General features: G+C 39.5%; 1 protein-coding gene across 1 annotated transcript; it reads left to right on the top strand.

The window, feature by feature from the left end:
• The first annotated feature begins 32,168 nt into the window (after positions 1 to 32,168).
• On the top strand, positions 32,169 to 69,501 carry Lurap1l (leucine rich adaptor protein 1 like). The gene is made up of 2 exons (XM_034504148.2): positions 32,169 to 33,129; positions 68,757 to 69,501. The coding sequence occupies exons 1-2, from the start codon at positions 32,839 to 32,841 to the stop codon at positions 69,129 to 69,131; spliced, it is 666 nt and encodes a 221-aa protein (XP_034360039.1). The 5' UTR covers positions 32,169 to 32,838; the 3' UTR covers positions 69,132 to 69,501.
• The last annotated feature ends 2,588 nt before the right edge of the window (positions 69,502 to 72,089 follow it).

Raw genomic sequence — 72,089 nt, 5'->3', positions numbered from 1 at the left:
AGTCTACTAGGCCAAAATCTAGTTTCATAAATTATGGGTTTCTAAATCAGCAGATAAAATATACAAAATTATTTCCATTTTAATTGATTTTCAGGGCTAGTTGGGTTTCTAAGGACAGCACTTAGGAGTGTATCACACATAGAGATAATGAATATGTTTGAGCTGGAGAGGTAACTCTGCAGTTAAGAACACCAGCTACTTTTCTAAGTATCCTGGTTTACTTCTTAACACTCACATGGTGACGCAACCATTTGTAACTCCAGTTCTCTGGGATCAGATGTCCTCTTCTGGGTTTTGTTGGCACCAGACCCACATGTGGCAGACCAACATGCAGACAACACGTTGATATACAAATAATTAAACTTTAAAAAACGAAAGGAAAGTAAAAAAGGAGAAAAGGGAGTGAGGTAGAAGTGGAAATTTCTAGTAGAAACCTCCCATTTTCAGTTTCAACTTTCTAGACAAACATAGTACCTGAGAGAGCTTTGGAAAAGTAGACAAAGAATTCCCAGCAGCCACGTCAGGTGGCTTCAGAGGATCCAAAAGATAGTTCTGGCTTCGGTGGGCCCTACACTCACATGGACACCCCTTGAAATACACAGATAACTAAAACTTAAATAAAAAAATAGTTAGCATAGACTGTCTCTTTTCAGAAAGCAATCTGCTAAATGTAGGGTTTTTTTTTTTTTCAATATTCTGATTGGACATAAATTCTCACTGTTCATTCTTATATTGATAGATACTTACCATACAAGTTAGGAATTTTCAAAACACCATTTACTTATTGAAGTGAAACAGCAATAAATGAAACAGCACAAGATAGTGTCATTAAAGACATTTAGAGCTTGATTATTATTCACCAAGGATGGCAATATGGCCAACACATAAGGCCAGTTGAATTTTAAACAATCTTGTTTTCCCTTCTTGTCCAATGTCTTTGTTTCCTGGTCCAGAGGTGTCAGGTATAATGCATTTCTAATTACCTTTTAAGTAGGAGCAAATAGAATTGAGAAGTAGAACAATAACCATTGTTCCTTACTCATATTGGCTTCATCCTTTGTGAATAGCATTATATCCTGTGGCTCCAGCCTTCCTATGCCAAATGCTTCTGCCTTTTGAATTAAAGATGGGTTTTAAAAATCACCTTCAGGAAATCCCTTAAAAGTATTTTTTTTGTAACTTCCTGTATCCTGAATATAATTTTACTTAGAAACTGTTAGGGGAAAAAATTTAATCTTATTTTCCTTTATCCTGTCCAGGCCCAGATAAGTTGATGGCTTGTTCAATCTAATAATATAACCTCAAGAAAGCATAAACATGTAAATCCATGACTGACTGAGCACATGTAGGAAGGGAAAGCCAGCCATACCACTTTCAGTGAACTTGAACCTTGCCTATAGACACATAAGTCTATTTGTAAACCAGCCAGTTACTCCACTTTCTTCTTCTGGACATTCAGAGGTTTTCACTGGGGGGGGGGGGGGGAGGGAGAGGGAGAGGGAGAGGGAGAGAGGAGAGACAGAGAGAGAGAGAGAGAGAGAGAGAGAGAGAGAGAGAGAGAAACACACACACAGATATCAGGATAGCCAAAAGGCAGGGTGTTTACACAAAGCAATGGTATTTCACTGTTAAAATCTCTGCAGGGATACTTATGCAAACCTTTGTATTAAGGATGAAGGAAAATGACCTTCCTTATGATGGGGTAAGATAGTGCCTGGATTATTCTTCTCTCAGCATATCTGATGAATGTTTTCTTAACATGAAAAACATGGCCGGGCAGTGGTGGCCCATGCTTTTAATCCCAGCACTTGGGAGGCAGAGGCAGGCAGATTTCTGAGTTCAAGGCCAGCCTGGTCTACAGAGTGAGTTCCAGGACAACCAGGGCTATACAGAGAAACCCTGTCTTGAAAAACCAAATAAGAAAAACATGGATAGTTCACATTAAATAGGATCTATATTATATCTACAGTTATATCTCAAGGAAGATTCACAGATTCGACCAGCTGTGGCCAGCCATACGGTACTATGAAGTCGGAGATTTCAATAGGCCAATTGTTTTCACTGTTAGGGAATTTTGAACTGGAAAAGAATGAACTGGTAGCCATAGACAGAAATTATCCCAACATAGAAATGATTAAAAGACCAACCCTATAGAATCAATTATATGTGGAAAGGGGCTGGGGACAAACTTAAATTATAAGGTAACACAAACTAGAAGAACATGGAATAAAGTGGGGGAAAGGAGTAAGAAAGAAGAGAGGGGGGAGGTGGAGGGGAGGAGGGGGAGGGGGAGGGGGAGGGGAGGGGGAGGGGAGGGGGAGGGGAGGGGGAGGGGAGGGGGAGGGAGAGGGAAAGATCAGAATAACCAAAAGGCATGTTGTTTTATGTAATAAAAATACAGGGATGCCAGCAATTTCAATAGTTGTAATAAGCATTGATGGATTGCTTGCCTCTGCTCTGTTCCTTCATGGCTTTGCTTCCTGAAGACAGGGCAGCAAATTCCTCAAAATGTTATGGCTTAAAAATGACAAAATTCAGGAGGGAGGGAAACCTGAGCAAACATTCCAGATATACATGGGGCTATGCTCCTTTTGCAGGCTGCCATCTTTAACTTCTCCCAGCTGCAGACATTTTATGACCTTACCCATTCTCTGCCTCTATCTACACATGGCCTCCTCCTCTATAGACATGTCTAATTCTTCTCTAGTTCTCTGTGATAAAAAGCACTTGTCAAAATGCACACATGGTGTAGTCTCAAGAGCTAAAAAACTGAAGTCAAAGGATCCCCCAAATTTCAGGCCAGCTGGGACTATAGGGGGAGGCCTTGTCTCAGAAAGCAACAACCAGCAAAACACCCATCAAGCAGAAGACTTAGAGTAAAATGACTGGAAAGTAAGAGGGGACTATTTAGGAGAGGAAGAGGTGAGGAAGAGAAAGTAGGGTCCAGAGAGTGTAATGAAAGATAATGACACTATATAGATTTATGGAGATGTCACAATGAAGCCTATTGTTTGTACAGTTAACATAGGCCAATTAAATAAGAAATAAAGGAACCATGACACTCCTAGAACTCTAACACCCATCTTTCATCGATCTTCAATGGCCACCTCCACTTGCTGTGGTCCCCAACTGTTCCTATGCCTCAGATGGATCTTGCTCTTGCTCCAGCTCCTGCAAGTGCAAAGAATGCAGATGCACCTTCTGCAAGAAAAGCTGCTGCTCCTGCTGCCCACTGGGCTGTGGGAAGTGCTCCCATCTGCAAAGAGGCTGCGGGACAGGTGCAGCTGCTGCGCCTGAAGTGGGGGCGTCCCCACATCTGTGTAAATAGAGTAGGTAGGAACCTAGCCTTTTTGTACAACTCTGACCCATACCCCACACTTTTTTTTATAAAGCATGTAACTGATAATAAAAAACGTTGACTTGATTAAAAAAGAACAAAAGAAAAAACTACCATCAATCCATACTCCTATAGACTGGCGTACTTGGCAGGCTGGGCAGAAGTGAGTGAGCTGAGTCTTTAAGGCCAACCTAGGTTACATAGTAAAAGTCTGCCTCAGATTAAAATTTTAAAAGGAACTAGGGCTGTGGCTCAGAAGCTAAGCATTAGCCCCTGGGCTCAGTCCCTAGTATTGCAAACAAAACAAAACAGAACATCTTTGGCACAGCACGTCTGGCCTAATCTCAATTATGAGAAAAACAAACAAACAAACAAACAAAAAAAAACACTTTTTACCAAATAGGGTAGCATTCTAGGTTCCTTAGATTAGAATTTTTTTTCTTTTTAATAATATGTTTTTGGAGAATTTATTCACCTATCACATTATTCCTCTCTGTAACTCTGAAATAAAGCCCATTTTCCATAAAGGGCTTGACTCTGCTGCGATGGGTGCTTCCAAAAGAAAAGTAGATAAAAAGGGGAAATGCAGGTGATGCCATCTTGCAAACTTCACCACTTTCTAACCTTGTCTTTGAGAGTCAGGGTCACAGTGGGAGTACATAATATGGTAGAAATTGGGGTGAAGCCATGTCTCTTGACAAAGGAACTAAAACAGTTCAGAACATAGGCCTAGCTAGTAAAATATATTCTCCATCATTAAATTAAAACAAGGCTGCTAATTAATAATGATTAATGTATATACCATTAATTCAACAAACATTCATTTATTATGTGTGGCTTTCCACTAAGCAAGCAGCATGGGTGCTAGACTAGGAAAAGTCATCCCCTTCCTTTCAAGCAGCTTGCAAGGTGATGGGAAAGACACACATATAGACACAGACACAGTTACGTGCAGAGCAGTCTGACTCTTGTGATGAAAGCGTGCACACGGGAGACAGTGTGGGACACACCACAGTTTAGATGTGGGAAGATAAATGATTCTGGGTTCAGGTCTATGGAGAGTGAGCAGCAGAGAACACTGCAGAAACCTGGGGAGGGGGCAGGGAGTACCTTTATCATCTCTGCATAAACCTCACAGTTGTAGTTTTCTGCCTTGGTTAGGGCTTAACTTATACGCAAGTAGGTTAATACCTTAAGGAAATACCTTCTTATTTACCTGTTATATTTGTGTAAGAATAACTTAATCTAGTCTTTTCATAAAAGAACATTTTTGAAGATTTTTTTTTAAAAAGATGACTGTATGTATTTGTGAACATGGTATAATAAATTACTGCATGTATACAATGTGGGATCATCAAAGTCAGGGTGTTTAGCATTTGAATCTGTTTTTGAAGGCAGCCATATTAATTGGGAGCCTGATGACATCTCATTGTAATTGTGGTTTTAATCTACACTGTCTGATGTTTAGTAATATTGAATTTTTTTATACACTATGTGACTAGATTGGTTTTTTTCCTGACTGGTTTGGAACTTGAAATTTAGACCAGGCTGATCTTGAACTCACAAATATTGAGATCTCTGCATCTTCTTTCAGAATTGTGTGCTACACCTGCCTACATAGTAAGTTGTTTATCTTTTTTTTTTTTTAATTTTTATCTGGTAATTTGCTCTAAAACTCCTTAATGGAATAGAAAAACATATTGAACAGCATATCAAAAGTTAGTATGCCATACTAAGTATAATTTGTCCTCAAAGACAATGAAGTTAATTTAAAATGCACAAATAATTGAAGATATACAATTCCAAAAGAAGAAGAAGAAGAAGAAGAAGAAGAAGAAGAAGAAGAAGAAGAAGAAGAAGAAGAAGAAGAAGAAGAAGAAGAAGAAGAAAAGAAGAAATACCATGAGTTACTTGATGTCTCCACTTTCTTGAGCATTTTCTTTGCTGAAACGTCTTGGTTTGAGAGAATATAACCTGTCTACAATTTATTTCCCATACTTGTGTCTTAAAATTCTCTCTGTGTTTTCTTCTAGTGACTTCATGGACCCAAGGTCTTAAATTTAGGCTTTGACACCAAGAGAAGTTGTCTGTAAGTGTGTAGATTTTTTTCCCCTGGTTTTATCTGGAGTAGCAGTAAGTAGCCAGCGCAGTGCTGTTTTGATAACTATGTTTTGTGGTACATTCTAGACTCATATATTGTGTGGCATTGGTAAACAAAGGTCAGTTAACAGTTCCACTCCTATTTAGAGAGCCATGGTTTGTTTCTCTGGAGTTATTATTTTCTCAAATCTTTCCAATTTTTTTTTTTTTTTTTTTTTTTTGAGACAGGGTTTCTCTGTGTAGCCCTGGCTGTCCTGGAACTCACACTGTAGACCAGGCTGGCCTTGAACTCAGAAATCTGTCTGCCTCTGCCTCCCAGGTGCTGGGATTAAAGGCGTGCTTCTGCATCACCACTTCCCGGCTCCAATATTCTTAATATTTTAAAAAATGGTGGTGATAGTGGAAATGGGCTTCTGTTTGTGCCAAGTTGTAGAGAACACACTTTCAACCTTGACCATTGTATGTCAGGTCAGCTATGAGTTTGTCGTATGTAGTTCTTGTTATTTGAGATACGCTCATTCTGTTATCTAGTTTCTTGACAGCTTTCAACCCTCAGAACACAAACTTCTTCGACCCTTTCTGTCCCTGGAGCCAGGGAAGGCCTCCCTTCTGGGAAGGAGACATCAAGAGGAATCAAATAACACTTTTCTAAGTTTCTTCCACTTTGGTCACTTACCAGATCCAGATTCAGTCATGTTTCCTTATGCTTGTCCATTCCTCAGCAAGATGAACATAGAAGCATTCTGCATTATCTGTTGAGCTATGTTGTCACTTTCCTATGAACTCTTCTACAATCAGACTAATATCCAATCAATTTTATAGTGTTCTCTTATTCTGCCTTGTTGTTTATAGCCCCCCCTCCCTTTATGCCTCCATTTCTGAAGCGGATTTGGGATCAAGTATCATCTGAAGTAATACTGGAATGGGGAAAGGTATCCTTTCCCATCTTACACTGGGTCCTGTGATCACAAGCATCTTGGCTGTGCTACAAACCCCCATAGAGGAGCATGTGCTTCCTCGGGCAGCTCTGCTTCTAACAGCATCTGCCTCTTGAAACGACTCATTCAGAAGCTTTCCAGAGCTGTAGTCACAGCAGAGTAACTTACAAACTCACTTATGAACATACTTATGGCACACCTTTGCACATAGGACTTTTCCTTGGTAGGAGCTCCCAGAGCCCAGGCCAATGCTGTCTGCTTGTTGTAAACTCTAGTTCCTTATGCATGGTAAGAATGCATTCAAGCAATGTCCAAGATAGGACAGTGCTACTCACCTGGTATCTGGATGACTCATGAAGATTTTTGAAGTTCTAACCCCCTACTCCCTTTTGATGAAATAAAACTACGAAGCTCCACCATTTCAAAGAATTTTAAATTAATAATTTTTAATTCTTTAAAAAGTATTTTTTTCTATGTGTGAGCAGTTTTGCTTGTATCTTTGTAAGTGCATCATATGTGTGACTGGTGCCAGTTGGGAAGCCTTGAGTCCACTTGTATTGAATTATAGGCAGTTGTGAGCCTCTATGTGGTTGCAGGAATTGAACCTGGACCACTGAGGAGCATCCAGTGCTCTCTGGTTGAACCCACTGAGCTATATTTCTGGGCCATTTTTCTTTATTCTTGAGAATTTTACAGATGTATGCAGTGATGTTCTTCCTCACCATCCTCCTCAACATGACCTTCTAACTTTATGTTTCCTTTTATTAATATCCCATAATATCCCAGTCAGTACTACCCAGGTATACTTGGCTGTGAAGGCATCACTGGAGAAACAGAAAGCTACCAGAGGCCGTATATTTAAAAGAGAATAATTCTCCTCCAGCAGAAGCTATCAACTGCAGATAACTTCTCAGTAGGGCGTGGTGCCCCGAGGGCTCATCCTTCATATCTGCTGGAGTTGTGTCTGGGTGGATCTTCTTTCAGAGATTCTTTTCATTTCGAACAATCTCATTCTAAATATAAATAACAAAACAAAAGTGAACAAAAATCTATTGAATTTAGTTCAAAAGTGAAAGTATATTACTAGTCAATTTATTTTTCACGTATATGTCATGATTGTGGAGCAGTGTTTTGATTTTTTTTTTGTGGATGTAAGGTTTCTTGTTAAACAAAACACTAAAAATATCACACAAGAGTATTTTGTTCTTATAATCTTCTATAAAAAAAGGAATATAAAAATCTACCAGAAATTTAGAAATTGCATTAAATGTTTTAAATTATAGTAGCAACCACATACTCTTTAAAGAGAGGCTGTGTGGAATTGAAATAGAATCAATTCCCTGTGAAAGTAAGTTTTGGATTACACAAAGCATCCTTTTTTCTTTTTCTTCTCCATTAATGTTTTTATTTATTAACTTTACATCCCAATAGCTACCCCTACTCCCCTTCCCCCAGTCACAAAGTTTCCTCCCCATTTTCCCTTCTTCTCTGAGAGGGATGGATATCTCCCCAACCCTGGATCATCAAATCTCTGCAGTGTCAGGCACATCCTCCTCCACAGAGGCCACATAAGACAGCCCAGTTGGGGAATGGATTCTACAGACAGGCAACAACTTTAGGGACAGCCCCTGCTCCTCTGTTGTTGGGGGGACCCACATGGAGACTAGAGCTGCACATCGGCTACTTCTGTGGGGGGGGTGTAGTCTAGCGCATGTATGCTCATGGGTTGGTGGCTCAACCTCTGAGAACCCGCAACCGTCCAGGTTAGTTGACTATTGGTCTTTCTGTGGAGTTCCTATCCCCTTGTGGCTTTCAACCCTTTCCCCAGCTCTTCCATAAGAATCCACAGCTTTGTTGGCTGTGGGTCTCTGCATTTCTTTCATTCAGTTGCTAGGTGGAGCCTCTCAGAGGACAATTATACATACACAAAAGGTTCCTGAAGCAATAGAAATCCTGAAGAAATGAACTGGGGGATACAACAACAACAACAAAAAAAAAAAACACGTCTGTTCATCCAGGGAAGATACAAAAACACAGAGAGCAAGTAAAAAAGGGAAGTCTTCTGAACGTGTGATAGTTTATATTGAAGCAATTCCCAAACCAGGAAGAATTAGGTATAGCAGCTGCAGGAAGAACATTCCAGAGAGGATGGGGTGTGTAAAACTCGCCAGATATGTGCTCTTTGCAGAGATGCATAGATGTGATGGAATACCTAGAGAGATAAACTGGAACTGTTGGGCTGTCTTAGAATCCACAGAGGAGATTGTAATGAAGACAAAGAGAAAATAATGAAAGATTTCAAGCAAACTACAAAGTACAGATACATTTTGAGAAAAAATGATCTTACTTTTATATAAGGAACAAGCAGGGATGAGGAAAGAGAATATATCAAAGACCAACAAAGAAGAGACTCGGGCTATAATCCGAGGCAAAGATGATGACTGTAGGCACAGAGGATAATGTTAAAATTAATAAGCCTTGACGATGGGTGAATGCTTCAGGAAAGTGAGCAATCCTAAATTACACTTACTTTTCAGGATTGTCTAACTGGGTACCTGAGATACATAATATCATGTATAATGAAATAAGAGGGATGGAGAAATACGGTAATTATGCTTCTCAGCTTCCTAAGAAGTCATTTGTACAAACATGACTACAGACACACGCAGACCAATGAACAAATAGCACTAGCAGCTAAGGGAGAATTCAGCTGACTGTGAGGTTGTTCTAAAGTACCTGGAAGGTTTCTATTAGCTTAAATATTTAATGGAAGCTTGTTCCCAGTTAGATGCTTCAGTGTTAACCGTCTGTCCACAAACACCTGGTTCTTGTCCTGTTCGCAACTCTCTTTCCTCGTAGGGACTTGTGCTGTGGTTATTTATCATCAGGCCTAACCCCTGAGGCAGTGCGTTGGAATAGGGAGTGTCAAGAGACCCTTTATTAACTAGTTATGACAGCATGGACCCACCCTGTGACTTCATTTGGCTCTAATGGGAGGGAGGAGAAGTGCGTGGTCGTCAGTCCAGGGCTGTCTGCCTAAGACATGTTAGGGTAAACAATTATTTTACACTGAAAGGGTACGCTGGGAAAATATCAGAAATGAAAATCTCCCCATTTTGATTATGCAAAATTTCAATGCGGAGCAAAATTGAAAAAAAGCTAGAGTATTTTCTATGTCTCCCACTCAAGTTGACTAACATTATAGCAAAAATAGTTTGTGCTAATTAATTTAGCCACTCCTCCATCCATCCATGAATTTAGCTCACTGTTTAATGTGTTTCAAAGTAATTATGAGTATCAGCCCATTGCCTACCAGATACTCTGGCATGTGTAATGCTGAGTAGAACTAATATTTTTCTGATTTCTGGTAAAGTTATGCACACAACATATGAAATGCTTTAGTGCACATGTACTGCATTTAAAAAAAAAAAAAAAAAAAAAAAAAAAAAAAAAGTGTGCCCCTGTGTAAGCCAAACGCCTGTCAGAGATAAATCACTACCACCATCCAAGAAATACTCCTCATACTGTTTGCAGCTCCATTTCTACCTTCCCACAGGAAACCATGCTTCTGCTGTTTTAAATTCTAGGATTTCATCCACTTGAATTCAAGTACTAAGCTCTCCTCCCTTCCCTCCTTCCCTCCCCCCACTTTCCTGTGTTTTGCTTAACTTTTAAAAGGTTGTTGCTTTCTGTGTGCGTTTACCAATCAGCATGAGTTCTCCGTTCCTCCCTAAAATCTATAAGTACTTTTAGCTGTCGAATTATACATGAGTGAACGTTTCCTGTATGGAGTAAGGCAATGGTTAATGTTCGTTTAATTTTCTTTTTCACTATCAATGTCCAGCACTTCAGCAGCATTTGTGAAATGTGAAAAATTTCCCTTCCCCAGGAAGCAACCTCTTTCTCAGTATCTGCTATGTACCTGGAGTTGTGCAACTTAAAAATGCTTTTGTATTTGCATAACTACATGTTTGTTTTCAGGAAAAAAAAAATTTTTTTAACTGAGGTAACACCTGCTTCATCTTCTGCAGTGCAAGTCACAGCAGAGTGTCTGAGTCTGGCCCAGGCTGTCCTTACCCTCACACAGACAAAGGCTGTTTATGTACTGGGTACTGGAGCTCCTCTACCCACTTTGATGATTCAGAGATGCAGGCAATGATTGGGCTTAGTTCTCACAGCACTCTCTTGATGTTGCTTCAGTGGCTCAGTTCCCACCAGCAGGCAAACTGTCTCACCAACTCTGAGAAACTATTTCCAGAGAATTTCATGCTTCATCCACATTTCTCACTTGGACATACTACCATGTTTCTCCATAAAACCCTATATCTTGAAGCCTATGAGGATCTACTGTTATCAAAGGAAGCCTTTCTTCCACCCCCAACCAGTGGTAGGTGCCCCCCTTGGGCACTCCCTAGGCCTTTTTCTCATAGCTTATTGTTATCCTTCAATCTCTCCTCAGTCATCCTATGCTCCTTCTTTCTCCTTACCTGAGCCTCTGGTAAGATCAATCTATTCATCTTTCTTTGCACTCTGGCACATTAAAACAATGTTTAGGATAGGTTTGCTGTGTGAAATAACTTGAATTTTCTGAGGAAGTTTCCAAACTTTTATTATATTTTTTTCATTTTATGCATTAGCTTGCTGTGGGGTAGATGCAGGCCACCATGTACTTGTGGCGATGAGGGCACAATTTTTGTGGTGATGTTTCTCTACACTTTTACATAGATTCTGAGACTCAAACCAAGATTGCCAGGTCCGTGGAGTAGCAAGCACTTTTATCCATTTGGCAACCTAGCTTGCTGGACCCTGAGATAGTTTAAACTCCATGTCCATTTCATCATATTTATACCTTTATATATGCTAAGAACTCAGAATTTGGTGACTTGGCTTGGGAAGTTTAATCATCTTTCAAATATCATAGAAAAGAGAAAGCAATTCTCTTGGAGGAATAATAAACACTAATAATTTAAATTTGTGCTTATTCTAAAATGTCTTTATGTGTGGAAAACAGGATGACAATTGTAATACAACATTTAAAGAATACACTCTCAAGAAGTGCATCGATTAAGTATGGCCTACTAGTTTCCAAGAAGACTATTTGAGATTCTAAGAGAACATCTTCTGAGTAGACAGGCTCATAATTTTGTCATTTGTTAGTTGTGTTGTGGTATCACTAAGGACAGGAATGGTTATTTTGCAGTAATAGATACTGAAAATCACAATGATAACAATCGGATCAGCAAGCTTATCATGTGTTTGCCAACACACCACTTTTTACCCCCACCATTGTTAATCAGACTTGTACAGCAGAGGAGTCTGCCCGGTCAGGGAGGAAAAGGAAAAAGAGGCAAGGCAAGCCATATTCTGGCTTCCTGAAAATGTCACACAGTATTTATTTTATGTTTTTAATAACTTGTATTTATTTTATGTTTTTAATAACTTTTAATTATTCTTTGGCTATTTAATATATATACATATATATGTAATATATGTAACATGTTGATCACATTCTCTCTCTCTCTCTCTCTCATACACACACACAGAGCATTTCTCTCTGATGCTCCCTCCTTCTGGAGTCCTTCTTCTCAACATGTTTGACTCTTAGTTTCATTAATTTATTTTAAATAGCCAATTGAATTTCATTAGCGTTGTTTGCATGTATAAGGGTCTGGGCTTATTTACTCAGGCTACTGGACAACTCGCTTGTGGTGGCTATATCCTTGAAGTCTTTCTACATACTCCCCCCCACCCCCCCACCTGGAGCTTGCTCTATAGACCAGGCCATCCTCAAACTCACAGAGATCCACATGTTTCTGCTTCCTGGATCCTGGGATTAAAGGTGTATACCATTATACACACACACACACACATACACACACACCTAACCCTTTCTCTGTCATCTCGCTCCATTAATTACTGAGAAGCACAGAATGAAAACTTGCAGCCAAGGTTGTAGATTTGCCCAATTTTGTTATTGCTGTCTAGTTCTGCCAGTTTGTTTTCATGTATTGTAAGCTTTTGCTATTAAAACTATATACATTTAGAGCTGTCAGGTCCTCTGGCGAATTTATATGTTCATTACTATGCTAGTCTCCTCTTTTATTACCCAGCCCCTGCCCCCATCTTGGGATGATGCTTCTTGATCTGAGTCCTGCAAGGATGTGAATGATTCTTTTCCAGATTCCTTTGATTGCCATTTGAATTGCACAAATTCTTTTGTACTGTTCCTTTTAACTTGTATAATCTTAAATCTTACTCTGGTGAAAGTTGATTTGCTTTTTTATGAACCTGGTTAGATTCTCTGCACATCTTCTGTCTGTGGTTTTAATATCTTCAATGTTTTCTATTGCTCACTGTTATTGGGGGGGGGGGGTTAACATTGACTCCAAATTAAGGTTTTGTTGTCAACTGTCCTGCTCTTTGTTCTTGATCATTAGCTCCAATCCTCACTTGGGATGAGCTAAGGGTTTATGCACATTTTGTAGAATCACGGTTCCATGTTAATCCTCTTAGTTTCCCCCAGCACTTCCAGCTTTCAGGGTCCTTCTTCTAGTCCTGGACTTAGAGAGACAAGGCATTTTCTTGTATTGAACATTTCTTATCACCAAGTTAACCACTAAGGTTAAAAGATAAAACAGGAGTGGTGGGGGCATCCCCCACTTTCTCACCTTCACTGCTCATGAAATGCACAAATGTTCATTGAGCCCCATCAAAACTGGCACCAAAAATAGACTGGGTTAAATTGTGTTTCCCTGTTCTCCTGAAGACCTGGTCAGAGGAATCTCCATTCATAGAGCAGTATGTGAGTTTGGAGCTTCCATCATCATTACCTTGCCTGGATCAAAAGCTTCAAGACAGCAGAATAAGGATGGACTTACAAAAAATCCATGGAAAGAATAGAAGGAAATTACAAATGAAAGCAGAAAGCACAAGGGTTTTCTCTAGTCTTCTTGTCTCAGGGATTCGTTCTGTCATATTTTATACAATAAAGAAGGTGCATTTGTTTATGTAATTAATGTATGTGTGGTGTGTACATGTCCATGCCCACTCCTGTGTATGTGTGTGCAAGTACACATACTCCTGCCTATATTATAGCTCTTGTGAGGTCAGAGAACAACCGACAGGTTTTCTTCTTTTATCTTGTAGTGCTGCAGAATCAACGGCAGTACTTCTGGCTTGCCAGAAAGCACGTTTACCACCAAACCATCTTACCATCTTTGGTGTTGCCACTGTTTTTACCTGGTTACAGATTCATACTTAGGCTTCTTTGTAGTCTCAGTATGGGGTCATCTCTGTTTTTGTTTACTCTTTTAAACATTTGTTTGTTTGTTTGTTTTTGAGAGAAGGTCTCATTGTGTAATTCTGGCTGTCCTGGAACTTGTTGCATAGACCAGACTGGCCTTAAAGTCAACAGAGATTCTCCTGCTACTGCCTCCCAAGTTCCTGAAATAAAACCCACCTGGTTTTTTTTCTCCCTTTCTTAATGCAAATACTATGATCTTTAAGTGCTCAGACAGGAGCTATATGCTTTCATGTGGGTTTGGGTTCTGTTCAGAGAGACACATGGGACGCATGCTTACTCCATGCTGCACCTTGATACTAAGGTTGTAGTCTACTATGTCTCAATAGTTTTCCTGAGCTCCCATACAAAATGGAGCACTCCCTTTTCTTAGCAAGGCTTCCTCTTCTCCTGATCTGGGGAGCCCAATCCACACTATACTTGAGGAATGTCATGTAATCCCTGGGGAAATTAAAAGTTCAATTTTCTGGAATGCCTCTCCATGCAAATGAGGTATCCCCAGGACCCTAAGCCTCAGTCAATGAAACGTCACCAGAAGAACCCCTTTCCAGTCTCCAAAGTTTATATATATCCTTGGCTCACCCTAATAAAGCCTATAAAGACAAGCCTACTCTGAATAAAGGTATGTGAATAAGCTGTGATCATCTCAGAGATTGATCTTCCTGTAATGATAAGATCCTTGGAGAAGGCCTTTTACCCTCTCTCCTCTCACTCCTAGTCAGACAGCAATCCTGAAGACCTCATTCATTCCAGACTCTGCTTCCTCCTTTCCAGACCAGTGTTCAAGGGACCTCAGAACTAGGCTCTGCTCTATTCTTCCCCTCAACCACAACTCCATTTTTATCCTGGTACACAAAATATAATTTCCAAAGTAATTTACAAGTATAAAGTTGTGTTATAAATTATGTCTTCTTTTTTACATGGACTTAATCTTAAACATGAAACCTTTCAGGTTGTGTACTTACAACATAACTCTATTATTTTCATAAAATGCCGCTCAAATGTTCTTCAAGGAATACCACTCCTGTTCAGCCTGCTTTGCTCTTGCCATTTACATACACATACATATACAGAGATACACGTACATACACATACATACACACTGGCATCATACACACGTGTCTGTAGGGAGATGAGAAAGCTAAATTCATGTCAAGATTCTTTACTTTGTATACTTTTAAGCCTGTATTTATATCTCTAGAATTGCCCGAATCTGAATTTTAATGGCTGTTAGTCAACTCGTGTTCCCAACACAGCTGAAGTGGCTCAGATTTACTCAGCTGTGCATTTGTAGGGTCTGCAGTAGCTGGAGGCCATTAATCTATAAGCAGCAGGGATGAATGTGTGGAAGAGCACCCTCTTCATTAGAGATAGAGCACAACTCCTAAGAGTAAATGGGTCATCAAATCCCAACTCATCACATCGACAATATTGACATACTCATTGAGCATAAACACATTTAAATTGATTCAAAATTGCTGAGGAAATGACTCCATAAAGCCCATAGCATTTTGGGAGAAGGGTTAAATGCCCCTTTCACAGGCTGAAATTCAAATGACTTTTTAATATTTAAGAACATTTTATTTAATTTTCGTTCAAGACAAATTCCCATGTATCTCAGTGGACTTCAAACATACTGTGTAGCCAAGGATCACCTTGTACGGCTGGTCCTCTCCCCTGGTCCTGAGGAGATTACAGATGTGCTACACTGTGCCTGTTTCTTGCAGTTCGGCCTTTCTTCTGTATTTAGAAGACCACCTAAGCACTTGACACTCACTGATGAGATGGGTCAGACTTGGCTTTCTTTAGTGTTACACCTGTTTGTAAAAGTGTTCATAGAAAAACCAAAGGGATTCTGATAAGCTCCCAAGGTGACCCCTTGATGTTTTAGCTAGCCCTTTCTACTACCCACCCACCCACATCAAATTTTATAATTCTGGAACTTAACCAGTTTTAGGTGTTTTGTTTCCTTTGTGGAAGCTGGAGCCATGTCTTTCAACTTCAAGCAGGTCCTTACCCTCAGCTTCCTTCCTTATTCTTTCCCCCCCTTTAATCCTATCAAATTAGCCAAAGATCAAAGTCAAGAGCCTGGCACTTTGCCTGTGCTTCAGCTCTGTGGGGGCTTTTGGAAAACTAGCTCAACTGTTTATGCTTCTAGGAGAGCATTTGCATTTTTAAATGAGCTTGCCAAGACAGGTTAGTTCTTTATCCTAGAAAACAAGCCCTACTTTTGCTTGTTCCAGTATGGTCACACAAGAGCCAAGGGGCCAGTATGAGGCAGAGGTCCCTGAAAAATTAAAGTTAGCCCTCCTGCTAAAGATCAAAAGTATTTTGACTTTGATGGTGTGTCCAGCCTGGGGTGGAGATCCCTGTGCAAATGTGAAGGGCACTGTACATAATACTGTAAGGTAAATACTTATTAAATCAGAGAAGTGGGCAATAGAAATTTTTCATGTTTCCTTAAAATGCATCTTCAGTTTGCCCAGTGAATCTGAGCTCATTAAAACTGTCATCATGGGCAGAGAAGTAATCACCAAGATGACGTAACAAGGGTTTAGAAAGAGTTTGTGTTCCTGAGCTACAGTGTCAAGCCAAGTCCCACACCAACCATTACAGCTGATTATAAATATTAGTTTTAAGAAATTCGACCGCAGCTCAGAACAGACCACTCCAGACCAGGCGGTTCCAAGGGGGAGGAGGTTTATTCAGGGGATAGGGCAAAGGTGGGGAGAGGAAGGTGGAAGAGATAAGAGAGAAGAGAAGTAGAGGCCGGCCATGACCCCATGGAGAGAGAGGAAGGTGGGGGAGGGGACAGAGAGGCAAGAGGGTAAGAGAGAGGGAGAGAGGGTAAGAGGAAGAGGAAGAAGAAGAGAGTGAGGAGGGGGCAAGCAGCCCCTTTTTTAGTGGATCGGCCTACCTGGCAGTTGCCAGGTAACTGTGGGGAGGAGCATACCTGGCTGTTGCCAGGTAACTGTGGAGGTGGAGTTTAGACAGAATACTAACAACAAGTGTTTATTGCATGGTTTTACTTAAACTGTAGAAAAGTATTTCACAAAAGATAGTTTACATACGACAATAACATTACAGATGTTTTTATGAAAAAAAGGGATCCCTCGGCTAAGTAAATTCGGGAAATGCATAAACTTTCTTCTCTGAGATTTAGGATGTCCTTCACCTAACCGAAGACACTGATGTTCTCTTTGCTCTATAGTTAACAAAACAAAACAAAACAACAAAAATGTTGATACTCTTTAGTCAAAATTTTCCAAATTTTTTTCACACATGATTTTAACATGTCAGCCATTATATTCTTTCGGATAGATGGAAAACACCCTGGTTCACGTCGGCCTATGTATTGGCAGAGACACATCCATGAACACTTTATACCAAAGAAATACTTCCATAAAATGCAAGAGTGTTGATTGATTCCCATCCAAACAGGTGCCAAAATAAATTTGGTTGAATTGTTTTTCCTCTCCTTGTGATGATCTAGTAGATACAAGTATCTCCCATGCCTTCACCAAACTACACACTAAATGCTTTGCTTTTTTTTTCAAATTTTTTTGGTTACAAACATTATTTTATTGCTTTAACTTACTAGCCAAGAGCACGATCAGTTTCTGTATTTGCCTCGTTGTTTCTTCCTAACCCCTAACCCCTTCCAGTGGACCTTTTTCATCTTTTCCACCGCAGTGAAATAGATTAAAGCCTAATCTTTTGAGGTCGTACATGTATCTGTGAGGGGAAATATGTAAGCAAACAAATGCAAGCGTCTTGTTATTTAACCCATCATAACTACCAGGGATCTAGGGTTCGAGGGACTGTGAAAGGCACATGAGAAATGATTGTGAATTGAGATACAAATAGCTTGCTTCTATGTGACCTTGTACAAGCTGTTTTACATCTCTATGACATAACTCCTCCTACTTACAGTTGAAGCCACTAAAATGTGTAAAGTGTCTACAACTTAGCCAGTAGCCAAAGCAGTTATAGCCACAGAGAGAATAACTTCATGGTTGAAATGACCTTAAAATCTGCTATTGTAAATTTCTCGTGCTTATTCACACAGGCAGCAAGGCTATGGTATGATTTATTTTACCAGCATCTGTAGCTGAATTCCAATGATGCCATATAAATTATTTAAGAAACATCTACTGGGCATTGTTTTCCAGCACTAGCCAAATTCTGGAAACAAGGAGAGAATAGGCTTCTCTGCCTTCTTTTTTCAGTGGAAGAAAGAGCACACCCTTTTGCACATGTCTGCACGTATACCTTCACATAGTGACAAGCGTTTCTTTCAAAAGTTTATCTGAATGCCAACTTTCTACATCTTCCCTGTTTGGTCTGCACTCTAAGGCATTTTTCCCTTTGCGTGTGTGTTAGTAAATAAATGGATTTTCTATAAAATAACTGTTAGCCTGTAGAGCAGGGGTTTATAACAAATGACTGACAGAAGCATGGGAGCTGGCCACATACACATTTTCTTAAATTTGAGGTAGTCTCCATCTCTGATATTCTCTGGGTGACTTCTCAGACTCACTATCTGACCAGAAACAACATAAGCTGAAATAAAGCACAATGGTAGTCATCTTCATGTTAATCTGCTCTGGGTCAACTTTTCCTGTTCAACTTTTCTGTGGCAGGGAGACATGGGATGGGACATAATACACTTTCTGAGGGACAGGAGAGAAAGAGAGGGAGAGAGAGAGAGAAAGAGGGAGAGAGAGAGAGAGAGAGCAGGAAGAAGGAGGGAGAGAGACTGATTTTGTAAAGTAGATGGTGCTTTGTGTGACTGAAATCAAACAAAACACAAACAATGGCTGGGTCACTATGACAACAGAGTTCATGCCTTGGTTTCTGGGAAGCTTTGGCAGCTGACTATAATCTAAAGTGTTTGCTTTGCTACCTTATATCACATGAGTGGCACTAAGGGCCTCAAAATGTGTGCCTGGGCTATTTAAGAGTTCACTCATCTAGTGAATCGACAATCAGGGAGCCTGCATGGGTCTGACCTAGGCTGTCTGCGTATATGCTATGGTTGTGTAGCTTGTTCTTCTTGTGGGCCTCCTAACAGCGGGAACAGAGGCTGTCTCTGACTCTTGCCTGCTTCTGAGACCCTTTTCCTCCTATTGGGTTGCCTCATCCAGTTTTGATGAGGCTTTGTGCCTAGTCTTATTGCAACTTGATATGCCTCGATTGGTGGATATCCATGGGAGGCCTGCACTTTTCGGAAGAAAAACTAAGGAGTCAATGATGTCAGGGTGGGGAGTCTGGAGGAGAGGTGAGAGGAGAAATTGTGGTCAGGATATAATATATAAGAGAACACACTTTTTAAAGTTCATTTGTCCTGTGTACCCCACACATGTGAACACCAGGCCACAGAGCATAAACAGTGCTCAGAGCAGAGCCTTTCACAAAAGACAGAAGGACCCTGAGGCTCTCTCTCCTCTCTCCAGCCATGGAAACCTTGTGTGGTCATCTTGTTTCCCTCCCTTCCTTCTGTCCTTCTTTCTTTATTCTCTCCCTTCCTCCCTCTCTCCCATCTTCATTTTCTTCATTCCATACTTCTGTTTAAGAGAGGAGGTCTTTCTGGGTAGCCTGCTCTCAAATTCATAGCCTTCTGAACACTGTAATTACACACAGAAACCAGTGTCTTACCCAGTTCCTGAGAGGCCAGCTTTTTAAAGCAAGTTACTAGGCAGAGTTAACTTACGCATCCTCTTAGTCCTATGATATGTATGTAGCCAGTTTTATATTAGGGATGACAAATCTCAGATTCAGAGAGGTTAAGCAACTTACATGAATGTCATCGGAAAGCTTGACGCATGGATACTCTGAAACCCAATTAAATTCTTTCGAGTTTAGCCCTTTCTATGACTTTCATTTTTGTATTCAGGAGATAGTTTAGAAAAATGATATTTAGGAAACACCAGTGTCTAAGAAATATTTTATGAGGGCAAACAGTAACATGAAGAATAGAGCTATTGTTGATAGCCTCCACCTGTATGCACAGAATCTGAACATAAATGGATTCTCGGAGCACTTCTGAAAGCTGATAGTCTTATTTGAAAAGCAAATAATGTCTCGCATAGATAGCTCCAAGGAATTTTAATAGAAAGTGGAAGGTAAAATGCTATTCTATCAAGTCACATTGAGAAAGCTCCTAACACTTTTGAAAAGCAAAAATAAAAAAAAAACAAAAGCTTCGTGGTTTACTTAATCTATACATGTGCTTTCCCTACAGTAAAAAATTAGAGCTGGAAAACTTAAAGGTGAGTTGTAGAAAGAATGAGTGATTCATTAGTACTCAGATTTACAGCCTGGGGATCGGTGCTAAATTTAGTGTGAATGTAGAAGCAAGTAGCAGTTCTCTACTGCTTAGATCAGTTCTAATGGATGGAGATTAAAACAGACAAATGACTTATGTATCTTAATAGGCAAACTGCTGGGAAGTTGGTCAGACAAACTTTAAAAAACGGAAAGAAATTGCACTAAAATATAGAATTCATTCTGTGGAACGCTGTTCCCCTACTTAACCACTATTGGAAGTCACATTCCAGCAATAGCCCCGTTTATCCCATGAGGTCTTCTCTATACTTTCTAATACACACCTCTCTCCTTTGACTACTTTCTGACCTACATCTTTCTGAGTTAGCGTATGTGTCAGAATTTTAAAATTTTGTATGAAATACTTTCTCAACTAGATTATAAGCTTTTGGACCAGGAGCCATACATTACTTCTTTCTACTGTTTGTTTGTTTGTTTTTCATGGTTTCTCTGTAGAGCCTTGGCTGTCCTTGAACTTACCCTGTAGACCACACTGGACTCCAACTCAGAAATCTGCCTGCCTTTACCTCCAGAGAGTGGGATTAAAGTTGTTAGCACCACCACCACCGGGGCCAAATCCTTTTTACATTTTACATTTTCAAAGTCAAATGCTTTCTTTGTTTTGCAGGGTGGAAAGTCCTACTGACACCCTCCCTCCCTCCCTCCCTCCCTCCCTCCCTCTCCATCTCAGTTAACCATGAATCCTGATAACTTAGCAGGGTGTGGACTCAGAGTGAAGTAGAACACTTCACTGAGACTGTTACATTGCAGGTTGAATTCACTTGGCTGTGAGTTCCTGAAACACACAAATCAGGGTTTTCATTTTTTGTTTTTGTTTTAATGTTTTCTTTCCTTTACTGTTCTTGTTCAAATACAATCCATGGCACATACAAGGCATGAGGAAGGGAGAGAAGCAAAGAAGTAGGAAGAAAGGAGAAAATACGAAGAGAAAGAGAGACTAGAAAGGAAGAACACAGGGCCTAGGGTGTCGAGGAATGGACGGGGTATGAGCAAGAAGTAAGAATTATATGCAGAAGGATATTAATAGCAAGGCCCTAAGCCATTCTACTGGAACAAGACACTGGCTTAGGATGTTGAATAAGTAAAACATGCTTCACACTTTGGAAGCCAAGCTGTAACCATCATGGTAATGGGGTGGGGGTGGGGTTAATTTTGGAGTAAAGTTAGAGGCAATGGAGTCATTTAAGTCCTAAAAATATTTTTAAAATATTATAGAGGCAATATCTTGTGAGTTAGATGAGAAGAGAACACTTCTAAAAGAAAAAGCAGTTAGTATCTAGGTGGAATCACAGGCTGCTGAGCCGAAGCTACAGAAGAGTCTTCAGCATTGAAAACGTCAGTGCAGCCAAGTAAGTTCTAAATGCAGTGGGAAGGGTGGGAGACAAAGTGAGTACAGTGAGATTCTGGACTCAGAAATTCTAGGGCCAGCACACAAAGCAAACAAGTATGGAATATAGTCTGAGGAGAATGAGGCATTTAACACGATGATTTAATAAAGTGACAGATAATGAAGAAGATGTTACCGATTACAGAGACAAAGAGAAGAACCAGAGACAGGTACCTGGGATCAGCATGGAGACAAGTTCCTACTAGGGACAAATGGATCAGCATAGCCAGCCCAAGACAGCAACGAAAGTAAGGATGCGGAATAATCACTTTCATTAAGTCGCTTACATCTCTGGGTGGTTTTGTTTCTTAAAATATTAATGAGATACATTAATTTCTGCTACAATTATTGTGATATAAGGGTAAAACAATGATTATTAGAATTTTGGAACATTGTCAGATATTATGCAAGCTGAATTCAGAAGGAGCTACAGCCATTTTCCTAATCCAAGTAGAGATGGTGTAGCTCTTTTAGCAGACCTTACATGGAAATATTACTCACTCATACTTACTTTCCAAGCAGGCTGGAGGTACAGCTTGGTGGCAGAATTGGACCCCTAAACATAACATAAAAAGGTTGTGTACCATTTGCATTTCTGATGCCTATAGATGTCAGAAAAGGACACCGGGTTCCCTGGGACTGGAGTTACAGATAATTATAAGTCTCTGAGAAGGTGCTGGGAAGTGAACTCAGGTCTACTGGAAGGGCAGTGGGTGCTTTCAAAGGCTGGGCCATCTCTCCAGCCCCTACTTAATTTATAATTTTATTTTAGAGGACATGCTCTATGGTGGTTGTGAGAACATGATGAGATGCAGAATAATATATACCAGTGAACTGTATTAAAAGGAAACTGTTAAATCTACTTCAACCAGTAGGAGAACACATCACATTTATAGTAAAAAACTTGAAATAGAAGAACAGGCAGGCAGGCAGGCAGGCAGGCAGGCAAACAGAAAGATAGGTAGACAGACAGATCATCAAAGAAAGGGGGAGACAGAACAAAGGAAGCAAGGATGGGTAAAATTAAGAAAAAAGAAAGAAAGAAAGAAAGGATAAACTGATAAGAAGGATTAACAGGAAGTTCAGCTGTAGGGAATAGCACACTCAGGACCCTGGGCTCAATTCACTGGAGAGAGGAGACTGCAGTGAGGGGAAAATACCAAGAGAAACAGGAAGAGGCATGGTGAGAGAGAACAGTACATTGGTGAAGCTTGCAGGCTCTTCACACTTGCTCATGCCTCCTCAAAACAGCTGAGGAGCAAGCACAGTGAAGCATTACTGTGATGGAAACAGAAAAGAATGTTTAAGGGAACACCCACTGAAAGCAAAGGAAAAGAGAAAAAGGGCCTTGGTGTTGAACATAAACAAATGATTGACAGTGTGACACATGACTTAAAAATTTCTTTTATTGGTTGGTTTTTTGTTTTGTTTTATTTTGTGTGTGTGTGTGTTTTATAGATTTATCTATTTCATGTCTGCGAGTATACTGTAGCTGCCTTTAGACACACCAGAGGAAGGCATCGGATCCCCACTACAGATGTGTTGGAAACCACCATATGGTTGCTGGGAATTAAACTCAGGACCTTTGGAAGAGCAGCCAGTGTTCTTAGCTGCTGAGCTATCTCTCCATCCCTTGTTTTTTTGGTTTTTGAAACAGGTTTTTATTCTGTAGCTTATGCCCCCCTCAAACACTGCTATTCTCTTGCCTCAACCTCTGGATGTTAACTCTATTTTTTTTTTCTTTTTGCCTTTTCCTTCTATGTCTGACAGTTGATTAAAATGCTTTTTAAAACACTGTGAAATGCCCCTACCAAATCAGAATAGTAAATACCAACCTAGCTACAAACCCTTCGATTTACGATGGTGTCCTGCTTGCAAGTTCTACTAGAGCAATTGTTTTGGGTTTTTTTGTTTGTTTGTTTGTTTTTTGTTTGTTTGTTTTTTGGTTTTTCGAGACAGGGTTTCTCTGTGTAGTCCTGGCTGTCCTGATACTCACTCTGTAGACCAGGCTGGCCTTGAACTCAGAAATCCGACTGCCTCTGCCTCCCAAGTGCTGGGATTAAAGGCGTGTGCCACCACCGCCTGGTGAGCAATTGTTTTGGAAGTAGCCAAGATCTGATATGACTTCAGGCCCAGTGTCAGGAAGAAACCATGCCTGGCCTGCTTCAATGACTAAGAACCTGAGACTACATAGTCCAGAGACCTAGGGGAAAACCAAAGACAACTCTTCTATTAAAGGAACACAGCAACAAAATGACTCCTAATAATGTTCCCCTATACTTATAGATCAATATATTCCTCAGCCATCATAAGAGAAGCTTCCTCCTGCAGCAGATGGGAACAAATTATATATGTAAATATAATTACAGAGAGTAAGAGACCTTGGAATACTCATCCCTAGACACAAGTCTTTAACATCAAATCCCTCCCCTCAGGGCTCAATAAACCCTATAAAGGAAGAGGAGGAAGAGGAGGAGGAGGAGGAGATAAGACTGTAAGGGGGGTGGGGGTGGATGGAGAACTCCAAGGACATAAGGCCTTCTAAACACAACAGAGACTGAGGCAGAAAGCCCAGGGCCTGCATGGCTTGTTCCAGATGATGTCCTAGAGCTGAAAGGAGAAATGGTCACTCCTTCTCCCCCATCACATTCTCTTATATTTTTGGTTGTGAGCCTAGCCTTTAATGGCTGAGCCATCTCTCCAGCCCTCCCCCATCACATTCTCAATCCAGAAGCTATTTCTGATTGATAACTACTTGCAAATGAAAATTAATTTTTCTCCAAGGGGGTCTCACTGAGGAAACAAATTACTCTTAAGAGCAAGCTGCTTGCCTACCAGAAGACGGCTAACAAAAAATGTACTCAATGGCATTGATGTCCCTTGTCTCATAATGCCGCGTCCAGGCTTCTTCTTCTTCTTTTAATTCTACCGTTTTTGTTTTTATTTTTATTTTTATTTTTATTTTCACCCCACAGGTCCTTTGAATATATAATATGGCTTTTCAGTTTTATGTTTTTAATAGAATTCCTGAATATGCAAATAAATGGGTCTTTGTATCTCTGTCTCTCAGGCTTTTTTCTTGGGCTGTTTTTCTCCTGTTTGCTTGTCCTATTTCTGTGTGTTAATTTTTATCTCTTTAAATTTTTTTATCTTTTTATTATCCCTTACATGCCTGTTTCTAAAGAGAGACAGAAAGGGGCTGGATCTGATTGGGATGGGAGGTAAGGAGAAAGGAGGAGGAGTAGAGGGAGGGGAAGCCGTAATCAGAATATACTGTATAAAAAAAAAGCCCCTATTTACAATAAAAGAAAAGAGATATATGAAATGCAAGCCTTCTCAGGCAGCTATGGTTTGGCCTTTATGCACTCTTTTAACCAATGTGAACTTACATAAGCGGGAAAAGTGTTACAACACAAAGCAAAGTTTCTGATTACACACAGAATCCCAAGTTCTGTAAAACAGAGCCTACATTCCAGTAAACTAAAAACTTTTTCCCCTAATTCCTATTCACACTCAATTCTGGGTGATGTAATGTCAGGTTATATGTCAACTAAGTCATTCCTGCAATGGAGCTAGATCCAAATACTTACGGAATCTGTTTGGAGTTGTTAGCAGGCAAAAGGGAGTGAATAATTCTATGCTCTATCTGCTTTAGTTAACCAGAGGTCTCACAGTAAAAATCAGTCATTCCATTTAAGATGTTTGTGCACAACCCTGACCCTGGTCCAGTTTCAAGAACATATCAAGGTTGTCACTCTGCAGATATTTCTGATCATGTCTTCTCCCTTGGCCCCATACAAGGCTACAGTGAGTCACAAATTTAAGCCAAAGATGAAATGGTTTCTGGTACTGCATGATGTAATTTAAACACAACTTATCATGTCTTAACACTCAACTTTGAAGTGTTTGAACTACTATAGACAAAGCTTATTATGAAATTAAGGGTCAACTACAACAAAGTCAGCTGCCATAGGTGGCCTGGGTATAAGAAGATCACAGGAATGAAGGGGGTTGGGTGGGGCTGAGTCAATGAAGGGGGGTGGGGCTGAGCCACCGCCTCGTAGTTGCCTTTCATCTTCTGGAATGTCAGGGTGCCTTGACATTTTCTCCTTGAGAAATTGCCACACTCCTGGCATTTGCTTCATCAGACAGACAGATGCAATCTCCCTGGCCATAAGGTCACAATCCCATGACCCAGGACGGACTAAGTGCACGCATTTTCATTGGGCACCCTTTCACAAGCACTTTGTTTCACACCTCCATACTTCCCTTGGGGCCATCACTTGTGAGCCAAATCACTAACTGCCAAGTCTATCCAGACCTGTCTTCTCCCAAATGCACACCTGGCATCAGGTGTCAGCGTTGGCCTTCCCAAGGGTTCAAGAGCTCATAGGAAATGGGAGCTGCCTTCCCATGTCCCTTTCCTTTCACTGAACATGACTCTTAAGCAACAGCCCCAGCTAGTTTCCCCTTTTTATTTCTTCTGTCTCTCACATATTTGAGCTCTGTTTCAGCCAGTGTATCAACTCCCCCAATCCATCAGAAAAAAAAATAAGTTGTTTTTATATTTTGGTTTCTTAAAAGTATATGTTCAACCGGACATGATGCTATACAGCTTTAATCCCAGCACTTTGGAGGAAGAGGCAGTGGATCTCTTTTGAGTTCAAGGCTAGCCTAGTATACATAGAAAGGTCTAGGCCAGCTAAGGCTATATATAGTAAGATAGTCTTGGGGGCAGGGGCTGGGGGAGAAGGAAGGAAGGAAAGAAGGAAAAAAGGAAGAAAGGAAGGAAAGAAGGAAGGAGGGAAAATAAAGAAAAAGACATGAATAAAATTTAAAAATACATGTTCAGTGGTAAAAGTACTTACCTTAATTTTATGAGACCCTGAGTTGAAGCCTTACTGTAATACACTACCCAAATATGTAGGGCAGAAGGTGAACCACTTAGTAATTCTGCTTTTGTTGTTATTATTGTTTATTTGTAATTTTGGTTTTGTTGTTTTGAGACAGGCTCTCTCTATGTATTCCTGGCTGGCCTGAAACTCACCATGTAAAGCATGCTGGTATCATACTCATAGAAATATGCCTGCTTCTGCCTGCCAAGTGCTGGGATTAAAGGTGTGTGCCACCTTGTCCAGCTTCCCTTACATGTTCTAAATTAGGACTAAAGATCATTTGAAGGTGAAGAAAACTGTGTATGGGGCCACAGAGATGTCTCAGTTGCTCTTCTGGAGGACCTGGGTTTAGTTACCAGCACTCACATGGTGCCTCTCAACCATTTGTAACTCCAGTTCCAGGGGATCCAATGCTCCTTCTTGGCCTCTGCAGACAACAGGCATACAAGTGATATATATATATATATATATATATATATATATATATATATATATATATGTGTGTGTGTGTGTGTGTGTGTGTGTGTGTGTGTGTGTGTATACATACATACAGGCAGGCAAAATATTCTTACATATTAAAAACAAAACAAACAAAAAACCCACAGAAAATAACATAAAATTGGTAGTAGAATACAATTTAGGAGCAGTTCTAGCCTCCTTACTTGTCACTGAGTTTTTCATCCTTTGTAGTTTAAAATGCTTCTTTACAGAGGAGGGTTAATGGCATTTGGTTTCTAGATTGCTTGGAGCATTAAACACCTATAGGGGTTGGGTGTAATTCCTATGCTCAGGATGTAACTGCTTCTCTCTAGTATTTTTCTACTTTCTCCCAATTTATCACAATTTTTGCTTTTCTGAATTAAAATATTTTCATGGTAAAGAAAAAGGTTATTGCTGATTCATATAGATGAAAGCCTCACTCTAATACACTCCCCAAAATGGAACATGACATAGGATAAATATTCAATAAAATGACAAATATGATAGACATAATGACCAGTAGCAATTGCTTTATTGCTGAGAACATAATTATGGTACTTATTTTTATATAAGATACAAATACTCTGCATGCCTTTCCATGATCATAAAAATATTCTCACTGAATCACAAACTGCTTTAAAAATCACACATCAAGGCTTGTCAGTAGCTAATGAAGGCTAATTTTCAGCTGTAGTGTTCAGAGTGAGAGATTAGGGAGGAATGGGGTGATTTCAGTTATAATTCACTAATGTAAGATACACAGGGACATGGTGAATGGGGCTGTGATCCAATATGGCGTCCTTTAAAGAAGAAATGATTTGAGATATGTACACGGAGGAAAGAAGCAACAAATATGAAGGCTGTGGTCCTCGTTGTGCTGACAAGCCAGGGGACACTCTGGGCACTCGGCCATTGCTTGAGACCTTTAGCTTATAAAACTTTGAAATAATAAATTGTTATTACTTTAAGTTACACACTTTGTGCAACCTTATGGCAGTTCAAGGAAACCAACACAAGTGATTGGTTTCCCGAACTTTCTGAAGTGTCACAGGTTTCTCCAGTCACAGTACTGCTCACTCCTGGACTTCACATCACTTCAGGATTTTCCTTCAGCAGTTATATGAAACAAAAGTGTCCAGGAACCTGCCCATACCAGTTTGCAAGAGATTTTTGTTAAATTTCCAGAATGTTTTTGCGAACCCCCTGCTGAACGTTCCTACTATTTAAAAATTATATTGTGTAAAATTTTGGTTACGTAAATGAAAACAATTACAGTAAACCCTCGAATGTCATTACTACTTCCTAATTTTTGACATTTGATTGTTTTATGTTCTTGAATATTTTTATTTTCATGAGCAATTTCCTATTGTTATTTACATAAATAGCACAGTCATTTTACAACTATCTGACCTGTACAGTGGAAACACTATTTTGACCTATATTACTGTACTTCCTTCCCCAACTCAGGTTGGTTACTCAGAATCAGACTGATACGCTGATCCAAGGGAAGTGTTTCTACTACCGTAGAACGTTACAAGTCAGTTGCTTGCATATTTGCTTGGAGCTTGTTGTAAACATTTACCAAAACAGAATCAAAACTGTCATCCTCTAAATCACACTGGCTACTGAGGAAAGTACCAAGATTTCTCTATCTGATTCTAGTCTGAAGAAAAACAAAAAACAAAAAACTGAGCAAAGCATGAAAGAGAAAAGAAAACCAGGCACTAGTACAAGCAATGAAGGCAAAATGAGATTTGACAGGGATTTTAGAGTGTGGATAAGGGAGACTTAGATGCTAGTGACCTACTTTTAGTATTATGTGCTAAATCTCTTCAGGGAGTGGCTAGCTCTGATTATAAATATTAATTAGATTTCAAAGAGTGCTCTTTAAAGGCACTGTACTCTTTAGAGAGAAACATTTCAGATACACAGAAGGTAAAACATAAATAGAAAAGTAAGTAGATAGATAGATAGATGGATGGATAGATGGACGGATAGATAGATAGATAGATAGATAGATAGATAACAATAATTATAGCTGTCACATGCACAACTTGCTCAACTTAGTAGTAAACTAAATGATGTGACTGGATAAACAGATCTAAACCAGGGACAAAATCATTAGGCAATTTAATGGTGTTATAAGTGGGCCAGGTAAAACTTTAGTGGCTTTACTAGATATGTAATTCTTTTATATATGGGTAAGGTCAATATTCTTCAGCTTTGCTATGATACCTTCCTTGTTCCGCCTATAAGCTGGACACAAATATTTACACCCACAGCAGCTCTACACTTTTAAATAAAAGATCCAGAGAACATGATACCTATTAAATAGTTACTTCCTAAAACTCTTAAGGGTAATTTGACCCTGCTGGCAGCTTGATTTTCTTTTGTACTGTGGGGAGTGGAGTCTCAGGTAGAGTCTGCCTAAGTCCTTGAACTCTGTGCCAGCAGGAGTTGTGAACTGGGCAGACTTTCAGTCAGTGCCAGAGCAAAGGTGGTAGGGCGTTCTTATTTAATGCCAGCAGCAGACTAAGTAAGGAGTGTGCTACCTACCCAGTCAACTCCTGCCGAGTCTGCTGTTGCTCTGAGGTGCTCTCCCCCCAGAACCCCCTCACAGCCCGCTCTGACGAGGAAGTGTCCTTATCTAGGAGAAGTATGTCTCACTTCAATTTGATGTGACCAGCGCATTCTTTGAGGTTGTGTCATCTGAGTCCAAAAATGCCCCTATTTAATCAACCAACAGGGATTTTCTATAATAAATAAGAAGCTTCTGTTCTTCTCTGTGAACACAATCCAACAGTAGAGGAAGTTCAGTCTCTCTGTTTTCCATACTTTAACATCCATCCTTATTTGTGTGTGCATCTTAAGAATGTAGAAAGACTAATGTAAGGCAGCACCAATGTAGTCCTGAGACCTATCACCTACTAAAGCATAAAATCTGCCATGCACAAACCCAGTGTTTTTACAATTCTGTGTTTCAGTACATTAGGCCTGGGTAAACACAGTGCACTGGAAAGCTCTGAGCTGGGTAAGTAGAAGTGGGCAGGGAGCTGTTAAGAGTGTGGCCAGGGTGTGTCTTTTCTTGCCTGTTTTCTTCATTCTGGTTTCCCCCTTGCACTGCTGGGGATGCTATCCCCTGCCCACTGCCCATCTAGAGCTCATGGTGGCAGCTTCTGTCTAATCCCCCACATCAAGGCACAGGCTACTGGCCAATTCTCTCACACATTTCCTCATAGATACATCTTTTAAATGAACAGAAAACGTGCTCAATTTCTGTTCATTTAAAAGACTAAAACTTAAAAAAAAAATCAGATTTTCAGAAATTTGGAATGAGAAATATTCTATCATCATATCAAACCATAGGGAAGAAAAGTCTACCATATTTTATTATAGGCCTAGTAAGGATTCTAATTCTAAATTGTTCCCCAAACCGGGCATTCAAAATATTTCTATTTTAAACAAATATAAGGCCTCATAAAGAACACTTTAAAAACTTAACATAGCCGGGCAGTGGTGGCACACGCCTTTAATCCCAGCACTTGGGAGGCAGAGGCAGGCAGATTTCTGAGTTCGAGGCCAGCCTGGTCTACAGGCTGAGTTCCAGGACAGCCAAGACTATACAGAGAAACCCTGTCTCAAAAAAACAAAAAAACAAAAACAAATAAACAAAAAGAAAAAAAAAAACCTTAACATAACCAAACCTTTCTTTAAATGCTTAAATGTGTTTTACATTTCACCAGAACAAAATGTTAACCATATGCAATATACTTGTTTGTTTGTTTGTTTGTTTGTTTCTAAACAGGACTTCTTATTGTAGCCTTGCCTGTTCTGGAACTTACACTAGAGACCAGGCTTGCCTCCAACTCAGAGATCTGCCTGCCTCTGCCTCCTGAGTGCTGGGATTTAAGGCATGTGCCACCACCACCCAACTATAATACACTTTTTATTATAAGGTCAACAACTGTCTTAGTTATAGATAGGCACTCCACCGATGATAACTCAAAAATGACTTGTTGAATGAAGATCAAACTAGATATTGAACACATGAGGTCTGCTTTGACTTCAGCTCTGAGTTAGACTTTGTAAAGTTTATAATAAGAAGCTGTTCATGACGCAAATGAGAAGCGTCCATAATTACATGCCATAGTGCAATCCTCATGCAATGAGCTTGCGGCTGGCCAGCTTTAAAACAATACATGAAGTTTTATGGGAGAGTTGAGATTTAATTTGGTTCTCCTTTGATTCCATAAATGGTAGTTTCGACTTTGAAATGAGCCACCTAACTTGTAACATTTTTTTTTCTCTTTTTCTTTTTAAAACAGTTAACACACGCAAAGGTCTGGCTTGTTGACAAGACAATTTCAGCAACGTTCTTTGACATGAGATATTCCATTCAGAAGGTCTATGCCTTTTCTCCTTTTAAGGTTTCTTAGATGAGAAAAATGACATAAACAAACTCCAAACTCCATTTATCTATGGTGTTTTGAATGGAAAAGATGAATGGGAAGGGAGGCCAGAAGAACCAAAGACACGAACCTCTACTGGTCCCAGAAAAAAAGGATCAACTTGGAAATACTTCAACAGAAACCAAAAATTATACTTTAGTGGGTTGAAAATATGACTCTCAACTCTCACTGACACAAATACAATGTTCAAGCAATCTTATAATCTCTGTACTTTATGCTAACTTACTTGGTATAAGAATTCCAGATTAATACTTTACAAAGTTGTAGTTCTTCCCAAATAGTGGCAAATTCAAATTATAGGTAAATTATCAAAGAAAACAAGTACGATTTTACTAGTTATTCTCAGAGTTTTCTTCCAAAATGAAAGAGGAAGGATTCAACAATTTCCTCCATTTAAAATTCTCTGGCCCCCTCAGTATTTACACACACACACACACACACACACACACACACACACACACACACACACTGGCTATATGCTTCATTTCTGCTTTGGTTAGTATACTGGAATACTGGTAAGACAATTACATCTTATTATACATTTTCACTGAGCTATTTATTGATTGAATTTTTCTGTTCTTTGGGGAGTTACTGGGCAAGATTTTTAATGCTGTGTGTTGGCTTTTTGGAAAGTTGGGGGATAAAAAAAAGACATAAAACTTAGCCATTCTTCTGCCTCTGATGTTAAAAATGTTTTCTACAGGTTGTAGCTGTTGTCAGCAGGACAACATTTAACTTAGTAACCTAATATGGGTATGCTCAGCTGAGGCAGAACTTTCACATCAGTTTCTTAACTTCAGGGTTGGGAAGCTTTTGCTGCTCTTTTTGTCTGTGACATACGGTACAAGGGTTGGCTTTGCTACGGTCCACCTGCCAGTCGAGTTTAAAGTTTCCGAGGCTCGGAGGAACACAATGACTTGGATGAGACAGCCTAAAAGGAAAGGACACTGCTGCAGCAACCGGGAAGCCCTTTGAAACCCAGCTAAGCTAACCGTGTCTTTTTCTTTATATATTTTTTAATGCGTCTATACCGAATACACCCACGACGAACCCACTTCTTTCATTGATCAGAGATTTTTTTTTTTTTTCTGACGGTCCAAGATAGTCTGATCCTTGGCGACATATGGCTGGAAAATGAAACGACCCGGGAGTGTGGCCACATCGTTATTCTGTGTGGTGTAATACCAGATGGGCACCGTGAACGGCGCAGGGATGTGAATGGACAGTTTGAAATGAGAATTTTCCTCCCTCGAGCAGGTTCCATTTCCCTCTTGGGTCTCTCGGTATAACGTACTAGCTTTTGCCCTTCTTCTCTGCAGTATCAATTAACTCAACTTGGCGGTGGAGTGGCCAGAAAGGAAGGAATGAAGGGATCCGGCTAATCTTGCTGGCTGCGGAGCGGCAGAGCCTGAAACTGCGGCCCGGTGCAGATCTGCAGACTGCGCCCGGGGCATGGAGCGCACGGGCGACCGCGGGGACCCAGACCCGGCCCGGGGAGCCCAGCGCTGAGCTCCAGAGCCCGCCAGGCCGCCGCCTCCGCGCGCCCTCTGCCTTTACTGTCAGTGTCGCCCCTCGCAAAGAGTCATGGAAGACGGCCCGCTGCCAGACCTCAGAGACATCGAGCTGAAGCTGGGGCGCAAAGTGCCCGAGAGCCTAGCGCGCTCGCTGCGCGGGGAGGAGCCGGCGCCCCGGGAAGGGGCTGCGGACCCCAGCGGGGTTGGTGGGAGCTGCAGCAGCAGCAGTAGCTGCAGCAGCTTCGCGCCCTCCGTGTCCTCCTCGTCTTCATCCTCCCCTGCCTCTGGCTCTCCACGACGTAGTCACCCCAGCGCCCTGGAGAGGTTAGAGACCAAACTGCACATCCTCAGGCAGGAGATGGTGAGTGTGATGCGTCAGTGGCGACCTGGGGACCCGGGGCCTGGAATCCTAGAGGGTGGCGTGGGAGCTGGGGAGAAACCCGGGAGGAGGTGAGCGGGAGCGCGCCTCTGGACTCGGCTACTGCTAAGCTTGAACCCTGAGGACTTTGCTCGGTCACCGGGTGCCCTGGCAGCTCCGTGGCTCCACTCTACTTTGTGATAGTGCTACTCACTGCGCAGCGCCCTGCAGTTGCCAGCCGCGGATTTTCCCGCACTAGCCTGGGGAAGGCCCGCAGTTACTGCGCGGCTCTGGGCCTGCTGTGAGCGGTTTATGTTTTGCCTTGGTTCAAAGGGTTATTTAGTCCAACGCACTTAACGCAGAAATGCCTCCCAGCTGGCCGGGAGGTGGCGCGGTGAGGTCCTTTGCAGCCTGCCTCGGTAGTTTGCTCTCCTCCACCCTCCCCTTGTTGCACCAGCTGCAGCTGTCCCAAGGCCACTGTTGAGTAGATTCGCCACAGCTGGTTCTGAAAACAATGGCTCCTTGCCCTTGATGTGCCTGTGAAAGGCTTGTTTCACTGTTTTGATCCTGGAGAGCAGGTGACCCCGAGCCCAGGGATTTGCTAATGACTGCCTCCCACCCTTTCCTCTAATCCTCAGTCAGCACTTGTTTTCTCTACCGTTTCTGTGAACCTCGGATTAGGACAATGGGTCAAGTAGGTCTAAGACTCGTTATTCCAGATGTCCTTAGACTAAGACATTCATTCATTTGCCTTGAGCTCTTGGGCAGGTCTTGGCCTCTACAGATCTCAGTTTGTGATCTTTACAATGATGAGCTGATTGGAGGAAATTATCTCTTTCTAAGCCTTTTTGAAGCAAATGGCCAAAAACCACTAGCATTTTCTGTGAACTTGGAGAGGAAAATTTCAACAGTGGCCCTCAGTCTCCCAGGGGGTTTGTGAGAAGGGCTTCCTACAAAAGTAGTCTGTGGAGTTCACATCTAAGTTTCCTTCCATTCTTATTTTCTGTGATAGGGAGACCCCAGTGATAAATTCCAAGCAAAAAAAGACAGTCTTCAGAGACCATGACCTATTAAAACACTATAGAATATCATTCTATAAGACCCTCAGTAGATCTCCAAACCTGGTCTGCTTGAGGACTTCATGTCTTCAGTACTTGCTTACCACTTGAAAATGTTTCAGCTATTTCTACATGTAACTGAATATGTATACATGGATATATATATATATATATATATATATATATATATATAGTGCATTGCACATTATTTTTATTACTATTCATATTTCACTGCCTAAACACACATATACAAGTTATACATATTAATCACTCCAAATATTTATTACATAGTTACCATATCTTAGTCAGCAATGGGCTTTGAAATATGAAATAAAATCAATAAAAGAGGTAAGATTGCTTAGATGCTAAGCATCTCAAACATCTTCCAAGTTCAGAGTCGCTACTGGTCTAGGCAGTGGTTCTCAACCTGTGGGTCTAGACCCCATCGGACATCACATATCAGCTATCCTGTATATGTATCACATATTTACGTTAAAATTAATAATAGTAACAGTGGTACAGTTATGAAGTAGCAATGAAATAATTTTATGGTTTAGGGTCACCACAACATGAGGTTCGATGTGTTAGAAAGGTTGAGAACTATTGTCCTCAAAGGATGTAAAGATGCTAAGTCTGATGACCTGAGTTTGATACCCAGGATTCCTATAGGGAATCAGCTCCCACTAGTTGCTCTCTGACCTCCACACAAGCACCATAATGTCACGTGCATGTGCATGTACATCTCACAAAGTAAATACATGAATGTAAAGAAAAAAACTTTTCAATCAATGAATTTGTCCATTAAGAGCTTTCAAATCTCTTACTCTTATTTGACTTTTATTTGTAGTATTGAATTCTGTAGGATAAGGAAAACTGGTCATTTTCAACTAAGAATATCTACCAGACATTGATTTTTTTCTAATGAAACTTTCCAAGTTGATAAAAAAAAATCTTTCAGCTATATCTTCCTATTTATGATGATAATGATGTATCAGTTTTTCTAAAAAATTATTTTTATTCAGCACGTATGAATGGTTTCTTTGAATGAATGTTTGTACACTGCATTCATACCTAGTATCCTCAAAGGCCAGAAAACAGTTTTGTATACACCAGAGCTGGAATTACAGACAGTTGTGAGCTACCATTATGGCTGTTAGAATGGAACATGGGTCCTTTGAAAGAGCAACAAGTGCTTATATAACTGCCTACCTATCTTTCCAGCACTCTGGTATTAACTTTTAAAAATACAAATGGACAATAGCAACAAATTAATGAATCTTCACTGGATTTTCTGTGTGAGTTCTCAATGTCTGTAGACTAAGAAAAATGGATGCCATGACTGATGGTTTGGGATAAAGTCTGTGTTCTAATACAAGTCTCCATTGCGTAAATCTTATAAACACTGGCTTTATTTAGAAGGCAGAGGAGGTATATTGATTTTAGCTATGCATGGGTGCATGCATGCAGGCACATGTGTAGGTTGATATCATGTCTTTTTCCATCAGTCTCTTATATATTGATGCATCGATTGTCCATCTGTTTAGTCTAGCTAGCCAGCTTTTTCACTGGATGACAGGAATGCATTTGCTGTTTGTGTGGATGCTAGGGATCCTAACTCTGGTCCTCAGCCTGTGAGGTAAGCACATTTCCCACTGAACATCCCTTCAGCCCCCTGTTATCTCCTTTTACGCTTCCTTGGATAACATCTTTTATCCTTGACTGTAAATGTTGTAGTCATTGCTCTTAGAAATCTAGAAGGTTGTTTGTAAGGCAGAAAGATGGGTAAAGACATTGAAGTGGGGTAAGTAGCTCTTCCTGGCCAAACTCCTTAATGTTGAACCCCTTCTTAACAATACACATAGTGCCATGTGTAAGGAAACTATTGATAAAGACACTTGCAAGCATAGGTAAAATCTAAATAATTTCAGGCACAAAATATGCAAATGGTTCTGATTTTGAATTTAGAGATTAGGAAATTTAACAATACAAGAGAGAAATGTGGAATTACATGTGAAATTTAGTATGAAACTGGAGGTAGGTTTTGGGCCTCTGATACAAAATTTACCCAAGAAGCCTGTGAGCAGTGGCAGCACTTGGGAGGCAGAAGCAGGCAGACTTCTGTGAGTCCCAGGACAGCCAGGCCTACTCAGTGAGACCTTGTCATAAAACAAAACAAAACAAAACAAAATATATAGATGTTAAAACATAATCTGTCCAATAGTATTTGTTTATACTTCTCAGCTCATTTTAATGTGTATCATTTATACCTAAGATTAGACTACATGAAAGGAGGTATCTTCATTCACACTTGAAAAGAAACCTTTTGTCCTGGAATCCATGGAGATGGGTTGAGAATGGAGGGTAAGGCTACATATTTATTTAGTGAACAAAATTATCATTGGAACTTATGGCACCTGCTTTTATGTACTGTACTTCCCCCCTCCCCACTGATCTATATTTTAGAAACTTCTTTTAAAAATATAGTTTAGCTCTTGTAAATCTGTGATATCTTAGTACCTCCTAAATGATAAGAAACTCACAGAGCAAGCCTTTGGGATCTGTGGCAGGGGTTATTGTGAATGTGGATTCATTTATCAGTTGGTATTTGTGTGTGTGTGTGTGTGTGCGCGCGCGCTTTGACCTTAGGGAACAAGAACAAAATGTCTTCCTTTAAAAAACGTCATTATTGGGGTTCTCGTAATGGCTCTATGTGTAAAGACATTCACGCCAAGCCTGGCAACCTGAATTGGAGTTTGTAACCTACATGTGAAAGTTGGTAACTATACCTAACAGTTGTCCTATGGTCTACACACACACACACACACACACACACACACACACACACACCATGATACATGCCATTACCCTCATACACACATACAACAATAAGTATTATTATTTAAGTCAGTTTTGAGAGACTTTCTTTAGAGCTTTCTTCCCCACATTATATACAAATATTCATTTTAAATAATTTTCTTAAAATAAGGATTTCATTGGTTGTTATATATGACTATATTTTACAATCTCATAATATCAGAAACGTTTCAGTAAGTACAGATAAGTTCCATCAAATTTTGTTTCAATATTTAGTAATCTAGTTTAAAACATAATCTTTATGAGTTATTCAAAAGGTTGTTGAACTATGTCAAAATATTTGGACCATACTTCCAGCTTGAGAATGAAAATCATTTTCATAGAATTACCCTGTGGCAAATTTGAAATGAAGAAGATAAGAGAGGCAATCAGCAGACCATAGGAGATTGAAATTATAAGGGATCTGATGCACAGTCCTGATGTTACCTTTCTAGACTCATATTAGTTAGAAAATCAAAGTCAGCTGTGGACTAGGAGAGGCACTGACTGTGGAAGTGACCATGTGTATCCCAGTCAGGGCTGTCTCAGGAGGAGACCTTTTACAATCTTAAGGTAGGCTGGGGCCATTGTGAAAGCTGACATGAAAACACTGTGTCCTGATTTCCATATTTGGATCCATAGTTTTCAGATTTCAGTATCTGTGAGCATAGAAATCTGAAATTAGTGACTTAGACTTTCTGACTACAACATCTCACATACTGCAACTGATTGTCAATGTTTGTCTTTAATGAAGTTTTCAGAGCAATGCCTTGGACTACACACAAATACACATGGTAGAAAACTGGGTTCCAGAGTTTCAGCAGTTAAGAGCACTTGCTATTTCTGCAGAGAGCCCTGGTTCAGTTCCCTGTACCCACATACATACATGAAGGCAAAACACTTAAACGCATAAAATAAGTAAATCTAAATTTTTTGAAAGAAAAAAATCATAAGTGATACTAGAACAGAAATTAAGATGTTTATAAAATCTTGAAAATAGATTTCTGCTTGACTTTTGTGGATACTTTGCTTACTGATATTTTTTCTATGCCCCTCCCTATTTTAAATGGTTTCTTAATTTTTGTAATTAAAAAAAAAAAAAACTTTAAAATTCCCTTAAAAGCACGTTTTACTTTCATTGGCTTCACACTTGGCTTTGGGTACACTTCAATGTAGGCAAGGAGATTTTTATTACTTGGTTGCCTCTAGGTAGAAGCTGGGAAGTGGAGGCATTTTCCTTAATGAGGTCTCAAGATGGTTGAAAAGATAAGATGGGAATATAATTTGGCCAGAGAATGATTACAAGCCAACATGTCAGCGAGCACCAGATGCTACATTTGAGCTGGGGAGCCTCAAATGAGCCTCAAATTTGAGCCGGGGAGCTGTGGATGTGACTCATAAGGATAAGCCCTCCTGACTCACAAGGTGACCATGGCAATCATGCAAATTAAGGGTTTGACCCAGGGATAAAGACATGGAGAACAGCTATTTCCCAGCAGTAACTGCTTCTGTCCTTTTGCCCATGTAACGTTAGTATTCTTAGGTAATAAGTAAATCTTTATGAGACATACTTTCATAATGAATGGCTCTTGGATTGCCAGCAGCCCTAATGTCACTTTGCTAGAAGCTCATTGACAGTAAACACATAACATGGAAACTATCATACTTCCACAAACTAATGTCCAAGAACACATGTGTCAGAGAAAGACATAGGACAACTCAGGAATCAGTTTCCTACCATTTTAGCCCTGGGATTTAACTCAGGATATCAAGCCTGCTAAGCCATGTTGCTGACCTAATAACCTAACTTACTTCCTTCCTTCCTTCCTTCCTTCCTTCCTTCCTTCCTTCCTTCCTTCTTTCCCTTTTTTTTTTTTAAAGACAGGGTCTCACTGCACAATCCTGGCTGGCCTCAAATTCACAGGTGGTTCAAGTTAAAGGAATGTGCCACCACACCTATCCTAAGAACATTTTTCTGGAAGTAAAGAATTTCCTTTCATGCAGGTTTCATAACAGAAGCATGCTGCATTGTTTAAAAAAAAAAAAGACTACAAGTTGTTTGAGAATTTTACGCTTAGAATGTTCATCTTGTGCTGGCATAAAAATATACCTTCTATCTTTCCACTGACATGAGAGATGTATTGAAAAGATGTTTTTCTGCATTGAGACTTTAGTTTCTAAGGCACAACTATGGAGTTAAGGTTCACGTGAAAGTCTTTGGAAATCCTGACCATCTGTTAGTGTGAAATGGAATCACTAGGTCTCCTGGACCCACTCGAACTGAAATTACAGAGAGTTGTGAGCCTGCATGTAGGTTATAAGAACAAAACCTCTAAAAGAACAGTAAGTGCTCTTGCCAGCTGAGCTGTCTACCAGCCCCTTGTTTTTATTCATTCAGTCCTAGACTTTTACCACTCAAGTGGTAGCCCTTTGTTTTGCCAGAAAGATCTTTGGAAGGGACTCATAAATTCAGGCAGGGTCTAGGAAGGTGGCACAATGCATAAAGTGTTTTCTGAGCACCTCTGAGGACCTGAATTTAAAGCCTCTGCAGTAAAACCTGTACCACCAGCATGGGGTTGGGAAGAGAGAGGAGGATCCATATAGCTTCCTGACCCCAGAGGCCCATAGTCTAGCTGAGTTAGTGAGCTCCACATTCTGTGCAGGACCCTGTCCCCAAAATTTGCTGAAGGCCAGTAGAAAAAGAATCACTCAACACTGATCATTGATCTCTGCCCCCCCCCCCACATATATCACAGAGAAAGAGGAGGAAAGGGGAGGAGGAGAGGGAGAGAGAGAAGATGAGCGTAAACTGGAGCTCCAGATGAATCTATAACAAGTTTTGATAACAATATGTAGAGATTTTTAGCTCAACAGTCTCTTCCTATCCAGCCTAACTGGTGTGCAACTGTCTGTGTAGACCAGGCTAGCCTTGAACTCACAGAGATTCACCAAACTTTGCCTCCAGAGAGCTGGGGTTAAAGGTATGTGCCATCATGCCCAGATATATTCATAATTCCTAGAAGCTCATGATGCAGGTGTTTTTCTGGGTTCAACCAATAGTCTTTTATGTTAACCATCTATCTACCTATCATCTGTTATACACACATAATGCTTCCAAGCATAGCTAGGGTGTTGTGATTATGTTTTGATATTAGAGACTAATAGCAATAAACTTTCAGATTTGTTTGCAAAGAGAAGATAGTAGCAATGTGCTGCATTGTATACTGGAAGAGATGGTCACTGAGGCTTTGCTGTGGGTGGGATGTGCGGAAAGTACCTTGTTAAGCTCGACACTATTGTTTTAAAGAGATAAAAGGTACTATCTACATGACCTATTCATTCTGGCCTTGCCAGTACTGTAGAAGTGTTTCCAAAAGAAATAATCATAGATTTGTGTGAAAGTCTACTTTTTTCTGTATGTTTATCACTGTATGTCATTACTAAAAGTCCAACAGAACTGAGAAATAGTTCGGTCTGTAAAATGCTTGCCTCATGATCACAATGACCTGAGTTCAATCCTAAGAACCCATGTAAAAATACCTGGCATATAACATGTGAGTGAAATCTCAGACCTGGGAAAAAAAGAAACAGGGGATCCCTGGGCTCCTTGGCTTGCCAGTTTAGCTTACTTTACCATTTCCTGGACGACGAGAAGCCTCGTGTTAAAGGAAGCATGTGACTCATGCGCATACTCATGCATCTACCTACACACAAACACATACATCATATATACACTCATCAAATTTTGAGCCATCATTATTAATCTGCTTCATCCCCCATACTTCAATGGTCATCCTTTAGAAACCTAGGAAATCATAAGCCACCACATATCAAGCTATACACAATAATTGCATACCAATGGGTAATGGAATCTCCATTTTCCATTGTTGTACATGGAAAAAGATGGAAACATTTTCTCAGATGTTGATGTTATTGATATTAATGCTATTAATATAGTCTATTTATGGACTAGAGAAACTAATTGTATATACATGTTATATTAGTCAGGGTTTTCTAGAGAAACAGAACCAGTAGAATAAATATTCACTATATTAGTTTACTTTCTGTTTTTGTAAAAAGATACAGTGATTAAAAGCAATTTAGGGAAGAAAGGTGTTGTTGCTTCACATAGTTATAATCCATCATGAAGAGAAGTCACAGAAGGAACTCAAGGCAGGAACTGAACCAGAGGCCATGGAGAAGCATTGCTTATTGGCTTGCCCTCCATGGCTTGATTAGCTTTTTTATATATAAAACTCAGAACCACCTACCCAAGGCTGGAATTACCTATAGAGCGCTGGGCCCTCTCACATCAATCCTTAATCAAGAAAGTGCTCTTGGGCTTATAGGCTGTTCTGATGGAAGCAACTCCTCAGTTGAAATCTCTTCTTCCCAGATGACTACAGGTTGTGTCATACTGACAAGAGACAAACAAACTTAGCAAATTGAACCTTTGTCATCCTGACAAACACATCAGCATTGAATCTGAATTTTTCTTTTTTGTTTACTCTCAAGATATGATATTAATATCACAGTATAAACAAACCATAAGTATAATTTAAAAGTCCCGCAAACTTTAAAAAATTCAAACACTTTTAAAAAATTCAGTTTTTTAAAAAATGTCCAAAATCTCTCAACTGTGGGCTCCTATATACTTTTACTACTACTAGTAATAATAATAATAATAATAATAATAATAATAATAATAATAAATTAAATACTTCTTTCTCCAAGAGACAGCTACAAACAAATGAAAGCAAGCCAAAAGTCCAAAAGTATAACTGTGCCATATCTGGTCAAAGAAGGCAACGGTGGAGTTGGTAAGTGTTCTGAGGCGGTGGCAAAACATTCTCCTCAGCTATTCAGGATAGCCTAAATATTGCCAGCAAGAGTAGTTGAGAAAAGGCATAAATAAGCCTTGTCAAGACCAGATGATTACAAATAATTAAGGATACAGAAACTCTTCTTTTCAGGATTGTGCATGACTCATAGGCTATAGTCAGAACCTACACTTTAGTCTTCTGCCTCTACAATGAGACCGTAACTTGCATTGTAGAGATAACACACATGAGGCCCTCAGTCTAACTTGGTTTTATCATTTAGATCTGTGGTGTTAGTCACACTGAAAAACTTAATGAATTATAGATACAGACTAAACGAACAGAAATCTTTCTATAGTAAAATACTGTTATTGTTTAAAAGACATTCATGAGCCAGCCTCTGGTAAAAGGTTTCCATGGAGTGAAAGTCTGACAAAATTATGCAGATGTCGAATTGTTTGCCATTCCTGATGTGGCAGCATTAGATCCTGTATCCCAATGTGGTTAGTGACTCACTCCTTTTTCTCCTACAATATAGTCAGTTCTAGGACATATCTGTGACTATTCGATTTGATGCCTGTGTCTCCCAACGGCCTAGCCATTTCCTTAGAGCTAATTGTGAGTTAAAGCATACCTCAGTCTGTTTCCAGCTTTCATGTTTGGAGTGTGCCAGCAGCACTTTTCCAGAGAAGAACAAAGAACGCAGGCCCACCAGCCAAACCCAGGCCTTTGGAACTAGGCTCTTGATTGGAGTCAGCAACATCTTCTTGCTCTCTGTGATTGTGGTAATAGACAGGGGAAAAAAAAAAAAGATAAGACATCTATTTTCTACTCGCTTTGAAAGAGTGTTGGGGAATTTGTTCCTGGTTATAGGTCCCACTCGGTCTTTGGATACAGCCTATCACAATAACCATGGGGCTAGGAATGTTGACAGGGCACAGCCTGAAAGGGGGTGCTCTTCTTTGCCCTGCACAGAGAGCACACACATCAACTTCGCCATCCTCTCCTGCTCTGTAATAAGATTTTGAGGTTTGAGGGTAAAGAAACAACAGAGACACAAAAAAGGTTAGATTTCTTGTTGTTTAGTACACATAGAGAAAGAAAGATGCCTGGTGCAATTTGGATGTTCTCTTTGGGATCATAATATTTATTGGTAGGAGTTTCGATGAATCAATCTATTTGTAGATGTGTGTATTCATTTGAAACTATATTAATTAGAAAGATTTAAAATGGCCATCACATAATCTAGTGATGCAACTAAACCAGTGACTGTCTATTTCTATCTGGATATTTTTGTCTGTACACAGCTGTGTGAATACTTCCTTTACCAAAGGCATCAGGCTTTGCCTTCTGAGAAGTACCACTGCATGGAATTTTCCTGACTATAATCAGTCTTTCTAATTCAAATCCTCTACAGGAAAAATTCTAAATATGTGGCAGACATTTAAAACTCATTTGTTTTGAAATATATTAGACTTTTATTATAGGTTGGGTAAAAAACCAGGGTCCAAGTCGTAACACACACACACACACACACTCTCTCTCTCTCTCTCTCTCTCTCTCTCTCTCTCTCTCTCTCTCTCTCTCCCCACAAATGATTCTTAAATCTCTAAAGACTGCAAGTATGATATTGCTATGCTGCTGTGCTTCTCAGGAACTTAATGAGAACTTCCCCAAGGCAGACATTCTGGGGAGGAGGTGTCTTATTTCCTCTCCTGTGTATATAGTTGTACAATAATGAAACAATTACGAACATATCTCATTTTTTCCCCATGAAATTCAGGTTTGTCCTTAGACGTTTTTGTGACAGAGCACTAAGCCTACCAGAGACCAGAGATCAATCAGCACCTCTCCCACAGGGGTCAAATATCAGAGATCATGTATATCAGATATTTATATTATGATTCACAACAGTAGCAAAATGAAGTCTCTTTTGAGATGTGTGTATGGTCCATATTCATAGCTCTCAAAGTACTTTCCTCTGTGTCTCCTTCATCATTCCCCAGGTTATACAGTTGTAATCAGATAATGTAATTATCTAATTAGTGCAACATGTGTGGCCTGTATCTCAGTACTCTGGTTATAGCATATATCTGGCATATAGGAATTGTGTCTATAGATGGCCATTTGCCTGGTACTCTAGCTGCCGGTTAAGGAGGAAGTGAAACAAGTAAGACTACACTCTCTCCATGCGTGACATTACATGTGGCTTGTAAAATTCAGTCTCACTTGGAGGATTACATTTAATAATAATAACAATATGTACACACACATATACATACATATATGTAGTATATATGGAGAGTCTCTCTCTCTCTCTCTCTCTCTCTGTGTGTGTGTGTGTATGAGAGAGAAAGAGAGAGAGAGAGAGAGAATAAACTTGAAAACTCTCCACTTAATTTTTTTTTTTTAATTTGGCTACAATAAGTGTTTACCAAAGGCTGTGGTCCTAAAAATTCCAGGCAATCAAATAGAATTTTATCCTTTATAGTTCGTCTTCATAACTGCATTATTTCATTTTTAAGATTTGCCTTTTGTGTATGCCATGTAGTAACTGGAATTTTTATCAATTATCCCTTATTTGGAAATTTCTAAAACTTAGCTTGGAAATGTCCATAGTAAATATGTGAGGGAGAGTCTGTATAATTAATCCATTTATGGTCTTTATGTATTGGATATTCCAGTAGAGAAAGTGGACAAGAATACAGGGAGTCTTATTTTAATAGACACTGGACTTAATACTAACTCAGATTGAAGTTGTATTACTAGGACTCAAACTAGGGGAAAAAAATTTAGTAATGGATCTTCAAATTTCCAGAGCTCTGCCTCATCCCCTGTCCTTCAATGGTCATCCTTTAGAAACCTAGGAAACCATAAGCCACCACATATCAACCTATACACAATAATCACATATCAAAAGGGAATGGAATCTCCACTCTCCACTGCTGTGCATGGAGCAAGATGGAAATTTTTCTCAGATGTCTGCACTGATTAAGGTTCCTGTTATGAGTATTGGATATGGTCATTATATGGCACCAACGTCTTCATTGGCACCAGAAATCAAATGAACCAATGGGATTATCAGCTGTGCTGTAACTCTTACTCATAAACGTTTATCATTAGTTACTTCTCCCGGGAGCAATAGCTAATACTCACACTGCTGATTTGGAAATGAAGGTACAGAAATGGAGGGAATTCACACTGATAAAGACAGGCCAGCTTTCCTACTTCCAAAACTGGTTGTTCCAGGTGTCAGGGCTTGGCCAATATAAATAGAGGAAATTCATTTCCATTTACACTGAAATTCCAAAAGTCCAGCATCACTACTGGGAATGTTCTGGAGTTTCACCACATGAAGTGCTGGGTCATGTTTGTTTGCATTCAGTCTGGAGACAAATGGACTCCATTTGGATTTCACCCAGTTCTTACAGAGGAATGTACTATTATGATTATCTTTTTAAACCATTGACTTGGTTTTGATGTAGTGAGAGGAAGCAACTTGAAAAATCTTATGCTTCTTAATTACTCTTATGTGTAGCGTATTTGGTGCCACTTAAATGTACCAACTCTTCCAAGAACAAAGAAAAGACAGTTTGAAAGTCAGATTGATTCATACTCTTGAAAATCAGTCCAACAAGATTCTATTTGCCTGCTCTGTGACCTTCTACATGAGTTAGTTTTGTCACAGTTAGGTATTTGTGTGTTTCAGTTAAGTACTATTCATACAATCCATAGTAAATATTCATATTTCCAAATCCTCACTTCTTGTTGGACCAGACACGAATGCAAACTTACTCACACACCATTGACCACTCTAAGTAAGTTCCCTAGATGGGGCTTACATCTCTCTCAGGAAATATTTCAGCAGAAGGCATTAAGTAAACAGAACATACATTTTTTAGTTATCAGCAATATTGATTCCTATGATAAACTCTACTCAGGGTACAGATAACCCTGGAGACATGGGTTTCAGGTTACTTACAATGAATCAGGTAATAAGGCATGGGTTATTATTAAATAATTTAGTTTCTGTGGTATTAAAATTTTTTGTCAGATCTCTAAGGTATTTTTAATAAAGCATATGTTTTTATTGTTTTTATAAAGTTATTATTTCATAACAGTTTATCTGATGCTGGGCTCGGGAGATATACATTAGCAACTTAACTCCCAATTGGAGCCCCAATTCCATTCCTCAGACCCTTCAGCAGGCTCACTTGCCTTTGCCTGTCTCTTGCCTCCTTTTCAACCTTAGCTCCCACATTACATGTAGTAATTCTGACTTATCACGGGGGTCAAGCAATTAGTTACATTTTGTTTAATGTTGGTTTTGATTTTGTTCCTTTGTGGATCTCTCAGTAGATAATACATTCTCTCATACCTAGAACCATATCTAATTTACCCAGCTTTAGAATTTAGGAGAGTATAGGAATTCAGCATTGGAGGAACAGATTAATATAAGGTAGTTAATTTGTAAGAATGCCCCTTTGAGGAGGCCTGTGATTGTTTAAATAGCTTCAGCAAATGAGACATAGTGAGAAGTATTGATTAACTGTGAAACCTTAATGAAAATGATTGAGACAGATGGATGACTGTGTGTTCAGAGTTAGTGAAAATGAGATTAATAAAAAAGGTTGAATATTCCTTAATAAGAGAATGCTAAACTACATTTTACATAAGTTTGAGAATGGCTGAATAATCAATAAGGACCAACTAAAGTTGCTATTTTAGGGAAGTTATAGAATGCAGGCAGGGGTGCTTTTGCATGCTTGCTCTCTTTTTTTGTATTTCTTTTCATCAGAGATAAAGTTTCCATGTGTTTTATATCAGTATCTTTAATAGGCATACTTTTTAACTAGCCATAAACAAGAAAACACTGTTGATTACTGAGGAATGAAATGTTGAGTAAAGTAAAACATGACAGCGTATTTTTGGAACAAGAGTAGAAACAAGGCCATTAAACTTGTATATGATATAAATACTTCAAAAACTATTTGTCTTCTTCCTATTGACTGGAATCCCACTTTTATATGGTTTTGTGGCTTTTATAATACAAACTTGATAAATTAAAGTTGCCTTTTTTCTATAGAAAAAAGTAAATATTTCAATCATCCTGATGACACAGATACATAATTCTCCACTCTTAGGAGGCACAAAAGTCCAATCACACTGTGCATACTGCATTATTTTATTGAGGGCATTTTCATTCATCTGGGTGTTTTCTTCTGCAGTTGGTTTCACTGTAGAAGACAGGCTTTGCCACTTCTATCCTTACCTTTATGGGAGCCCAGTTCTTTGCTTGATACTGTTTTTACAGTTTTTTCCATGTAACTGTCATAAAAATAATTATTTATTTTTATGTGTGTGAGTGTTTTGCCTGCATGTTTGTCTTGCATGCCTGGCAGGCACAGACATCAAGAGGGTATTGCGATGACCTGGAGATGGAGTTACAGATGGTTGTGGGCCACCCTGTGTGCTGGGAATTGAACCTGGATTCTCTGGAAGAAACAGCCAGTACTCTTAAGCTACGAGCCATCTCTCTGATCTCTCTATGTGACTGTCTTAAACATCATTTGTATTATCTGAAAATTTATCTTTTGTGTGCGCAGCCCTTTAATATTATATGTCTAACTCATTTCTTAGATTTCAATTTTCATTGAATACTTTATACGTTCATGTTATGTTCGAATAATTCTTAGCCCAAGGAATAAATGTAATTGTCATTTTGAAAATTCCTCTGGAGGTTTCTTTTGTCACATTGAATCTTTTTTTTTTTTTTTTTTTCTGTAAAAGAGCACAGCACGTTGCAATTTGAAGAAAGTAGCTACCAGTTAGGGATGTTATTAAGTGTAGGTAAAAGGACATACATTGAGTATTAGTTATAGTATATGACACGAAAGCTGTTGAAAGATTACTCACTTTTGTCTGTACTGTTATTATTTGGATATATCCCTGTCAGTATGAAAGCTACCTTGAAAATTAAAAAATTTCTCTATGAAATTATAGAGCAAAACCAACAGGGAAAGAACACAGCGCTCCTCTGCCTCTGCAGTGCATGGCTGGCAGAACGTTCTCCTCTGCCATCAGCTGAAGCTCTACTGAAGGGAACTTCGCCTCTTGGCAGAACTCAGAACATCACTGCAGGTCTTCCTTTATCCTGCTTCCAGAGCAGTGGACTCTGATAACTGCAAAAATCAGCCCAGGAAGCCGATCCTGCAGATACTGGAAGAAAAAAAAAAGTAGCAATGGGAATCAGTCTGATGCTGAACAGAAGCGGTGTAGGCAAATCATTAAGAGACAAGTTCCACATTCAGTTTGTAATCATGATCCGGAACCAGGGAAAAGACACTGACCACAGAAGCCAGGTGGTTTCCCTGATGTCGGAGGAGTCTCAGTGCAATACAGATTAGATTTTGAAGCTGTGTCTGCCACCACTTTAATTGCCATAAAAGCATCTCATATTCTCCTGAGTGACTGTGTGAAAGATGAGCTTTGGTTGAACATAGTCTTTTCCTTCATGTGTTCAAATATAGGAGAAGCACAGAGGTTTTGTTTTAACATGGGGGATTCTATAAAGGTTTAAGAGGTTTTTTTTTGTTTTTGTTTTGTTTTGTTGTTAGGTTTTATTGCTGTTGTTGTTGCTTTAAGTTTGACCTAGCAGGGAGAAATCAAATCAGTATAACAAAACTTCACTTAAAATTTTTATACCCAAGAGAAAGTATATAATTTGATGTCATGGCTAAGGATGTTATCAAAAATGCTACCCAACAGGATCCAGGCATTCATTTTCACTGTGTAGGCACCATTTGTTCCCTTGTAATCAGCTGTGGAACCACCTCCAAGTAATGGTGGAATTTCCCTTACTCCAGAACAATAATGTAACGTTACTTCTCTGGGCTGATCTCTACCTGAGGGTGTCTCAGCACTGTCATAGTTGAGTCGGAGTTTTATGCATTACTCTTTTCTTTGTCTGCATTATAAATTGCAAATCAAACATTTCAGGTCACATTAGGTCAGGCGATCACATGAGCAAGAATCATACATACACTTGGACTTGGGAGCTGATGTCTGGACGTGTCCTGATAAATTCATTATGTACCATCTGCTCAAATAATTCTTGCCACCAACTGTCATATTCTGCAGCATAGCAAGTTCTTATCTACAGTCTCTAATGTTTGTTTATGAATTTTTCGATCTGGATAAGACTGATGTTGTGTCATGAAACACACTAGCAAACTGCAAGTCCTACTGTTTTGAAGGACACATAAGAACTGTGGGAAAATTTGGAGCCTATTAAGCCAGCCTCACTTGAATGGCATCTGCTTCACTCATTTTTACCTTTTTTGATATAAATTGAGGAAAGCGAATCATTCTGTTCGAAGCAGCTCTTTAAAATGTGTTGACCCATCTGTTACCATATGTCAGGCATCTGCTTTTATCATCCTCATCTGTGGTCCTGCAAAACTAGAGGCAATGAATTAACATCAGATATATGCTAATTTGCAAGACATTGAATTTGGCAGCAGCAATTTTCAGAATTAGCAATATTAGAGGCTAAGAATAGAAAACACAAGTATGTTTGTATTCTCAGCCACCTTTTTTTGAGTCAGTAATTGTAAAGCCTTTGTCAGTCCCCTTTGTATCATTAAACTGTGAGGAGTGAACCAGTCCTACTTGTTTATTTATTTATTTATTTATTTCCTTACTTATTTAGCGAGCCGTACTTGAATTTCTCTTTAAAACAAGCATGGCATCATATATAACAGGATAGAATCAAGAGTATTCTATGCCCAAGCTGTAAAGTTTCTTCTTTTGGGGAAAATATTGCTTTATCCAATATTAAGGTATCAACTGGATATATTGGAAGATGTTAAGAAACCTTGTCAGTGTATCATCAATCCTGAGTTTGTACGTTTCATAAAATACAGTATTCTACCTCCACCACTAACTCTGGTTTCTTTATCACTATCTACACTATTTATGCTTATCTGTCCGCCATCTTTTCGTTGGTACACTGAAGCAGTCACTTGGGAATTTATCAACCAAGTTTAAACACACAAGCCTAGGGAGTAGTAGAGTGTCATAATAGTAGAGAGTACCAGATGTTTTAGACTTAAGTGTTATAAATGAAAATTATAGTCCATTAAGTAATATGGATTGGCTATATTTTTTGTCTTCTTCCCCTCCTCCCTTCCTCTCTCTTTCCTTCCCTTTCCCCTTTCTTTTTTGTTTCCTCTTTCTTATTTGTGAGGAATTGTCTCACAGTGTAGCCTTGCTGGCATGGATCTCTACGTATACCAGGCTGGCCTCAAACTCTTAGAGTCCCACCTGCTTCTGTCTGCCAAGTGCTGAGATTAAAAGTGCTGGTGCCTAGCTGATTGGACACATTTGTGGTAAAATATTTAAAGTCTGATTTCCTAGCAAATTCCTCATATGCCATATTGAATTATTAACCATAGCTAATATATATATATATATATATATATATATATATATATATATATATATGGGCTATGGTATATATATACCATATATATATATCCATATATATATATATATCCATATATATATATATATCCATATATATATATATATCCATATATATATATATATATATATATATATATATATATATGATCTGTGGGCTAATGGATTCCACATATCTGCACCTTAGTAATTTGACCTATTTGAAAATCAAAGAATGCAGCTATATTCTGTTGCATACAGGCTGCATACAAATATATCATGCAGTTCCAGTGTAAAGAAAGTCTTAAGTAACCTGTCCAACAGACAGAAATGCAAGAGCTACTTCATGGAAGAATGGGATTCTAATCTGTCCTCTGAAGTCAAAACTAGGCTTGTTTGTTTTAATAAAATATCAAGCTTGTCTGAGGGTTTGTTTTACCCTGCCTACATTTGAAAACTCATAAGGTTTAGAAATAATATTGATGATGATGATGATGATGATGATGATGATAGCAAATCATGGAATCTAAAAGTAAAAAAAAATCTATTGTCCTTTACAGAGTTTAGATTTCAAGGAAGTGTTTATGTAAACTCCTACAAAATGTGGAAAGCATGCCCTAGTAAAGTTATTGGACTATTTAATACATTAGTGATTTCCAACGTTAAGTAATGTCTGTAAGAGTCTCTGTCCTGTCAAGTCTAAACAGAAAATAAAACCTCTTATTTTAGTTAATTTCCAGGCATAAAGTTAATTGTGATTTCCGAGACATAAAGCAACAGAACATTTTAGAGCTTTTGCATTTTGATAAAGATCATAATCGTTATCTTTAGTACCATAATATTTTTCTAGTGAGTTGCTTAAGTAGAAAATGTAGTCTCTTAATTATACTTATTACATAGCCATCCCCGTAGGCCCATTCAACCAAAAACTTTGACCCAATGCATGAGCTGTAACGGCTGTGCTCCTTGGAAAAGCTTCACATTAGCCTGTGACTTTAAATGTCTGAGAATATTGAGAACCTTACTGGTAGGAATGGGTGGGGCTTCCCAAGCACTCTGTGCCCCCCATGGTCTCTAAAAGAGCACCAGCATAGATATTCCTTTCTGTTTACCCCAAAAGATAATGTGCCCCTAAAGTGAGCACTGATCGCTTTTTTTAACAAAAGGATTTCTGTATCTGTTTCATTTGACTATTTAAGGGGGGCCCCTGTGTTTCATAAAATGGCAGTATAATACAACAGGAGGGAGCACATCAGCAGGCCGGCCAAAGCTGTTCCCTTGAGGAATCACCACCGTGTGACAGGCCTAGAGAAAAGGAAGTTTATTGGGGGAAAGGAAGGGGACCTGGAAAAGGTGTAGAGGCAGAAAAAGGAAGGGGTCAGAGAAGGACAAAAAGAGAGAGTAGAGAGGAGGAGAACAGGCTGGCTGGGAATTCATGGGGAAGAGCGTAAGAGCAGAGAAGAGGGAGAGAGAGGAAGAGTGGTGAAAACGGGAGAAGAGTCGAGAGAAAGACATAGACACACAAACACACACACACACACACAGAGAGAGACAGAGAGAAAGACAGAGAGGCAGAGAGACAGAGAGAGACAGACAGAGAGAGTTGGGGTAGCCAATCTTTCTTATACACCTGGCTCCCAGCTGGCAGGTGGCTTCTCTAGCTGTGCTAGGTAGCTGTTGGACAGAGCCTAGCTGACTTGTCTGTAAGCCAACAAAGCTACTTTAAGAGGAAATCTTATTCTTACCTTTTTATCTGAAACTAGCTCTTGCTGTTTGTAGTGTTCAGGCAGTCCTCAGAGGAACGTATCTAACCTGAAGCTACTAAGTAGGTGGGGGTTATCGGCGTATACAACCATGCTCAGCAAGTACCTTTCAAAAATTAAAACATGCTGTGTGTTTGGAAATTTTAAAATAGGGAGCAATGCGTTTTACTGCATTTAATTCATGTGACTATTTCCTTTGTGTCCATTTTCCTTTGTGTTCATGTTTTTAAACATGCCCCTCAAAGGACATGTTCCTCAAAGGATAAATAACTCAAAACCCAAGAGGAAGAACCTACTGAAGACCAGCTACACAGTTTATGGGGAGGAACTGGAGGTCAGAATAAGAATTTGGTGTCAGGATTCTGGGCCTTTCAGTGACATCCTCAAAAAGCACTTCCTCCTGGTTTCAAAACTGACTGAGAAAAGGGGACCCATCTGTTTGTGCTTCACAAGTGCAAATTAAGCCTCTATTCCCATCTCCATTGCTCCAGAGAGAACCTGTCACTTTGAACTCAGAGGATGAGGTAATTACATGCAGTCTAGAGAACTGCATTTGAGGATCCAGTGCTCAGTCTATAGAGACATGATTAAATCAACCAGGTTGGAAATTCTTAGAGCTGGTTCTTACATGACCAGTTTCCTCTGACATCCTTTGCTAGTGTTATTGGTGCGTTCTTGCCCACGAGACGAGAAAGAATGGGCTTGAGATGCCCAGGCAGCTGTGCACAGTGAAACACAATTTCCAAGGAAGCTCACTTAGCAGCTTGCAGCCCAGCAGAGTCAAATCCCTGATCAAGAAATATGTAGGAAAATGAGTTTCTCCCTGTAATCTGCTGTCCTTGCCTTTCCCACCTCTACAACACACTGCCATGGTACACCACCACCATGGTACACCACCTCCATGGTACACCACCTCCATGGTACACCACTGCCATGGTAACCACCTCCATGGTACACCACCTCCATGGTACACCACCGCCATGGTACACCACCTCCATGGTACACCACCTCCATGGTAACCACCTCCATGGTACACCACCTCCATGGTACACCACCTCCATGGTACATCACCTCCATGGTAACCACCTCCATGGTACACCACCTCCATGGTACATCACCTCCATGGTAACCACCTCCATGGTACACCACCGCCATGGTACACTACCTCCATGGTACACCATTGCTGCGACATACCCCTGCCTTCTGTTTCCAATTCCTTTTAGCCACACTCTCCATTCTAGCTCTTCTAGTTGCACTGTCAGCATTAAGCACCTATAGATCTTTTCATCTCTAGGCAAGTGGTTATTTTTCTCATTCTCAACTCACATGATTACCATACTGCATGGCTTCTTTCCCCAACAACAGTGAGTCTCCTACTCTCTGCATATTGTTGCATGCTGTGTCCTCTGCTCTTCCTCTTTCACCTATTTCTTTGGTGTAGGTTGCCATCAGTGTCCTACACTGGGATCAGTGGGTAGGATGAACACATGCTCAGGAGCACAGGTCCACTTTGTCACCTGTCTGTTAGTGACTGTCATCGGTGTTTCTGCTTCTTTCATATAAAGAGTTCAATACCTCAGAAAATTGTTATCTACAAATTAGAGAAAGGATTGTAGGAGCTGAAAGGGTTTGCAACCCCATAGGAAGAACATCAACCAACCAGACCGTCTTCCACACCCCCACACCCCACCCCAGAGCTCCCAGGGACTAACCACCAACCAAAGAGTACACATAGAGGGACCCATGGTTCCAACTGCATATGTAGCAGAGGATGGTCTTGTTGGGCATCAATGGGAGGAGAGGCCCTTGGTTCTGTGAAGGCTTGATGCCCCAGTGTAGGGGAGACAGGAGTGGGTGGGTGGAGGGAACACCCTCATAGAAGCAGGGGGAGGGGCTAAGGGATAGGGGGTATCCAGTGACATGGTAGAGAGAGGGGAAACCGGGAAAGGGGATAACATGAAATGTAAATAAATAAAATATCCAATTAAAAAAAACCCAGCTTTCCCCCAATGCAGTTTCTTTAAGAATCAGTGGCAGATCATTCCAATCATTATGGAGCAAGTGGAGCAAGTGTCCTTCCTTCCTTTTTTTCCTTCCTTCCTTTTTTTTTTTTTTTTTTTTTTTTGAAAACTCTACAGTGGTCATGTACTTCTAACAAGGTTTTTTTGAAAGCTATGTCATTTGAGGGTTGAAGAAAATTTTATGAATGATTTTCATTATTCTCACCTCTCAAGTGGGACAACAAGAGCACATGAGAAGACGAGGTAATCAGTCGAACTTATGCTACTAGTGGTAACTAAACTAACATCAAGGTTATGTCCTCTCAGGGAGGCCCTTAGCTGCAGTATCAATAGATGTTTGCCTTACAGGGAATCTTAGCAGTAAATAAAGAGCAAAACACCTATCACCTCTGTTTTAAATCTATTTCCATATTATTTATGCTGTAAATGGATCTTATTTATGCTGTAAATGGATCTGTCTATACATCCATATTATAGTAGTGATTTTCTAGGGAGTTTTTGCCCAACTCTATCCCATTTACCTCTTGAGTAAATGGCACAGAGACATCGGATTTTATTAGTGAGCTGCTGGCACTATGCTGGGCAGGTTCTCAACTATTCTAACCTGACTAGTCTATTAATAAGCAGATAAGTGCACTATTACTTGCCAACCGAGTCTTGATCTACATGCTTGCTTCTTCTGCTTTATCTATACTGCACAAAACTACCTGTGTCTGAGTCTCCTAAGATTCCTGTCAGTGACTATCAGCTGATACCACCAAAGAATCTACTTCTTCAAAAGAGGCAAAGAACAGTAAACACAGACACAAAACAAGCTTTTGCTGAGAACTTAATACAGCTCAGTGATTGCAGCCATTAGAATGGAAAGGGTGGATGAAGGAAGACTCTAAGAGCCAGCGTTCCAATGACCTAGAAGAAAAGTTCTCCAGGAAGTATCTTGTCCTCCTCCTCTTTCTCCCCTGCCCCCTTTTAATTCCTTGCAGCTGGGAGTTAGAAAACTCAGTTCGCTCATCTAGCTCTCTTGTTATTTGTAAATATTTTTGTTGGCTCCCAGCATGACTGTTCCGTGGCTTCTGTCTAGCTTTGTTCATGGAGGCCATTCGCCTAGAGCTCTTGCAAGACAAGATGGGCTACAAAAGACATTTTTAAATTCTACTCCCTGAATTAAGGCTTCTATTTAGAAGGGAAAGTCAGGAGGATTCTTGGAGTAGATTTAATTATTTGATTAAAACACTGCCACGCGTACTTAAAAACAACAAATAGCTATAGTTTGAAGTTAGGACACTTTAAAAATAAAGTTATGTCTATTTTTAATTTGATGTGTATGCGTGTTCTGCCTGTATATGTGTAAATGTAGCACATGTATGCCTGGTGATTATGAAGGTCAAAAGAAGATAGCCTGGAGATACAGATGATTGTGGGCTGCAATGTAGGTGCTGGGAATAGAACTTAGGCCCTGTGGAAGAGCAACTAGTATTCTTAACCACTGAGCCATCCCTCCAACCCCCTCAGTCTTTTGAAAGTATTTATTATTATTATTTACTATATATGTGTGCATGTGTGTGTATGTATGTATGCATATGTACACATACATATATGCTTTTATGTGGCCTCTGGGGATTGAACTCAGGACAGATCTTGTGTAGCAAGGGACTTTACCCACTAATCTATCTTGCTAGTCCTGCATGTCATAATTTTATTAGTGAGTGGTAAGAGATTTCTCAGTTAAGTCCACAACCACCTACAGGACTTGAAACCTCAGTTCCATGGTCTTGGGCACAGGACAATTGAAAACACAGGCCACCAATTTCAAAGAGTTATTTTCTTCCTTAGTGGAAAACACATGTTTTATGTTTATTAGCAAATTGACAAGCAGACAATAGAGAAGAACTGACAATATCCTCTATTACCTCTGAGAGTTCCCAAACAGATTTCTGTCTCCCACAGGGACCATCAAGACATCTCATCATGAAACCAGATTGCCAGGGTGCCCCCAAAGTTTTATAGAGAGTGTGAGACTTTTCCTGGCCTGATGTTCAGTAGCTAGTGAAGTGGCTGTTTACACACGTTTTGTTTTTTGAGGCATACTCAACTATGTAATTAACCCTGCCATTATCTAGTTGTGAAATGGGTATGATGTGATCACAGAGTTAAATAAAACATGGGGCTACATAGTCTAGATTGGAAACAGCAAGGCAAACAAACCAGAACAAGAACAACAAAACACCTACCAAGAAGAAACCAAGTGGGAAGGCAAGGTTCCCCTCCTATAGCTTTCTCTGAGTTCATGAGCATCTTAGACAAGTCCACGTGAGCAACTCTAGTGCCCATAGTGCTTCTTGGGGCTGGCAGCAAGTTGTAAGCTTGACTGTCACAAGAAACTCTGAAGGAACGTGTAAAAATTGATGGGGCATTTAGTTTTAGAAACCAGAATTAGATAAATGTGCTGTATATTTTCTCAGGAAAAATCCTAAGACCAAATTCTTCACTGAGAGACAAAACTGTCAAATATACCTTAAAACAATCAAATCAAAGTTTTTGAGAGTATCACTACCCTGCAGATGTCATTTATTTGCACATCTTTGAGATACAAATTTCCAAGTTCACTTATAACTTCCTAAGTCTGAGCAAAATTAGTAGTAAATAGCTGAAGAAAAAAATCCCATGGACAATCAGGTCATACTACCCTTAAGCTATTTTAGCATAGCATTGAAGACATGTTGAAATTTTAATCATCTTCAAGTGATAGATAACATTACAAAATATTATGTTTAGATAAGTGATTTTCAAGGAAGTTTTGAAATTTATGGTAAAAGTGATTGTAGTAAATTAATTTTTAATCTTTTCTGATAGCCCCAGAGACCAAAAAAAAAAAAAAAAAAAAGAAATGAAGTTTATTTCTTGATGGTAAAGTTCTTCAATTTGAGTGTCAGTCTCCCGGCTATTTCTATGGCTATTAAGAGAGTGGCACAGCCCCAGTCTCTTCATAATGCTAATATTAAACTTAATAGCGAAGAAGAAGAAGAAGAAGAAGAAGAAGAAGAAGAAGAAGAAGAAGAAGAAGAAGAAGAAGAAGAAGAGGAGGAGGAGGAGGAGGAGGAGGAGGAGGAGGAGGAGGAGGAGGAGGAGGAGGAGGAGGAGGAGGAGGAGGAGGAGGAGGAGGAAGAGGAAGAGGAAGAGGAGGAAGAAAAAGGAAAAGAAAACTTGCCCTTTTGGCTGCTATTCAACCATGCCATGTTATTTGAATCAACAACCCGAAGTCTGCTAAGTGATATATTGCCAGTGGGTTGTAGAAGAGACCAGCTGTCTCAACACGAATTGTGAAGACCTCTCTCTCCAGGCAGTGCAGCTTGAGGGAAGAAGGAACACTCCATACTTTCGCTATGTAAGGGTAATGCTGTCCATATGCAATGTCCTCTGGTAGTCTGGATTCCCCTTCCCTTCAGGACTTAAGTATTTAAGTCAGATTTCTCTTGTTTTAATAGTTTGCAAAAAAATTAAAAAAGTTTCTTTTTCTTGCTTACTTGTTTATTATTATTATTATTATTATTATTATTATTATTATTATTATTGACTGTTTCTAGACTTTTCTCTGCCTTTCGGTGGCTGTTGGATATGGAAATGGAGCAGAGTTTGGAGGCCTTTAAGTGTTAGCCTGAGTCAGAGTTAGGCTGTGTTTACTGTTGTTTCTAGCTGTGTGTGTCAGGGACTAAACCTTCCTCTGGGACTCCTGCTTTGGCTACTCTACTGTTATTGCTCACTTTTCTAAGACAATATTCACTAGGATCAGAACCCTGAAGCACTTTTAGTCTTAACCCTCAGGTTATGCAGTAGTAGCTGGGTTGCTGAGATAGTGGACAATGGCAGAGTGTTCTGTACTGAGCCTGACTTGGTTTCCTTCTCCCAACGAGGTTATGCTTTAGGAAAAAAAACCTAGTTTTGTTAGTCTCTGTAAAACAATCTCTTTTATGGTGAGTCCTGCTTTGGGAGAGACCAGGAAGGTCCAGAGCATGTGCTTCAGAGTGTTTTGTCTGCCAGAAACCCAGGAGATCAGGAGAAGGCAGCAGTACACCCAGAGGTGAAACTGTAAAGTGTAGAGGTTTGGAGACGATTCCTAACTGACAGGCCAGGGCCACTGAACCTCCAGTAACTGACAAATTGTCCTTTAAACATTGCTACTGACGTTGGTCCTAGCTTGGAGCCCTCTGCTTCTGGACTTCTGTTTCTGTACACAATGATTTTACTGACCTGTGTCCCAGGTCACAGTTTGCCTTGTGCCCTCAGTTCTCCTGTTATTCTAATTGGTGACCTGCCCTTTGTTCAGCATTTTTTTCTTTTTGTGAAGATCAGTGTGTTACCTGTCAGATTGGAAACATGATGAGAATAATCAGCTTCAGCAGTTTTTTTGTGTGTGATGACACACTTATTGAAACATTGATATTTAAGGCAGCAACCTTAGTATATGACATAAGAAGCTTATAATAAGTGATAAACATTTTTTTTTAGTATTTCTAAAACATTTTTTAAAAAGCTGAGACTGAATAAATCACTAGAGCAGTCAGTCAAGGCACTGCAGTGAGTGTTGGGATCTGGTAGGAGTTGTTTAATGGCTGCTCTTCCATTCATTGTCTCTACCAGAGAGGCTTAGATCACTGCTCTCATCTGGAGGCTCCCACTTGAAATCCCCAAGTGAAAATACTTGGTCAACATTGAGCACTGTATGGAAAATCAGACAAGGTTGAGGCTTATGTACCACAAAGGATGTTAGATGGGGACAAATCACTAATGGTACTTGAAAATGGGTATCACGGTGAGATGGTAATGGTTCAGTTACAGTCCCTATGCAAAAGGATCATTCTACCAGGAACCATTAGAAAGAAAATGAATTAACATATGAAAATATCTGGTTTATAGTAGGCCATTCAACAGGAAACTTTTATTTTCATCCTATGTACCTGCCTTATTTTATTTTGTTTTGTTTCTCTTTTGAGGACAACTCAAAGTGTACTTTCCATTTAAATGAGCAATTTTCAGCTAATCAGGGTGACTGTTTACTTTTCATTCACCCTCAAGACTACTCTGTGAATGATCTCCACGGTGTGTTTCCACTGTGTCACCAATTATTAAGCCTTTCTGCCACTATCACTCCTCAGTGTAAGAAACAGTATTCTCTGGTGAAGAATACTTGCCCTGTAGAAAGTTCGAATACCTGTGGTTACCTAAATAAAACCTGAAATATGGAAAGATAGGTTAGCATGCCAACATGCATAGGGCAAACTCATCAGGCTCTATACCATAGATGAAGAGAGATAGACAGTTAGTGGCTGTTTAGAGGAAGACTAAGCCTTCCCTGAGAAGAGGCCCCTGATGTCCAAGCCCAGGTGGTCAGCCCTTAACAGATGTATAGACGACAACGCTAACACTAAGTGGACTCAGGAGGTTGTATTTGTGTGTGTGTGTGTGTAAAACACTAATAGTTAAAGAATAAGAAAACATAATTTTGAGAAGGTAGGAAGCAGGGATACTAGAGGAATTAGAGACAGAGTGGAAATGATGTAAATATAGTACTCACATGAAGTTCTCATGACTCTTTTCTGTTTATATCTAAGAGATGAAAAAAAATGTACACGATACTTCTGACTACTTGGTCAACTGTGTTTGCTGATGTCACATTGCTAACTTGAAAATGGCTGATAGATGAATTCATACACAAAAAGTAGACAATCCTTGGGTTTAAATTAATTGATTCTTTACTTTAAAAGGTGAGAGACTATTTTAATACTGAAGATTAAACTTTAAAATGTCCCTGTTGGCTAGAAAGATGGCTCGATGACAAAGAACCCTGGCTGCTCTTCTAGAGCACATTGTTCAATTCCCAGAACCCATACGGAAGCTCTCAACCATCTGTGACACTGAAAGTACCCAGCATGCAAGTGGTGCACAGAAGTACATACAGACAAAAAAAAAATCTATACACATAAAATTCAAAGTAAATATATTTTGAAATGTCCTTGTTACTTTACTAACAGTGAAAAGGGAAATAAAATCTGTGTACTTAATACCAGTTATACAGTTCACTAGATAATTTGCTGATATTGATAGACCAGTAATATAACTAGTGTAAGGCTTACACAGGTTTCACTTTTAATAAATATAATTTGTACTTGAGAAAGTATAGCCATGGGTAGCTGCCATATTTAAGGATAGATAATTATTGAGGAAAAAAAGCCAGTGAAGTGCAAGCAATTCTATCTGTGTAGGTTGTCTAAGATATCAGAAAGAACGAATAAGGCATCCCTTGGGAATCCATTGGTTATGAGGAGTTTATAACAAAAGCTACTTTATACTGAAGGGGTATCACACATTTTTCATGTTAGCCCAATTTATATTGCATCCATTTATATGGTAGAGTTTGGGTTTGGATCTTAAATGCCTTCCAAAGGCCCATGCATGCAAGGCTTGATTTTTAAACTTTGTGATAGAACTGGGATGTGGAAACATTTAAAATGTACAGCCTTCTAGAAGAAAGTTAACTCACTGGACAGTATGTCTTGCTACTGGAATTCTAGCCTCTATCTGTTTCTCATCCATTGACACTTAAATAGTCTTCCTTCATATGTATTTCCCCTGTGAAGTATTATTCTGCCATGCTATGTGAAAACATGAGCCAACATAAACCTTAACACCTTATAAATTGATTATCTCAGTTATTTCAACATAGTGGTAGAATGTTTTGGTCACTGCTTTATTGCTGTGATGAAACAACATGACTAAAAGCAACTTGTGAGGTGTGGGGGATTTATTTGGCTTACAATTCTATGTAGAAGTTAGGCCCTAGTTCTTCCCCAAAGCCCCATGTTCTCAGAAATAAGACTCAAATCAAAATATATTTACAAATACCTTGGTCATATAGCTTTGCTCTTCTTTGACTAGATGTAATGTAAAATATCCCATTTATTCTAGCCTGTATTCTGCCACATGGACAGTTAACCTGTGTTAAGGTACTATGCATCCATCTTGTCACATCTTCCTGGTGACTCTCCTGTACCTGGCTCTATCCCAGAATTTGTTCTCCTCCTGGATGTCCCAACTTCCATTTTCTGCCTAAGCTATAGGCCATAGACTTTTTAATTGATAGGTGATGCATCCATACAGTACACAAGATGATCTCTCTACATTTCTACATTGTGCAGACCATGAAGAAACTCATTCAGCCTTTCTTAGAAAATTAAGGACCATCAGTCTAAGGATGGCATCGCCCACAATGGGAAGGGCTCTCCCCCATCAATCACTAATTAAGAGAATGCCTTATAGCACAATCTTGTGGAGGAATTTTCTCAGTTGAGTTTCTGTACTTTCAGATAACTCTAGCTTGTGACAAGTTGACATAAAACTAGCCAGTACATAGGACATCAGTTGACCCATTACATAGGTGTATATGTGTGCATGTGTTGTGTAGTGAGTTTGCTGTTGAACACTTGTCATAATACCACCCTACATCCTCCTCTTAAAACATAAACTACAGATAACATAGAAACACAGTACTGTGACCCGAACCTCATCTGGAAATACTGCTTTAAGGTCTATCTTGGAAAGATGGCTGTGCAGAATATTTATGTTAGTTGACACACTTCTGATCTATGTTCTGTGTGGACTAGTTGCTTTGTGGTGAATGAGGGGCATGTTTGCTAAATCATTCTAAAGAAATCTTGGCTTGGGTAATTTTCAGTGTGCTGTATTACCCTCAAATAAGCTTCAGATGTGAAGAGGTAAAGTTCACTTTCAGTCTGTTAGCATCTACCCGATAGGCAAAGGAAGAAAGGCTGTGTAACTCACTTTAGTAATAGAAGACTCACGGGGGGGGGGGGGGGGGGGGGGGGGGGGGGAGCTGATCAATACCCACTAGCCTCGTGCTGGAACAGGTTTCAGATTCAGAAAACTCACAGGTACCTCTTTAAAATGACCAAACTCGGCTTTCTGCGTCACTGAAAGTATCACTGGCCAGCTGTTCAGTGGCAGTGCTTTTTGTCAGTAATACGGTCATCGGGGAAGTTACTCAGCCGCAAGGGTCTGGGAGAAGAGTAAACTGTTCAGTTCTACCAGTGAGCAACATGAATGGGACGGCAAAGCTGACTGATATAAAAATGAACCCACCCCTCTGTTTTTCAGTTAAAAACAATTTTTGCTCTAAATTTTAAACCAAATGAGAAAGATGTGTGTGGTCACAGGCTTTCCTCCTGAAGGTTCTAAGCAAGAGTCAGCTAATAGAAATGTCATGTAGTGTCTTATCATACTAAGGAAAGACAGCAGTGTCCTTGTGGATCTGCTGAGGAAGGCAGATAGGGAGGCAGGCTGTATAATATGGCTATCAATAAAACTTCTGGAGAATCCAAGCATGAGTAGGCAGAAAATCTCCTGTGGTCATCAAATAAATGTGATGAGTTTGGACAAGAAACAGAAGTGGACACTAGGAGGTTACACAATGGCGATGTGCATGCCATGGATAATTTTATGTGAACTTGACATAAGCTAGTGTCATTTGGGACAAGGAAACCAACCACAATAAAAAAAAATGCCTATACCAGATTAATGTAGGTGCGCCCAGCCCATTGTGGGTGCTGCCACCCCTGGAGTATAGGTCCTGAGATATATATGGAGAAATAATCCATGAGGAACAAACCTGTAAGAAACACTCTCCCATGGCCTCTGTTTCAGTTCCTGCTTCTTCTAGATTCCTGTCCTGACTTCCATTGTTAATGGATTGTGATGTGAGAGTGTAAGATGAAATAAACCGTGTCCTCCCCAAGTTATTTTGGTTGTGGCATTTTATCCCAGGAATAGCAATTCTAACTAAGACAACAAATAAACTAAGATACATTAGACAAAGGAAATATTCCAGGCACCTTTCCAATATCCTTTCAGTTCATACCTAAAATTCAAATATATATAAAAATAAGTGTGGTAAGAAAGTGGTATGACTATAAAATAGCATTGTCCAGAATTAAATACTTTCTGTAACTATAACTGGGAGGGCAAAAGAAGCAAATGTTTTCCATTTCTCCTACTTGGAAACTAGGGGAACCTGATGTTAAAAGGGTTTATCTGACCTCTTTTCTTTTCCCATAAACTTAATGATGGACTTGCATATAACTTGTCTTATAGCTTTCAGGACATTTGGGATTTATATCATGAGCTTTACAGTAGGAATACATAACTGGGAGACAGCAGGCTTTATTTGTCCACTCACCTTGACATTAGTATATAAAAGGGTAAAAGTACAGAGGACTTTATGAGAGGTGTCTTACCTAGTCCTCCAGTATGACAAGACAACATGAGAAATGTCCCTATTTGTAAGATACATTCAGCTGCTCATATGCATATTGATAAATATAAAGACAGTTTTTTAAAGGGTGGCACCATTTAATAAAAATTATATTTGTGTTCCAAGGCAAACATTGTTTTTTCTGTATTATCTTGTGGGGGCATATATATATATATGTGTGTATATATAGTTATATAGTTATATAGCTATATATTCCCACTGTAAAGTCCATGATATATATATATGTGTGTGTGTGTGTGTGTGTGTGTGTGTGTGTGTGTGTATGTATATATACATACATATCAGTAAATGCATGTGTGTGCCACAGCATGCATGGGGGGAATCAGAGGGCAACTTTCAGGAATCAGTTACTTCCTTCTACAAAACCATCAAGAATGGAACTCTGGTTAAAAGGTTTGCACAGCAAGTATTTTTACCTTATAACCTAGGACATAATTTTAATTTTTATTAAATGGTGAGAGTCCAAATTTTTGTTATCACACAATTTCTGCTAAGCCATGTAGAATTCATGTTGGCTTTGAATTTCAGAGTTTAGCTGCGAGCTTTTTGCTAGTTACATTTCATGCTGACACTGCGGAACAGCGATTGTCTGTCTTGTTACGGCCCATATGATTTCCTCATAGCAAAAATGATTTATGAAACACACAATCTCAAGGAAGAAAAAGACTATGTTAGGATGGAAGGAAACCCTGGGATTTTACAGGAGTGTAATACTGTTTTCTTATAATGTGATATCTGAAATAGAACCTCAGTGGGGAACACAGGAGACGAGCAGATGAGGCTCGGGCTAAAGTCAGTCTCAATGAACAGGATTCCTCTTTGTTTCTCAGAACTTGCTTTGGCATTCCTATCAAGCCACATAATTCATAGAGAAATGAATGCAACATCATGATATTTCTTTGTTCTGGGGAATTAGAAGTTCTGTACACCAACTTGTTTACCTCCAGACCACAGGTAGATTACGTCAAGGGCAGACAGACCTTGGAGCATGTTCCACCTTGAGTTTTAATTCTCTGATTTAAAACAAATTATTTATTTTTGTTTATGTGTATGGGTGTTTTGCCTCCATGTATGTCTGTGCACCACTAATGTATGTCTGAGGCCCAGTGCCCTCAGATCTCCTGAAATTGGAGTTAGAGATGATTTTAAGTCACCCTGTGGATACTGGAAATTTACCTCTAGTCCTTTAGAAGAACAGCCAGTTCTATCTATCACTGAACCATCTTTCCAGCCCCCTCAGTTCTTTGGTTAATTAAAAATTTGATTGTATTCTTCTTTGAACTCCATCATGCTAATTCATAACTGTTGCATCCTTTCAGAGGAAAAGGACTCTGTGGGGCCAGCGAGATGGCTCTGGTAAATGTCGGTAAATATGCTTTCTTCCAAGCCCAATGACCTGACTTTGATCCCTGAGACCCAAATGATGGGGCTGACTCTCCACTTTTTCTTATGTCTAGGACACCTATAACTCCCCACCCTCTACACTGATAACTACATTAGGAAGTAAATCTATTTTGAAAATGGTTTTAAAAAGGATTGTTTGGAAAAGAATAGACCTTGAAAAATGTGTTGTTGGGAACCGTTGCTCTTTCTAGGTCCTTTCATTTCAAATTTTGTATAAACCCAGTCCATCACTTGTCAGAAATGACAGGGAAGTTTCAGCACTTTCCCCAGAGGCCAAAGACATGTTTGGCACAAACCTGAGGGTTGGAAGACTCAGCATGAAGGCAAAAATACACAGCAGGAATTATAAACATCAGAATAGGGTGTGGGGAATGAGAAGAGAAAGAGAAAATACTGACATCCCTTTGAGTCAGTCAGTCCAGACACTTGTACTGAGGAAGGAGAGACGAGCTTTGTTTGGTCTTTTTGTTCAATTCCTTTCACTGGGTGTTTGCAGAACACCCGTGCTGTGCTAGGACAAGTTATCACCCCTGAGCAAACAGAATCATGTGTGCATTGTGACTCACAGCTTGAAGTCCGCTTCCCTTCTGGATGCTATCTTATACTCTGTAAATTTAAGGTAGGGAGAGTCTATTCCAGTTACTCAGTGCCAGAGTCCTGTGAATGAATAGACATAGGATTATCTGCTTGCGAATGCTTCAGTCTTGTGGTTGTTTCTTCCTGATGATTTCTCTCTTTCAAGTCTTATACCACCAGCCCACACAAAAAGCTCCAGGCGTCTGAAGGGGTCGAATCTGGAGCATAGTTGGCGACCTGTCACTGGACACATTTTGACTGAGTAGATACTATGTGCCAAGTACTCTTCTAGGACTTAGCAAGCAGTGGTAATTAGGCAGCCCAAGTTCCTGGTGCTCGGAAACTCCTTTACACACAAGCAAATTGATTTCAACAAGTCATAAATATTGTACAGGAAACAATAGTCATGAACCTCAGTCTAACTGGGCTTGGGGACTGGGCATGATTAACTAGGAATGAGTTCTACATGCTGATAACATTGAAGCTCTGAACTTAAGAAGGGCCCCTAACTGGCAGTATTCTCTGAGTAAAGTCACAGGACTATAAAACCCTAGCTGAGAGACCTACAGTGTTCCTGCCATTGTGGTAAAGCTACTCTGTTCTTGGTGCAGCTATCACAAGGACTAAGATGAATCATAGCATGAAAAGGGTCGGGCAGCCATTGGAGTAGCACTATGATTCAGTTTTTGGTGGATTGCTCATACTCCCAGGGTTCATCAATACCATAACCACACCTTAGTTCTGGAAGAAAGCCACGAGTAACTCGTGGAGACAAGACCTCCTGGAACAGACCAGTAGCCAGTCACAGAAACCAGCACACCCAGCAATCTGGAAGAGACTGTTTACTGTCCTGGAGGACACAGGGATAGACACACACATCTATAATCATCAACATCGGCAGGTTTCAGCCATGGTACTTTCCCCCATCCTCCCCAACAATGACTCAATAGACACTGAATGGTTTTTTTTTTCTCTTCTTTTAGCAGCAAACGATTTCCTTACTTGAATCATTCCATGGTCAAAGGAAGCTTTTGTTTCTTCATAGTCTGCTTTCTTTTTGTCCTTATCAATTAATAAAGTTGAAAAAAATATGTATTAGATGCTACCACTATACAAGTCCAAAATGGCTAACAGAAAATGTATTTATTCTTAGTACATATTAACCCTTGACTGATGTAGTTTCTGGAAATCTGAGTTTATTAATTTATTAAAAGCTGATCTTAAAATCAAAGTCAAAGATCTTAAAAAATGTCAAAAATCTTTAAGTCAAAGATCTTAAAATATGACTAAAATTTTAAAAAATGTTTAGGAAAGATTTTGTAATGTAGTAAAGCAGTGAGAACGACTTTCCTAAGGTTCTTATTGACTTAATTGAGAATATATATATATATATATATATATATATATATATATATATATACACACACACACACATAGATTTGTGATATATTTCACAAATCAGTCCTACTATGCAATGGCACAGAATTCTGCAATGTTGTAAGATAGAAACATAAAGTACTATAGAAGCTTCATGGATCAACATGGGAGACTAGAGTCAGTAAGCTGGGAACAGTTCACTTAGAAGAATGAGGAGGCTTTGGAGAAATGATGAACGGTGATGGCCCATTAGTGCATGCTCAGAGCTTGACCCAGGTGGGGTGTTTTTATGGGCAAAGCAGGCATTTGGGAACAGGCACCTATTGTCCATTTGGAGAGTAGTTGGGAAAAGATCATGCTGATCTTGCTCCATGCATGTAGTGGCATGGGGGAATTCCTTCAGCTTCAGTGGCTGACTGAAGAGTATGAGTTTGTCCCACTGGTTTTCTTTGCTCATCAGTGGTCTTGTGTGCATTCTTGATACTTGTACTGTTTGTAATTCAAACTGTCTTGATGCCTTATAAGGTATGTGGTTAATTTTGAACACAAAGACTTTCAGAAAACCTCTGTCTTGGTCATAGTTTGAGACCTACTGAGTTCATACCCTTCTGTTTGAGAACACCATAAAGAGTATTAATTTTAGCCTGTTACTGTCTATGTGATATTTTCTTTATGCTTTTACTAAGAAGATACAGAAGCTGTCTTAATATCTTAGAGAATTTTAAAAGTGTGCCTTGTACTTCTTAATTTTCCATTTATATTTTTGTTATTTTTGAAAATTGTACTCTAGAGTGGAACTTTTTTCTCTGTCCGTCCGTCTGTCTGTCTGTCTGTCTGCCTCCTTGCCTCCTCCCTTGTCTCTCTCTTCTTTCTGTAACTCTGCCTCTATATTTGGGTTGAACCCAGAACACACTGGGCAAGTGTTCTATTCACCTGGCACTGTCCCCGGCAGCTCTCTGGTGAGAAGATTTTATCCATCCCTGTTTGCTCACACATTCACTGTTCACCTTCAGTTATGGATTAACTCGTCAGCAGGAAGTCTTTTTGCATGACAGCACACTTCTGATGACAAGGGGCTTCTGTTTGTCGTTTGAGCCACTCAAGAATGAATGCCTTTGATAAGTCTAGAGACCTACATATCTGAATTAGCTGTATGTATTAAAGAGAGAATTGGCATGGCCAGCTTTTTGGGTTACAATCCCAAATGGAAGAGTGGGAATTTATTTTCAAAACTGTAATGAATGTGAGTAGGCCCTCTTGTGGCCGGCTAGGTCCCTGCCACCCAGTTTGGTACACCTTAGAAGCAAATGAATTATCTAGCGTTCTTTATGTAGATGCAGTCAGAAGGACTGACAGTTTCTATTTTTTCTTAACTTTTTTTTCCCCTGTGGTTTTCAGTTCATTTTGAAAAAATAACAGTAATAATGCCTGCAGTACAGGGTAACAAGATTTTTCTAATGAATGTGGATTTTTTTTTATAATGTTACATGTTATCATTTAATAAGCAGAGGTATCTATAAAACTAATGAGGCTTCCTTGATTTCTTCACTTTCTTGGTTGTCACACCCAGTTCCATATTAGTACTGATAAGTTAATCCAGAAAGAGAATGTATTTCTTAATGGACAACTTGCCATTTGATGGGTGTCTTCAAGGAGCTTCATTGGGGTCAGAAATACTATGGGTTTTTTCTGGTCAGTTAGGAGTCTGATACATATGCCAGGAAGTAAGTTCTTGAGTCTGACTTCTACTAGAGGTCAACATTTTTCAAAGAGGGTGAAATAAGAGCATGCTTGGGCAGGCACACACACACACACACACACACACACACACACACACGTTTGTATAATGAATTAAAAATTATAGACTAAAATATACAGGATATGAGCGAATTTGAGATTTTTCTTGAATGTAGAATAACTGGCATGTTTTTCTTCTTCTCCTCCCATCACAGGTTAACCTCAGAGCCACTGATGTAAGGCTCATGCGTCAATTGCTCCTCATCAATGAGAGTATCGAGTCCATCAAGTGGATGATTGAGGAAAAGGCCACCATTACCAGCCGAGGCAGCAGTCTCAGTGGCAGCCTGTGCAGTTTGCTGGAGAGTCAAAGTACCTCCTTACGTGGCAGCTATAACAGCCTCCATGATGGCAGTGACGGGCTGGATGGCATCTCAGTAGGGAGCTACTTGGACACTTTGGCAGATGATGTACCAGGTCATCAGACCCCTTCAGACTTGGATCAGTTCAGTGACAGCTCCATCATAGAGGACTCACAAGCTCTGCACAAGCATCCCAAGTTGGATTCTGAGTACTACTGCTTTGGCTAATGATCCACTTTTTTGCATGGGACTGGTGTGCAATTAACTTGTATGTATCCTTCTTCTCTGCTGCTATATTTTTGGTGTGATTTATTTTAATAAGGCAACCTTTTTAAAGAAGCTTATTTTTAAACTGCTTAATGATATTTCTGTTGCTCCCTAATATTTCTCATCTAGACTGATTTATTTTTCTCTGTTACATCTCTATTTTTATTTATTGTAATAATCTTTCTCCCTTCTCTTGCAGTAGCACAGACAAAGTAGAGGGGAAAAACAAGCAATAATTGTTTCTGCTTTTGTTTTCAGAGTGTGGGGTCAGGGATTATATGAAACACTTTGCAAAATTTTACAATAAACCAAAGTCTGATTACGTCCTTCATTCTGTGGTTTGTGGTGTTAAGTGGTTTGAGATTTCTATGTGCCAGAAGATATGAAGATATTATACAGTTTCTATATTAAATTAAACAAGCGATTTGGACAAAGGTAGACATTATTTCAAAGCCATAATGTGGTAGTGTATGATGAGCTGTACTCTTAGACACATGTATCCACATCACTGACGTTTGGAAGACCCAAACAGCATCGACGTCACTTAGCCTACTCCGGTGTTAACATTGTAGATTAGAGTTTTAGAATCAATGAGTTTAACTCAAATCTTGACTTTACTTGTTTTACAATATGTATTACACTACTAGATTTCAAAGGAAAATGGACAAGTTTTTAAGATAAGTACAAGCAAAGACCTTTGGATTTCTGTGGGCAGCATAAAGGAGAGATTGAAAGGCTGAAACAGTGGTGTGTCAGACCTGAAGCAAGACAGTGAAGATTGGTGGACACACAGAGAAGGGTCGCCATCTCAGCCACATGTATCGTTGAGCCAGGCAGGCAGATGAAAACCTTCCCACAGGAAGAAGATGGCAGAAATGACTACCGCATGTATGTTACAATCTTTCTCATAGTTCCTCCCTTCAGGAATTGTCTTTCCTGGTCCCAGAGAACCTGAGAAATGTAAATTTTATCAGAAACCTATTTTTAAAAACTAAATTTAAAGATAGTTTGAGATTTACTGATATTTTCATATATATATACATAATATATATATTATACATGTATATGTTACATAATATATATTTGACATATTTAGTAGAAGGCAGAAACAAGTACAATAAGAAAGATAAGTGTAGAATCATTATGTTATAACTGTAAATCCTAATATATTATTTTTTCATTGTAAGATGGAAAAAAACTTCTTAGTTTTCTAGATTGATACATGAATATATTCTCATTTTTATAATGAGTCAAAACACCTAATTTTTCTTTTGGTATTACTTTTGCTTTACTTTATATGTGTGTGTTCGGTGAAGGTAATGTGCATATGGATACCTATGACCATGGTAGCCAGAGGCATGAAATCCTCTAAGCTGGAATTACAGGCAGTTATGAGCTAGGCAACATGGGTGCTGGTGATCAAACTCTGGTTCTCTGAAGGAGAAGTACAAGCTCTTAACAGCTGAGCCATCTCTCCAGAACCATTTAATGTGGATGTAGCATCACTATTTCTATTCATTATTTTTTCTAGTGAGAAAGCTTAAGATTTCAACATAAACAACTTCAGCAAAGTGGCTGGATAGAAAATTAACTCAAATAAATCAGTAGCCTTTCGTAATTATAACTGATAAACAGGCTGAGAAAGAAATTATGGGAACAACTCCCTTCACAATAATCACAAATAATATCATGGGGCAACTCTAAGCAAACAAGTGTAACAATAACTGTGCAACAGTAACTTCAAGTCTCTCAAGAAAGAAACAGAAGATCTCAGAAATTTGAGATGTCTCCCATGCTCATGGATTGGCAGAATTAGTATAGTAAAAATGGCCATCCTACCAAAGACAATCTACAGACTCAATGCAATCCTTCTCAAAATCCCAACACAATTCTTCTAAAACATAGAAAAAGCAATCCTCAAATTCATTTGAAAAGGCAAAAACCCGGAATGGCAAAAACAATTCTTAACAATAAAAGAGCTTCCGGGAGAATCACCATCCCTGACCTCAAGCTGTACTACAGAACAATAGTGATAAAAACTGCATGGTACTGGTACAGAGACAGACAGGAAGATCAATGGAATAGAAGTAAAGACCCAGAAATAAACCCACACACTTATGCAAACTTGATTTTTGACAAAGAAATAAAAAATATACAATGGAAAAAAGAAAGCATCTTCAATAAATGATGCTGGTCTAACTGGCAGTCTGTATGTAGAAAAATGAAAATAGACCCATATTTGTCACCTTGAACAAAGCTCAAGTTCAAGTGGATCAAGTACCTCAACATAAAACCAGAGAGATTGAATCTAATAGAAGAGAAAGTGGGAAAGAGCCTTGAACTCATTGGCACGTCGAAATTTCCTAAACAGAATGCTCTAAGATCAAGAATTGATAAATGGGACCTCATGAAACTGGAAAGCTTCTGTAAGGCAAAGGACAGAGTCAATAAGACAAATCAGCAACCTACAGATTGGGAAAAAGGTCCTCACTAACCCTACATCTGAGAGAAAGCTAATATTCAATATAAATATATATAAAAAAGCTAACCACCAAAAAAAAAAAAAAAAAAAAAACCCAAACAACCCAATCAAAAAATGGGGTTTATAACTAAACCAAGAATTCACAACAGAGGAATCTCAAATGACTGAGAAGCACCTAAAGAAAAGTTCAAAGTCCTTAGTTATCAGAGAAATGCAAATCAAAACAACCTTGAGATTCCACCATACACCAATCAAAATGGCTAAAAACAAAACCTCAGAAGACAACACATGTTGGCGAGGAGGTAGAGAAAGAGAAGAAAGCAATCACAAAGGGGAGGGAGGTCTGGTATTGGGTGGGGGAAAAGGACTAAAGGCATGAGGACCAACAGAAAGGATGGAAACAGGCAACCTTGGGAGATAGAAGGTTAGGGGGCCAA

The sequence above is a fragment of the Arvicanthis niloticus genome, chromosome 5 (genome assembly GCF_011762505.2).
Source record: "Arvicanthis niloticus isolate mArvNil1 chromosome 5, mArvNil1.pat.X, whole genome shotgun sequence".
Classification (NCBI taxonomy): domain Eukaryota; kingdom Metazoa; phylum Chordata; class Mammalia; order Rodentia; family Muridae; genus Arvicanthis; species Arvicanthis niloticus.
The sequence above is the reverse complement of the archived record's forward strand: the minus strand, read 5'-3'. Positions and strand labels throughout refer to the sequence as shown.

Bases quoted from the DNA above. Each gene is read 5' to 3' on its own strand.
- Lurap1l (XM_034504148.2), top strand. From the start codon at position 32,839: ATGGAAGACGGCCCGCTGCCAGACCTCAGAGACATCGAGCTGAAGCTG. The intron at 33,130-68,756 runs GTGAGTGTGATG...CTCCCATCACAG, and splicing joins ACATCCTCAGGCAGGAGATG to GTTAACCTCAGAGCCACTGA.